Source organism: Glycine soja, chromosome 18 (assembly GCF_004193775.1).
Source record: "Glycine soja cultivar W05 chromosome 18, ASM419377v2, whole genome shotgun sequence".
Classification (NCBI taxonomy): Eukaryota; Viridiplantae; Streptophyta; class Magnoliopsida; order Fabales; family Fabaceae; genus Glycine; species Glycine soja.
In genome coordinates, this window is record NC_041019.1 from 31443598 (window position 1) to 31515686 (window position 72089).

The 72089-nt window shown below is 36.2% G+C and overlaps 1 protein-coding gene across 1 annotated transcript; it reads right to left on the reverse strand.

The window, feature by feature from the left end:
• Positions 1-14379: 14379 nt before the first annotated feature.
• On the reverse strand, positions 14380-15489 carry LOC114397163 (dof zinc finger protein DOF5.7-like). The gene has a single exon (XM_028359276.1). The coding sequence runs from the start codon at positions 15487-15489 to the stop codon at positions 14380-14382; it is 1110 nt and encodes a 369-aa protein (XP_028215077.1).
• Positions 15490-72089: the final 56600 nt, after the last annotated feature.

Below are 72089 nucleotides of genomic sequence, written 5' to 3' on the forward strand. Positions count from 1 at the left end.
AATTTAATTTAAGTACCGTAATTGATTAGTTAATTAATTATGAGATGATGGTGTGGTGCTTGTATATATGATTATGTTTATGTATGCCAAAACCTTGTTTTAGGTATGAATAATAAGTTTTAGAGTATTTGGGCTGAGATGAGTGGGACTTGAGTGATGAGAAGAGAAGAGTCATAGACTCAGCTTTTAGTTGATACAAATCTTAACCACATCACAAAGATCCACCATTAAAGAGTACGAGACATTGAAAATCCTAGCACAAAGGACCTTGTAGTTGTGCTTCCTTTGAGTTTTAGGCTCATTTCAGTGGTAAGAGACCCTCTCTTTTCCCCTTACATCCTCCATTTTGGTTCTCTTCTATGAGCACTTTCAGAAGCTTCATAAAAGTGTCACTTTCAAGGTTTTCTCCAAGACATATGCTTTATGTATGATTTCTACATGTTATGTTATATATGTGATGATAGTGGATTATGCTTTAATTGTTAAGTTTTATTCCTTTTTAGTATGCTTGTTTTTGGTAAGCTTACCCTTGTGTTATTGTATGTGTGGTTTGTGCTTGTGATGATCCCGTATCTGATGTATGTGGAAGCAAATGGATAGGAGGTGACCCTGTGTCTTTTTGAGACTTCATGGATAAGTGTACCTGGATGTGAAGATGTGATTTTCATTTCTTGTTTCCTTTTTATTGTTATTTATATAGTGTTGATCATCTTAGAGTCTAGGAAGTTTATCTTCTTTAGGTTGTCATGTCTATATGCGTGGTTTGAGGAGATTTGAGTTGCTCTGATGTTGTATAAGTTCCTGTTATGTTGGAGTGTTTTAGCTTTTGGTCTTTGAAACGCTAGAAATTTACAAGTATTATCATAATTAAATTAATCAAATAGTTTTAATGAAATTAAAATTACGTCTTCCTCCTGAGATAGTTCATAGTTCCATGTAATGGTGGCAGGTTGTTACACTTATGGTATCTGAGTTGATCGTGTCTTTTGGGAACAAAACTATGGGGAATATGTCTATCGTGTAGCTTTGGTTGTTTGCTTGTTTTATTATGGGAATCTTTCCAAGAGTCAAGTATGATGTTTTGGGGGTACTAGTTGTGTGTTGGATCTCTAGATTGAGTTAGTAATTTCTCTTATTATGTTGTCTAGTCCACTAGAAATTGTTACAATGTGATTATGAAACTGATCATCTCAAAATCATGTTTGGGCATTGAAGGTGGAAGGTGATGTTGTTTGACAAACTTATTGAAAAATAAATCCTTAGTCTCTTTTTTTGTGTGTTTTGAAATCATTTTCGTGAGAGAATGATTGTTGATTGTCGAACCATATTTAGTTGATTCTATAAGGAGATCATTGGCATGATGTTTGTTGTGCATTGAGTACAATTATTCCTTGGGGAGAATAATTGTAGTCAACGAGTGTTGTTTTGCAATCTCACTATAATCCCTAATTAGTCTGCACTATTAAAGAAGACTTGTAGTGAGATAAAGGTTGTCTTAGTTCTTCGTGCGAGAATTCTTGAGTCTGTGATGTATCGATCAGATGGATTGCGATAGATGAAGACTTAAGTGAGGTGAGGCTAAGATTCCTTAGATTGAGAACTAATTTCAAATAGAATATGTTGAGGCTAGTAATCCTTAGGCTAGTACTATGTGCTTGATGAGATTTTTTTTATAACCTATGATGCTTTTATGATATTTTTTGTTGTTATCTATGTGTCTTTTTTAGTGTTTTAACATGTTTGATGTAGTTTGAAATTGATTTTCTTTTGGAAATGAATATGGTGTTTTATTGTTTTCCCCAAGGTGGTTTTACAGAGGTTTGAGATTCATAAGTCTTGTTTTCTATATATGTTGTTGTGTCTCTTCATGTAAACATGCTTTAACTTGTTTGATGTTGTCCATTTATGTTGTTGTGTTTTCTCTCAAGAGTAGCTTTTTGTTTTCAAAATTGATTGGTTTAATTGATTGAATTGCAATGTATTTCACTCGGTTTTGCTTATCTCATGTAAAAAAATGAACTACATCTTTTGATGTATCATTTCATTGTATAACCCAATGTGTTCTAAAATCATTTTGTGAAGTTGTTACCTTAGAGTCTCTTTGTTCTCTTACATTATCTTTAATCACTTGTTGATTTAAAAGTTAGTTGTAATGCATGTGATTTTTTTTATATAAAATCTTTTAGAACTTAATTCTAAAGGCGAAGAAGCATTTAGTGATCTCTTAATTTCGATAGGAAGATTTACTACTTCCTCTTTTATGGAAATCATTTTTGAAAGGTTAAATAGTTTTCATACATTTCTTTGGTTTTGGAATTTTGTTTTCTGAAATATGAAATTGATTTCAAATTTGTTATTAAAAAAACAGAAGTTTGTCACTTTCATCTTGTTTTTTCGAAAGCGGTAATATCTTTCTCAGACCTTTACCCTTGATGAAAATTTGTTTTGCCATCTTTCTTTGGTTATAACATGGATGTTCAAGGGTTTGATAAAGTTTCATTGTTGCATTAAAAATTTCATCATCCTTGTTTTCGTATGAGTTTCATTTCAATGAGACTTTGCATATTTTTGCTTCTTAGTGGTATCTTCCATTCTTCTTTGATGAAGTTTTATGCATGACCTTTCATTGTTGTTTTTAGCCAACCCTTATCTTAGAGGTTTCACTCTCTAGTCTATTGGTAGGGTGACATTGTGTTGATGAGGGAGTATGAGATGTTCTTGTCGAGAACACCCAGTTATGAGATGATGTCAAGCCCGTGTGTTTACCAAACCGAGTTAGAAACTTGTAGGAGTTGATCCTCCAACCCTAGTACTAGATTTTGATGTCAACCACGAGATGACTCCTTTTGGGGACTATTCTAGAAAGTAAGCATGTTGACCTTCACTAGTAGCCAATGGTAAGAGGAGTAGAGCTTTAAGTGATGGCTAGAACCCAATAATTGCTTAAGCTAAGATCTTGTACCTTTGGTAAGAATTGGCATATTAGAAGATATTACGATAAGAAGAGAAAGGATAGTTTTCTGGAGTAAGACCCTATGCTGCGAGAAGCCTGGTGATGATCAGAGTGAGTAGAGTGATGAACCTTGGGGAAATATCTGGTTATATCTAGAGCAGTGACATACACCTTTCTATGCTTTTAAAAAAAATGTTTTGAGATGTTTGTTAGATAGCTTATGGGTGTGTCATTTGAAAGACCTAGTGTAAAAGAAGTTTGATGTTTTAGATCATGTTGAACGTTTTGATTCATGTATCTTTTCATGCGATTTGAAAACTCATTGAAAAATGGATAAAAAAAATGTGGTTTATGTTTTTTTTTAACTTGTTGAAAGTTTAAGTTCAACCCCTTTTTATTTTGTTTTGAACACTCTCTTTTGAAAAATGGATGGATTTGCATGCTTTATGAAAAATGAGTTTTCACCTTCATAAAGTTGTTTGGAATTCATGTTTTCAAAAAGGAAAGAGATTTATGGTAATGATCACACTTTTATGCAAAAAGTGACACAGTACTAGCAAGATGGAAAATTGGTTTGGAACATTCTATATGGGAGGATTAAGGTTAGGGAATTTAGGTGAGTCACTCCATGAAAAGGGGTGACTTGACCAAATGAAAGATTGTTGGGGGAGAGGGGGGGGGGGGGGGGATCAAGACCTTTAGAGAGTGAAATAGTTTTGTACCTTGGATAGTGCTTACATTATTCCCTTAACAAGCAAATTTTGAGGGCACATTTTTTTCTTGTTGGAGAGTATTATAACATTGTGTTTTCATAATTCATGATTAAGTAGTTTTATTTAAATTGCAAGAGTAATTAAATTAAATTTAAGTGTTGTAATTAAATGACTAACTATTTATACGATTATGTTTACGTATGTGAAAACCTTGTTTTAGGTGTGAATAGTAAGTTTAAGAGTGTTTGACTTAAAATGAGTGGGCCTTGAGTAATGAGAATAAAGTGCGTGAGCTTAGGAAATGATGAAGTGTGAATAGAAAGAAGAGGTAGAACCATAAACTTAGCTTTTAGTTGATTCAAATATAAACCACAACACAAACACTCTTTTCTTCTCCAAGACAACTCACCATCAAAGAGTGTGAGACCTAGAAAATCCTAGCACAAAAGATCTTGTAGTTGTTCTTCCTTTGAGTTTTGGATTGATTACAGTGGTAAGAGACCCTATTCTTTCCCCTTTTCATCCTCCATTTTGGTTTTCCTCCATGAGCATTTTTAGAAGCTTCATAAAAGTGTCACTTTTAAGGTTTTAATGTGTTTTATGTTGGTTTTTTAGGGATTGGGTGGCGTGGGTGATGTAGAACTGTTGTAGAATTGAGGGAAGCTTTCATATTGAATCCAAAGTCTCCTCCTTTATTTCTCTTCTTCATCTCAAAGCTAACTCATCGAGTTTGATAGGTAAGAAAAACTTTACTTTGATTGAATGCTTATTTAGGTGGTTGATGCTTGAAAATATTGTTTTGGGGTGTGAAATGATTGGTATGTATGGTTTATGATGTCTAATTTGAAATGAGTTTGATTTAGAATCCATTTTGAGGTTTTACTCAATAAATTTGAAGTTCTACAAATGTTTACGATTTAGCCAAGGGTGAATTGTGATTAAGTAAAAGTGTCTACCAAGAAAATGTGATTGTTGGATTTCAGGCTTAAGAGTGGGTGAATCTAGGTTTAAGCATGATTAGGATTAAGCATATATTAATCTAAGCTTAAGCATTATTAAGCTTAAGAGTATATAGATTTAGGCTTAAGCGTGATTAAGCTTTAGCATAGATAAATCTTTTTTTTTTTTTGCAAGCAAGCATAGATAAATCTTGGCTTAAGCGTGAGTGTCTATCAAGTTTCTTTTGGGGCATTTCAATTGAAATTCAATCTTAAATGCTTCTTGAGGTAAATGTGAACCTTAAATGAAATGAATGGAGTTGATTTATCATTATTATTATGCAATGAACTTTATTTTATGAACTAATATAAGATGATTATGATATGTTATGTTTGGGTAATTATATGTACATGGGAACTTATAAATACTAATTGTTGAACTGATGATGCAAGTACATGTCTTAATTGTTGTAACATGAAATACTCTCAATTTGGTATGAAAAAATATTCTTTTTGAATGCATAACTGTATAGACTATAATGTTTTGAGAAAGTGATATGAGATGTGGATGAGATGATGTTGTATGTAATGTGACATTGAGAAAAATATGATGTTTTGAGAATGTAAATCATGAGATTTTGATGATGTCAAGAAGAATTAAGAATTTGCTTGAGAAAGGGGGAGAATGTAAATCATGCGAGCTTTGATGGTGTTGAGAAGAAATCACATGTTTGTCATCATCAAAAAGGAGGAGAATGTGAATGTATGTATACATGATTTTGATGATGTCAAAAGAAGAATCAAACAAGGCTCATTTTGCTTCAAGATTAATACAAGATTGTTTCAACAAACAAAGCCTTGAATCAAGATTTCTTCAAGATCAAGCCTTGCCTCACAATGAAAGGTTTCAAGTCATTCAAGGCACATGTAATCGATTACCAATACATGTAATCAATTACCAATGGTTTGAAAGTGTGTAATCGATTACACATCATATGTAATCAATTACCAGAGACTCTGAACGTTGGGAATTCAAATTTTAAATGAAGAGTCACAACTGTTCAAGAAAAATAACTGTGTAATCGATTACACTAATTCTGTAATCGATTACCAGAGAGGATTTTCAAGGAATATCGCCAACAGTCACATCTTATCATTTGGATTTTGAATGGCCATCAAAGGCCTATATATATGTGTGACTTGGGATGAAATTGCAGAGAGTTTTGCTGGTCCAGAATGTCTTATCCTCTCAAAAGAAAATGAGAGAGATTCCAAGAGAACTTCATTGTCAAATGCTCTCTCGAGAACTCTTGGGCAAACACTTGCAAATCCATTAAGAGTTCATCCATGGATCTTCATTGTAATATTCTTCTCTTGAAGAGAGAATTCTTCTTTCATTCTTCTTATTCAATGAGATTGGCTAAGAGACTATGAGTCTCTTGTTGTAAAGCATCTGAACATAAGGGATGGATTGTCCCTGTGTGGTTCAGACTTTGTAAAGGATTTTACAAAGATAGTGGAAATCTCAAGTGGGTTGCTTGAGTACTGGACCTAGGCACGGGAAGTGATGCAATCCTCCCTAGGAAGGGACCAATCACTAGAACCATGAGCAAGAGGCTCCAAGAAGATTGGGCTAGAGCTGCTGAAGAAGGCCCTAGGGTTCTCATGAACCTTAGGATAGATTTCTGAGCCCATGGGCCAAGGTTGGGTCCAATTATCTTTGTACATATTAGACTAGGATGTCATTATATTGGTCCTTGTATTTAGGGCTCCATATTGTAGGTAGGGTACCCTAAAAATATAGGATTTTTCAGCCCTTGTATTTTTGGGCACCTCGACTAGTTTTTGTATTAGGGGTAGTTTTGTAATTTCACATGCACTAAGTGGATATTTGATGTGTGTGGTTGGAAATAAATTTAATTGAATTGGTAGAAGCCCAATCCAATTAAATTTTAGAGGGGGAGGTGAGCATTTGCTTACTACACCCCATTGCCACATCATATAGTCACACTTTGTGCATGTCCTTCATGCTTTTCATGCCTCATGACACCTAAGCACACTTAGTGGAGAATATTGGAATTGATCTTGGATTAGTGGGCTGAACCATAACTAGAATTCACTAATCATAATTAGTGAAATTTTGGCTCCAAAGTTTGGCTCCACAAATTCAATTTCAAATTCAAGTGAAATTTGAATTTCCCTCCAATTTTGTGTGACACTTAGGCTATAAATAGAGGTCATGTGTGTGCATTGTTTTGAACTTTGATCATTTGAATATTAACTTCAGATTTCAAAGCTCTTTTTGAGCACAAAATTGCGTGCTCTTCTCTCCCTCTCCCTTCATTCATCTCCTTCTTCCTCCAAGCTCTTATCCATGGCCTCCTATGGTGGTGAGATTCTTCTAGACTCATCTTCTCCTTGAAGTGGCGTCTCCTCTCTCTCTTCCTTCTCCATTCCGCTGCCATTTATCTTCCAAGAAGCAAAGGAATCCATTGATGAAGAAGATCCTAGGCCTACAAGCTCCAATGGAGCTTGCATCAGGAAGTGGCCGAACCAGTATAAAATTGTGTTTGCATTCTCTCTTCCCTTATCTCATTTATGTTATTGCAATCAATTTTGCCTTGCATGTTTATAGAACATTATTAAATTGATTGTTGTTGCTTCTTCTGTATTCTAAGCCTATCCCTCTTAAGATTATTGAGGCCACAAGGTCTAACAGAGATCATAGTAAATATTGTTTAATGAGATGAATTGAGTTGAAATATTTTTATTCTCATGTAATTCACATTCATATGATGAGATCAGTATTTGATTATGAGAACTTGTGTTGTGAAAAATCTCATGATGTTAGATGAACTAGTTGAGAGTTTATGATTGTTGAGAAATATATGAATGGTGAATTAGTAAGGATTGACGATGGTAGATTAATGTAATGGTAATGTGATATAATGTTTAATCATAACATACATGCATTGATAAATGACATTGCATTTGAGTAGGCATGTAAGTTAAGGGTGCTATGAAGGCACTCATCTTAGTGTTGGTGGTTATCAGTGGTGGCTACAAGAATGAGCCTATAGAATTGATGATTGGGCGAATCCCTAGATAGGTTAAGGTCTTTGCAAGCCTTACTGAGGTAAGTCACTACCCATGCTCATCTATTTTTGATAAAACCATCCTTCTTCCATAGGGTTAATTCGACTATCCTCGAATGGTCAAGGTGTGACTATGTTAAGGGATGTACTTGGATTAATCGCTCAAGGTGAAATTTCCTGGGAACAAAGAGTCAACATAACATAACATGATAGATAGACATGTGCATTGATAATTATGACTTGAGAATGATGTGTTACTTGATGAGTCATGAAAATACTGTGATGTTTGATGATGGATGAACTAATGATGACAATGGTGTATGATGATTGAACATTTATGTAATGGTTGATGAATGGATGATTATTATAAGATGTCATATTATGAGAGTTCTAAAACATATGTCTTATGTATGATTTCTACATGTTATGTTATATATGTGATGATAGTGGATCATGCTTTAATTGTTAAGTTTTATCCCTTTTTAGTATGCTTATTTTTGGTAAAATTACCCTTCGTTGTTGTACATGAGGTTCGTGTCTATGAAAATCCCATATCTAATGTATGTGGGGAGTAGATGGCTAGGAGGTGGTCCCGTGTATTTTGGAGACTACATGGATAAGTGTATCTGAATGTGAAAACGTGATTTTCGTTTCTTGTTTCCTTTTTATCATTATTTATATAGTGTTGAATGACTCAAAGTTTAGGAAATTTGTTGGACCTTGTGGCCTCAATAATCTTAAGAGGGATAGACTTAGAATGCAGAAGAAGCAACAACAATCAATTTAACAATGTTCTTTAAACATGCAAGACACAATTGAATGCAACAAAATAAATAAGATAAGGGAAGAGAGAATGCAAACACAGTTTTATACTGGTTCGGCCACAACCCGTGCCTACGTCCAGTACTCAAGCAACCCACTTGAGATTTCCACTATCTTTGTAAAATCCTTTACAACTTCTGAACCACACAGACAACTCATCCCTTGTGTTCAGGAATCCTTACAACTCAAGAGACCCTCGGTCCCTTAATTAATTTCATTGAGTAAGAAGAATGGAAGAAGAATTCTCTCTTCAAGAGAAGAATATTACAATGAAGATCCATGTAAGAATCCTTATAGATTTGGCAAGTGTTTGGCCAAGGATTTCTTTTGAGAGAACATTTGACAATGAAGTTTTTTTGGAATCTCTCTCATTGTCTTTTGAGAGGATAAGACATTTTGATCAATCAAAACTCTCTCATCAATTTCGTCCCAAGTCACACATATATATAAGCCTTTGATGGCCATTCAAAATCCAAATGATAAGATGTGATTGTTGGCGATATTCCTTGAAAATCCTCTCTGGTAATCGATTACAGAATTAGTGTAATCGATTACACAATTGTTTTTCTTGAACAGTTGTGACCCTTCATTTAAAATTTGAATTTCCAACGTTCAGAGTCTTTGGTGATCGATTACATATGATGTGTAATCGATTACACACTTTCAAACCATTGGTAATCGATTACATGTATTGGTAATCGATTACATGTGCCTTGAATGACTTGAAACCTTTCATTGTGAGGCAAGGCTTGATCTTGAAGAAATCTTGAATCAAGGCTTTGTTTGTTGAAACAATCTTGTATTAACCTTGAAGCAAAATGAGCCTTGTTTGATTCTTCTTTTGACATCATCAAAATCATGTATACATACATTCACAAAATTTATCTTCGTAGGATTGTCATGTCTATATGCATGGTTTGAGGAGATTTGAGTTGCTCCAATGTTGTAGAAGTTCATGTTATGTTGGAGTGCCATAAGGCACATGGTATTTTTAGTTGTGTATATGTATCACGTGATGTTTTATCTTAACATCTTGCGTTTAGGGTGACCATGAAAAAGATGACGAAAGTCACAAATCAAAGGGGGCGTGATTTGGTTTTTAAATCAAATCAAACTTAAAAACATAATTTTGAAAAACTTTTGCTTTCAAGAATCGTATGAGAAGCTTTTGTTAAAATTAATATCTAATCAATCACCTATACATAATATCCTTTTGTTAAAGTTTTTTTCAAAAATAAATTTTCTTTAAACTCAACAAATTATTGAGAGAATTGAATATACAATCCATGGAAGCTCCATATCCATTCCTAGAGTGATTCTTTAATAAAGAACAACCAAAAACCATGTATCAAGCTTTGCTCTTGTGCAAGGAGTGAAGAGAAAGATGATATTTTTAAACAACAATGGTCTCCAAAAATTATGTTAGAGCAAATATTAATACAGATAGGATTTAATGCCATTGCTCAACATTATATACCAATCACTAACCGAAAGTGTAACTTAATATCATTGTTGAGCGATATCTCCATTGTTAGGAAATATTGAAATTGTTTCTGTTCAATAGTTATAACTTTTTACATGGCACTATGCCTTTATTCAATGTTGGTGACCATGCAAATGCTAAGGGATGTTGCCCAAAACCCTAAAAACATGCAATTTTAACAAAAAATATTAGTTTCTATTTTGTCTAATTGGTATACTTTCTTATGAAAAAAAGGAAAAAAGAATTTGATTAAAGGGCTGCACTGTAACAAAAGTTTTCAAGTTTGTAGTTAGCCCTGTTGCTTTTCAAGTAACATATGCATTTATTGATTGTAACAAATAATTTCTTAATCATTGCTAAGTGATTTTCAGTATTGATATTGAATCAAGTGATTTTCAGTATTGATATTGAATCAATTGATTAAAATTTTAAGTCGAAAATTGCAATAAGTCTTATAAACTTTGAACTGTTTTTAAGTTATACTAAGAAATTTATTTAAATATAAATTGAAAATAAATTTTAGACAAATCTGAAATGAACTATTGTAATAAATTCTTTCAAACACTTATCCAAATATACTTATGCCTCAAGATAAGTCTAAAAAACTTATTACAAACTAGCGGAATGTACAAAATTTGTCCAAATTTAACTTATTAAGCCATTTTTGTACTACAAAAGTTATGATGGAACACGCATGATACAGCTATTGAAAGTTATGTTTGCATTCAAGAAAACATCTATTTTTTCTTTTTAAAAAATTATACGAATGTAGTGTGACTTTAAATTAAACGCAAGCTTCATGAGTCGTGGCCAATATAAGAAAGGGTTGGAGAGAGAGAATTGAACGGAAACCGGAAAGAAGCAGGTGGAGAAAGAGGTCAAGAAGTGAAATGATGAATTTTTGCGAGATGGTGGAGATTGTCTTGTCGGGTTTGAATCCCCCTTACTACCAAAATCCAAACCCAGTGGCAAAAACAGTGGAACAAGACAAATCTGTGACAGGGACCAAAGCATTGTTCTCGTTCTTAAGTTGCGGACGGCACAAGAAAGAAAGGGAGTGATAGAGGATTCTTATCTAAGAGAAGAATGAGGGAGCGTTATTTTAGCTTCTTGTGTCGTGATGCATGATGTTGGTTTCCATGTCTTGGGCAAGTTCTATATGTGTATGCATACTTGTCCTTGAAGCTCCACACGTACATGACATGACACACCGATATACACTGATATCATATGTAGCTTCTTCTACAATGTTTATATGTATAGCATATGTAGAATCTTAACTTGGAGTGGAACTCCGTCAAATTTTTAAAATAAAAAATGACATTATTAAAAGTGATCTTTCAAGTTATCTAATAAATATCAATCATCCACAAAATTAGTGAATATTCCATCCCAATATGGTGAACTCATGGTAGCAAAATAAATAGAATCTTAATATTAACATGTCATTAGAAACTAAATTCAAATTCTTTAAGATCTCAAAAGAAAACCCTCCATTAAAAGTATATAGAAGAGGATTTTCAACTAAAAGTGGTGAGTCGGGATATTTGGAAGAAATTAATTATTAATAAAATTAATAAATATTTTATGTCAGTCTTATGTAAAATCCTAATGAAAACCAAAATAACACTACAAGAATATAAAATGATTAAGAAAACCAGAATATTGGCGGTGTTTATGTTTGTGGTCATACATATGATTGCTTGCTGTTGGATAGTGGGGGAAAGTATCAAGTGATGAAGAATGGCGGGGCCAGAAGTATCGATGTAGGAATCATGAGAAGTTGAACAGAGCTTCTATGGGAGATAGATAGATAAATGTGTGTCATGAGCTTCTTGCTGTTTTTGTAAGTTGTAAAATGACAGTTTGAGCCACCAGCAGAGTGAACAACAAAAAGGAGAGTTTTTCTATCTGCAACTGTCACGTTAATCACGCGGCCTCATGTCATGTTTTCTCTGTATATGTCTCTTGCCGTGATCCATGAGTCACTGAACCCACATAGCTTATAATTTACTTGAACACAAGTACTTCATCTATACGTTCATGCACAAATATTTTATGAGGAATGCTAGTTATGTACAACAAATTTATTCACCATTTTTACACAGAAGGGGAGAGATATGAATAAAAAAGAAAAGAAATGTGTGATAAAATTGATGTAACAGAGACAAAGGAAAAATATCATATATAAAAAATATTGTATGAATAATATAAATCATATATTTATTTAGATGCTTGCAATATATATAGGTGTACTCCTTCTATCATATGAAATTTAATTAAGTCTAATAAATAATAAAAACATATTAAATGTAATAAAATGTAAGAATGCGGTAAGAGGAAATTTTTAATCAAAAAGGAAGTGTACGGAAAATTAATAAATTCTGAAAAGTAGGAAAAAGAAAACGTTACCTGAGGCAGATTTAGAAAGAGAATATATAACTTACAGAGTAGCAATTAAACACATGTACACAACACTTATTTGTTTTGATGGAGGCAAAGAGTTTGCAACCATAGTGACCTTTTCTACTGAATCATGAGGAAAGGGAATGTTGCTATATATTATATATTAGCTTTGTCTAACCAAGACGATTGATAAAGGCCTCTCATGCTTTAGTTGCTTTTTTTCTTTATTTGAAGAAATGTGCATCCAAAAGATTATTCAGAGAATTAAACCCACGTCTACTATAAAGATGAGAGTTCAATATTTTGGATCAATCCATAACTACTTGTGTGAACTCGCGTTTACTTGCTTTAAAATCTGAAAGGAAAGACTCATTTTCTGTATATGTGAGACATATATATTACACAACTTTGTGAGATCGACCATTTTAACTAAATAATTTTTCTCTCACAGTTTTGGAAGTGTTTTATTTGCATGCTCGCATAATGTATATATATACAAGATAATGATATATGGGGGATAAAAAAGAATGTCAATCTAGTCTTTTAAGCATTTGTGGGGTCTATTTTTTCCTCTCAAATAGTGAAAGTAAGAAATAAAGATGGCAGAACCGGAAGTAAGGAAAAGCAAAACCTTCAATTCCTACTTTGCTTTGCTTTCCCTTTCCCATTCTGTGACATGATGCAGAATCTCAATGAGTTGATGCTCAGTGACATTTAGCACGGATTTGAGGGCTCACTCTCCAACATTTAGATGCCACATTTTTCTCTCTCTAGCTAGCTCATTCAAACCTTGGTAGTGTTTCATTAAACTTACTTTCAAACCACCCCTTTTTCAGACACCAAATCACACCCACACTGTTACTAATTATTGCAAAAAGAACCTTATAGTATCATAGATAGAGGGAAATAAAATAATTAGTATATTTAACAGGCATTGATATTACGGACTAATTAACTTGCAAAAGCTACACTCATCAGTCACTGCCACTACGGTGTGTTTTGTGTATATTGCATTGATCAGCAACTGAAGGAACCTGAGACTCAGCTCTCTGATGATGCACACAGAGAGTGACACGCTAGACAGTGGTAAATTATTATGAGTTGGTTCTTTTTCTTATCAACTAAATGCAAAAAAAATTAAGAATAAAAATGAAAGGTAGTTTGAGAGCATTGAAGTCCCTCGGTTTCAATCAACAAAAGTCCAAAAATCCATTGCGGATTCCACAGATATATCGAGGGAAACAGTAATCTTATCACCGACCTCTTGAGGAAAATGTTATGTAAAGACAAAACTCCCAGTTCATCAAATTTGATCAATACTCGACTACAATTAAATTCGTTTAAAAACATTTAATTTTAATGTGATCTCAATTTCTAGAACATCTGTTGAAACAATGAATTTTAATCTGTCAGCACAATTTCTCGATTTATTGTTGAAGTACATCCGACACATGAAGTGCAGTGGTAAGCAGCCAAAGCTCGTTTAATCCAAGGATGACGTATGTTATTGGCAACACTATTAATGAGCGAGGAATCTAAATAATTATTTATATATATATATATATATATATATATATTAATTAAAAACAAATACAATCATATTGAATAACATGTATTTCATATTGATGACTATGTACAATTGAACACATAGCTATGATCTTAATTCTTATCTTTAAATATCCTTTCTATATATATATATATATATATATATATATATATATATATATATATATATATATATATATATCACAATTTGAACATTTGAACATTCGAACATAACATAAAACAAGAAACTAACTAATTAAGTAATTAACATAGACCTAATTAAAAGGGGTTTAGACAATTATAGATTTGTCCTAGCTAATAATTATAATTTCTTCCATTTTTTTCCTTCCAAGATTAAGAAAAACTAGCTATCTCTACCTCGATATCTAATTCCTCTCTCTTAATTCTCCTTTTTTAGTCAAATCTAGGGCAAAGCACTGTATTGTTGTTGCTGCTGCTGAAAATTCCCCCAAGCAAGGGCATCACTCCAATTGTTGTTTGCATCATTAATATTAATGTTAATGTTGTTGTTGCCATTGCCACCACCATTACCTGTTGAGGGAAAAGAAGAATTCCCAAAGAACCATTCGGTGGGTGGTGCCACTGTTGTAACTGAAGCCCCACTTGGGCCTTCTGTTACGGCACTGCCGGCTGGCAAGCTCTCTACTGGCTTCTGAAACATAACGGGGTTCATCACCAGTTTTTGATTCTCGAACCCATTAACCGTTTGAGGAAACGAAACGCCACTGTTTTCATCACCCTTGTGGTGGGTGTCCCCACCGGACATCATTGTCGCGTAACGCTGCTGCTGCATCTTCAGGTGCAAGTCCCGGTTGACGCAGCTCAGTGACTCAATTGAAGAAGCAAGGCTGCTATGAACATTCAGAGATTGCTGCATGGACTGCATTGTACTGTTTAATGGATCAGACAGTGTCGAGCTTTGAGACCGACCCAGCGCCCAGAAGTTGTTGTTCTGGGCGCTGGGCGGGGCAATGCCCATCAAGGAGTTTGACAGAGCAGCTGGAGGAGCGTCAAGTTGAAACAAAGCTGATTTAACGTCCAGGAAAGGCGACAACTGGTTGTTGTTGAACAACCCTGTGTTTATGATTGTTGGAATGTGGTGGTTTGTGTTGAGCCTCGAGGGGAAGGGCAACGCGCCGAGGTTGAATTCAACCGAGGGCGGAACGTTGAGGCCGCGAAGGCTGAATTCGGTGGTTGAGAGTCTTGGTGATGAAGATGACGAAGAGGAAGAGGGCTTGACGACGGCCCTTTTGTTCTTCCTGCAGCCGCCGCCTATCGGGACGCTGCGCAAGGCTCCGCCGTTGGTCCAGTACCTTCTGCAGGTCTTGCAGAAGTGCCTGGGCTGGGTGAGGCTGTAGTTGTTGTAGTAGCAGAACTTTGTGTTGGATGAGTCGCATCGCGGGCACTTTACGCCTTGTTCCGGCGCTGGCCTTGTTGTTGTGGTGGTGATTTTTCGGCCTTGTGTGGCATCTTGGTCTTTTGGTGTTGCCATGTTCTCTGGTGGCGGCACCATTGAGAGAACATAGAGAAAGAAAGAAAGACAGAGAGAGAGGGAGTGAACTGTGTAGGTTGGGAAATTAAGGTTAAATCAGTTTTGGTTTCTTAGAGCAATTGAATTGTTTCATGGAAGAAGAGGATGATGAAATCTTGATGGGGGCTTGTGATTGTCATCAAAGTGGGTGATTGAGAATGGATGGTATATGTGTGTGTATATATGTATGAGGTAATTGAAATGGGCCTGTTAAAGGGTACAAGGGAATAAAGAAAAGCCATAAGCTTTGACATATGGATATCGAATACAAGAGACAGATCACACTAGTAAGATCATACCGTGGATGCTTTGTGGAGAGAGAATGACAAACAAACAGAGAGAGAAGAGAGAACGTAAACGTGAGAAACGTAGCTTGATGATGCAAAACTGTTATGGCATCCATAATGAGATCCACTATTATAATACTACTAAAAACAAAAAAAAATTAGGCCTTCATACGGTTAATTTTAATGAGAGATGTGTATTGGAATTTGTTGAAGAATAATCAGAGAAATGTTGCTTCCTCCCAGAGTTTTTATAACATTTTTTATTAGTATCAATAATTCTATCTCATTCTTCTTTTATTTTCTTTATTGTGAACTGAAAAAATGTTACAAAAATATTATTTCACTAACAATCTTAATTGTAGTCAGCAATCAAATCACTAGCTAGTACCAGTAAAAGCCCGGTAAATTTAATAAATAGTTGGATCTTTAATATCTTAAAAAATATATTACTTTTAAAAATTAAAATATTTTTATACTTTCATCCAATTATAAATTATTGTATATAATAAATTTATTAATTTAATAGTAATTATTTCAAAATATTATTAACCCAAACATAATTTTAAATTAGTTAAATAACTTTCCCTAATCATGTATATATATTAAACTCTTTAATATTATAATTACATAGATATTCACTAAAAAAAATACTTAATACAGCGGAGAAACAATTTATATGATATTTTTGACAATTTGTCACTAAAATTTTATTGGCGGCAAATCAGTGACAATTGAAAATTGCCCTCAATAACGAATTTTTTTCACTAATGTTATAAATTTTGTAGTGATTTTATATTAAAAAAGGATTGTAGAGAAAGTATTTATTTTAATATTTTTTATTTTAAAAGAAAATAACTTTTATTCTCAACTGAATGATACTCTTTAATGTATAAAAAGGATAAGTATATTCATTTATATTGTTAATACTTTTAATTTTATGTTACTTCAAATATTTTTATACTCTTATCTAATCATAAATTATTATATAAGATAAGTTTGTTAATTTATATATTAATTTAATTAAAAAATATATTTATAATTATTTATTGATTGATCGCCTAAAATGTTTTACATAATTAAACTCTAAAAAAATAGAAGAAATGAAATCAAGTCACCTCAAGATTCAAATACGTGTACTTGGTTGCATAATTAGTAACTCGAACGGCTTTTCTTTCTCAAGAAAAGCTTTCTCATTTCAGTCCGAGACATTATTAACAAACTTTTTCGTCATACATGCATGACCTTGCTTTCTTCTTCAAGTTACTTATACGTTGATTTTGACACTTTTGTTTGTATATAATTGGCAAATTTTTAGCCACAAACGTTTTAAGTGGACCAAAACTATCATCATTTCTACTTTATTGTTGAAAATTAATGTTTTCGCGCTAATATTTTATAATTAAAACTTATAGAGTACCACCAAATACGAAACATTATCTCAACTTTTACCAATCTATGGGAATAAAAATTGAGGCATAAACTGTCAAATTTAAGGAATCAGAATGAATCTTTCATAAGTAGTCTCAAACTCAACATGTGTTCTCTCTGAACCAAATAATAGGTTGAAATAGTTTGTGATGTTTTTACATCTCGATTTTTATATTTATTAATACATTTTTATTACATCATCTATTAATATTCTATAATTTATCTATCTTTTCCCTTACCAAGCTAGAGTGCATGTATCCTCCTTGTAGTATGAACAGTTTTTTTGTTTTTAAATTTAAACCATAATTCTTTGAAATATTTAATGCACTATCTCATCTATGTTACACTTATCTTAGTCATCTTTTCTATTACATGATTCATCGTAATTATTAATTTTTTCTTATTATTTCTCTCTTCTAGAAGGATTTTATATCCTCATTGACGTGTGCAATTTTTTTTATAGAGGGGCATAAAAGCCTTTTTGAAAAAATTATTTTCATTATATATCAAGATGGTAAATGAGCTTGCATACATATACTGAGAAGAAAAATTAATCATATATTTATATAAAATTTTTCATAAAATAAATGTCCAATAAAAAAGAGACAAGAAAAGGTGAGCTAAGTGTAAGATATAAAATTGCTAGTACAGTAGAAACAAATAAAAAGTAGTATTATGAAAATATGATAAAAAGTTAGTGTAAATAATAAAATATAAGCTACAACTACAAGTGGAAGCAGCCACAGCAAAAAAGAAAGAAAAAAAAAAACTATTGGAGCAATACGATAAAAGAGCATGGTCATAGTAGATGGAAGAACTGAGTCAGTAAAGGGTGCACAACAACACACAGTAATGCCACAGCACCACTGTACACTGCCAACACCTTGTCTATTTCTTTCCTTGAAAAAACGTCCCTTTACAAATAAAGAGATTAAGAGCACCTTTTTCTAACTTACTTTGAAGAGCCCCAAAAAAGCTTACACGTGTGATATTTTCCCACACTTATTAATCGACACTAGCTCATCTCATATCTTTAACTTTAGTTAATTGCAATAGACTGGTTGGTGGTCTGTTTTGGGCTGCAGCCAGGTCATGCTTCTTTATCAATCAATGATACATGCATGGCCCCTACCTCAACCCTTTTCTGTCACTCAATTGAACAACAGATTGGGCAAAAGATAATACAAGTCTTTATAAAGTTTTGTTTTGCTACAAACTGAAAGGTTATTGATTGAACTCATAGTTCCCGATTATGCTTTTGCAAGTAGGAAAAATCATACAAGTGAACATACAATAGACTCAACAAACAAACTTTATTTATTAAGCAGAATCTCTAACAATAGCAAAAATAACATAAGACAGGGCAATTCGTCAATACTTTAATTTATTTTTTTCAGCATATTATAAGTGTAAAATATTCAATAATTTTATCGATTAATAACTTTTATTAGAGAATTTGGTTAATCATTTTTAATGAAATTCTTTTTAAAATATATTTTTTTCGTCAAGTATATTCAAATATGAAACGTTAATTAAAGAATTTAAACTCAATTATACTTAAGTCTAACACTTGCTAATAGCGAATACTTTGATTAAACACGAAAACCTTCCCTTTAATTCATCATATTATAAGCAAAGTATTTATTAGTTTTATTAGTTACAATTATTGGCGGACCTAGATGTGTAAATACATCCCGAGTTTGATATGTTACATTCAAATATCTTGAATTTTCATGCTTTGTCCCCACTAGTTCATGACATTTGAATCCACTTCTAACCTGTTTTTCATTCAATAATAACACTAATTGCAAGTAAGCTTCTTTGTCCCCACTAACCGAAGGTCCTGAATTTGCTACTGATGACTAATCTCAATCCAAAAATTTGTATTATCACTTAATTTTAATGAATTTTCTCTTACTAATCACTTTTCTTTTTAATCTAAAATACTCAAACTTGAGACTGAATGAAAACTCAATGGTAGTGAATGCTTTAATTAGTCACGAAAAAACTTCCTCTTTGGTTATATTAGGAAGATAGTTGCCTAGAAAAATATTAGTAAATTAGAAACCCTTTCCAAATCTCACACATTAGGAAGGCTCATGCAATGTGCCATGATTTTGTGAGATAAAAGGAATAACCTTTTATCACATTTGAATCCAGTGTAGTTGACGTTTGTTTCTATGTTTGAGTCTGACATAATGGAAGGAAGTACAAGTGTGAAAGCTCCTGTAACTGCAAAGATACCCAATCTATAACAGGACTTTAACGGTCGTGATCAACCATTAATCTGTCTGTCTTGTTGTAGCTTAGTTGATAGAACACAGTACCTTTCTGGGAACCAGGAGAACCCATAATATACATGCAAATAAAAAGAAAAAGAAAAAGATATTTACTTTGAGATCGCTGTGCATCAGTGGCTCAGTTGCCATGTTATATATTTGCAGTACCACAATTCTTTAGGACCGGCCAATGATTTCCGGCTAGCAATGTGCCTATGTCCAGAAGGATCTTATCAGTGTATAATATTCATAGATATTGAAATTAATTATAGACTTAGCAATGTGCCGATTATTTATCAGTGTTAGCAAATTAAGCATATCAAGTAGGTTGACCATGACACAATCTTGCCTGCGAATTCAGTTCGACCCATATGGATTTGAAAGAGTTCGAAGTTTTAAAATAGACTTAGCGTATTTTTGAAGATAAATTCATGTGTTTCGGGTCTTTTCAACTCGGTTTAATGTTTAAATATCTTTAAAAAAATATAATTTTTTTAATAATTATATATTATAATATTAAAAATTATTTGGTAGATAATATTTTGTATAATATGATATTATATTTATAATGAATTTTTTTATTTTAAAATATATATCACAAAATATACTTTATTTTAAGTTTTATACTTCTTTTATTTTATGCTTTAATTATACAGAATGGTAATTAAGATTGATATTGCATTAAAAGGTGAGGTTGGCCCGGTCTTTTCACATATATTTTGAATCTTAATTAGGCCAGATTAAAATTTAAGTAAATGGTCCAATATATTGAGTCAAGTAAACATGTCCCAATTTGTCTCTTGCTCATCCTGATATCTAGCGACAACATGAGAGTTGAGACTTGAGACATAATAACTTTAATATTACAATTATATATAAATATTGATCAGGGTTATCTTAGTTAGACCTAATTTTTAGTCATCTATTTTAATTACATAATTTAGCTTTGTTTTATTCGCATTATCTCTGATCATTTGATATTTTGTGTTATAGATGTGCGGAATGTATAAATGAGAATTATTAGTTCTTGTAAATAAAATAAAATCATATAATTATAACTATTAAATTATTAATTATATAATTATAAAATTTGTTATTTATTTTTTTAATTTTTTGCCTAGATTTAAGTTATGAAATTTGTGTGGACAAGCGAGCTATATAAACATGGAATGTATGGAACCACCGACCAAAGCTTTGTGGGTTGTGAAGAAACGTGCAACGCCGTAGAAAACAGCTAGCCAAGTCCAGCCGAGAGAGAGAGAGAGAGAGAGAGAGAGAGAGAGAGAGAAACACGTGAGAGGGGTGGTTGGATTCCCGTGAGAGTATACCAAAAACCGTGCCCATACCATACCATACATAATACTACCACATAACACATTACATAGGAACAAGGTTTCCTTCAACGTTACATTATCACGAGCCACCCTCACTCTAACAACTTTTATCATCTACTTCTTCAACATTCATGAAATGTCAATTCATCTACCGGGTTTTAATCCTCGGTTACCAGAATAAATTAAAATGGGATAAAAATACAAAGGTCTAGAAGCAATACATATATATATATATTCTCACAAGCGATTAAAATTATATTGCAAATAAAAAGAGCATTTATTTAATGAATACATTTGTTATTTAAAATGGACGAGTATATAACCGGAAATAGACACGCGTTTGAATCCTAACTACGGGGTCAGGGTACAGGAATATTCTCATATATTCTTGTATGGATCGATTGTCATGCCTTGTTCACTGACTTGGATACCATGCATGTGGCAAACAGAAAAAAAAAAAAAAACTACAGTACGTGACAGCATTTGATCAATTTGACACCCACTATTGATGTTGAGCAATTTAAAACTAATTAAGATAATCCATCAGGTTAATTGTAACAGCCAAATAAATAAAGATTTGTAATTTAGTTTGATTCTAACATGAGTACATTACTTTATAGCTTCTTAAATTATTTTTTGTTTTCACCTTTATCTTCTTTTTTTTTTAAGGTGGACTTTTATCTTGGTTACTTTAGTAAAATTTCCCTTTTATCTAATCATATTAATTTAAGATAAACCTTCAATCACACCATCATTATTTTTACTATTCTTTAGTATTTTTTAATATTATATTATTTATTTTAATTATTAATAAAATATTTCATCTTTAAAAATAATAAAAGTTTAAAGTTAACTAAAAAAACTTTAAACTGTAAATTATCTAAAATGTACAAAAAAACATAAAAATATAATTTAACATATTCTTTTGTATCATTTTATATTTATCAATTAATTAAATAATTAATATTATTAATTTTTTAAATCAAGCTAGTTTAACAATTTTTTGATAAAGAATTTAAATTAAAAATAATTTTTTAGCTTATAGCTAAATTCTTAAATCAAAATAAAAGGTTAGATAATTCACATTTTTGAATTATGACAAAGTACTTTTGTTTTGTCATGATACATCTGATACTGTTTACCAAACTCTGGCCGATATGTTAGTGTCCTTCGAATTGGATTAAAGTCTAAGATATTTTATGATGAAAGAATCCTCCTAGAAGGGCCGACTTGTCATGAGAAATAAATGATTTTTTTAACCAAATTAGTTGGTTTCATAAATTTATAAATTAAATTAGGTGGTGTTGGATTAAGTGTTTATCATTAGGTGGCCAAGATCTATAGTTAATAGTCAAGGCACAACTCTTTCTACTTTAGAGTGTAACAGCCCAAGCGTCATGAGTTGATTGTGACTTGACCCACCTGGGCCTCCGCCATGAGACAATTGATGTTTTCACGACTTGACAAACAATCTCCCCCTCTGCAATTGTCCTGCTGAAAATTGAACTCATGACCTTAACTCTAATACCAATTGTTGTATCGAACACTTACCACTAGGCCAAAATCTATAGCTAATAGTCAAGGTATAACTCTTTCTACTTAAGAGCGTAACCGCCCAAACACCACGAGTTGATTGTGACTTGACCCTCCTGGTCCTTCGCCACGAGACAATTGATGTCACAACCTGACAAACAAGTGGTTTCAAAAATTATTTAACGAAGATAAGTGATTTTGGCTTTCGATATCTGTTAACATTATAACCAATGTTGAAAAATAATTTTTTACATCGGTTATAATCACAACAGATGTATAAACTCACTTTTCTACATCGATTATATCTAAAACCGATGTTGAAAGTCACTTTTTTATATCGATTATAATTACAATTAATGTCAAAAGTCAAAATCACCCATATTTGATAAATAGTTTTCAAAATCACCTAATTTGATATATAATTTTGCAAAACCACCTAGTTTGGTAAAAAAAGTCAGCAAGAATTTGTATCTAGAAAAAGGGTATTTGATAATAACCTAAATTTAATCATATATTCAAAATTCAAAAAATATTTTAATTATTTTTTATAAAACCTATTTTACAGGAATCAAATTCAAAAATGTAAAAACAATATAATTAAAAACCAGTACTAAGATAATATTTAATTAATGATAATACTATAGTATTTATATAAATATATAAATAAGCTGATAATTTTCTTATATTGTATTCATTATTATATTTATCAAATATAATATAAAATTAATTTGATAATACTATTAAATAATATATTTACTAGTATAATATATTTATTTATTTTTTAATAAATGTAATTCAGTTTATTATATAAATTGTATGAAAGACAAGCTCCTTTTGGTTGTCCATTTTTTTAAATTAATTACACTATAATTTGCCCATCTTTCTATTAACAACCATTCAATCTCTATGGATGTTTTTTGAAATTTAGCAACTTAATGGCTTCCTGTCACAAGAATAGGTTATAGAACAATAATTTTGCTAGTCTCAATTATAGCATTAGTGGCTCCACCAGTTATTTTAGAATTTTCTACTTCATCTAGTTCTAAAAGAAGGGAAAGTGATGTAGGATAGTCCCTGAATACATGTCCATAATAGTCAAATCCTGAGTTTTGATATAAACTACTTCATATACTACATTAAATATGAGAATTTATTTGCATGAGCTATCAACTCCTTATGGTGGTCCCATTTTTTTTTGTCAATTACATTATGATTTGACCATTTTTTCTTTTAACAACAATCCAATCTCCAAGGATACTTTTTTGATGTTATAGCACTTTATTGCTTCGTGACACAAGGATAGGATATGGAACAATAATTCCACAATTCTCATATGTAGCTTTGATGGCTACACCAGTTATTTTAGACTTTTCTACCTCGTCTAGCTCCGAAGGAAGGGGAGTTGAAGTAGGACAATCCTTGGATCCATGTCCATAATAGTCACATCCTGAGTAAATGATATCAACAAATTCCTTGTATACTACATTAAATATTGGAATTTATTTGCATGAGTTATCAATTCCTAATTGGTTCCTGACACAAGGATTGGATGTGGAACAAAAATTTCAACATTCTTAGATGAGTTATCGACTCTTTTTAGTTGTTCCCCCTTTTTTTGTTAATTATGCTATGATTTTGCCATTTTTATTAATTATCATCCAATATTCATGAATCGTTTTTCAAAATTATAGTACCTTAATTGCTTCCCTTCACAATGATAGGATATGGAACAACAATTTTGCCATTCTCACATATAGCATTGGTGGCTACACCCGTTATATTAGATTGTTCCACCTCGTACGTCTAGCTCTAATGAAGAATGAGTGCTATAGGACAATCTTGGATAGATGTCCATAATAGCCACATCCAAAGTAAATGATATAAAGTCCCTCATATGATACATTAAATATTGGAATTTATGTGCTTGAGCTCTCAGTTTCTTTTGGTAGGTTGTCCCCCCTTTTTTTATTAATTGCAGTATGATTTACTCAATTTTTCTATTAACAAAACCATCCAATATCCATGGAGATCCTTTTTTTATTTAAATTATAGAACCTTAATTGCTTCCCGACACAAGGATAGGACTAAGACCTATCTTTTTGCCATTCTCAGTTGTTTCATTGGCGGCTCCACTAGTTATTTTTTACTTTTGTACCCAGTCTTGTTCTGAAGGAAGGGGAGTGAAATAGGATAGTCCTTGGATACATGTCAATAATAGCCACGTCCTGGGTAAATGATATAAAGTCCCTTGTATTCTACATTAAATATTGGAATTTGTTTGCATGAGTTATCCGTTCCTTTTGGTTTTCACCTTTGTTTTATTAATTACACTATGATATGACTATTTTTTTTCTATTAACAACCATTCTATCTCAATGGATCTTTTTTTTACCCCTCCAAATTATAGCACCTTAATTGTTTCCTAACACAAGCATAGGATCTAGAATAATAATGTCTCCATTCTCACTTGTAGCATTGGCAGCTACACAAGTTATTTTATACATTTCTACATCATCTTTCTCCGAAGGAAAGGGAGGTGACGTAGGACAGTCCTTGGATACATGTCCAAAATAAACACATCTTGGGAAAATGGTATGAAGTCGCTAGTATACTACATTAAATATTGGAATTTATTTGCATGAGCTATCAGTTCCATTTGGTTGTCCACATTTTTTTTATTAATTACAATATGATTTAGCTTTATTTTCTCTATTAACAATTATCCAATATCGATTTATCTTTTTTCAAAATTATAGCACTTTAACTACTTCTTTTCACAAAGATACGATCTAGAACAAATTTTTTGCCATTCTCACCGGTAGCAATGGTTGCTCCACAAGTTATTAGACTTTTGTAAGATGTGTAGCTCTGAAAGAAAGGGAAGTTGATGTAGAACAATTCTTTGATACATGCCTATATTAGCCACATCCTATGTAAATGATGTAAAGTCCCTCATATACTACATTAAATATTGGAATTTATTTGCACTACCTGGCTTTTTTGGTTGTCCCCTTTTTTTATTAATTACATTATGATTTGGCCATCTCTATATTAGCAATTCTAGGAGGGTTCTTCTTGTGTAACACACCAGGTTTTGAGTACTAGAAATATACTATAAGGAGAACTCTTATTAGGAACCTTTTGTTATATTTTTTTTTGTAAATATTTGTTATTGTTATTTGTATGTTATTGGTTTTGTCATAAGCATGTACTTGTGTTGTGATAGTGTGTGTGTATTTTATGTATATTATTATTATTATTGTTTTTGTCGTCTTTATTATATTATATTATATTAGGTGTTATAAGAGTATTAGATTAACTTCTCATAGTTAAAATGCTTGAAAAGTTGTCTAAGTCTAGTGTTAGTTTTATGATGACATCCCTAGATAGACCACACCATATCTTGAGTTATAGTTATCCATTTAAGATGTTTTTTTTCGTTGTTGGAAAACTTGCTGAAAAAAAAGATATAATTCATTCATACACCTTAAAAACCAAAATCAACTTCCATCTTAGAGAAAATCAGGTCCAAAGTAGGCCTCTTGATCATGAAAAATGCTCTAAGTCTCACATTGGACAAAGTAACCTCATGAACCCCTTTCTATTCCTATATATAGAGGAGACCGACAAGCCTTATATGTGCCAAAGAATTAAGTGGGCATAGCGTTAGGCACGGAGCCCATCAGTCAATATTTTTATATTTCCCTTTAAGTTTTCAAACTCGGGGAATTTAAACAGCTTGAGATTGTGTTTTAAATCACAACCCAAGCTTTTGCCATAGTAAGAGTTGTCATGGAGATCATGGTGGATGAAGCCATTGGATCAATGCGTCCTTGGGAGTGGTCACAAGATCATCTTCCTTTTCTTTGTTGAGAAATTTCTTCATTTGAGGTTAGGGGGAGTAAGTTCTCTCTTTTTCTTTTGTTGTATGAGTGGTAATAAGCCATGTGTAGATTGTATGATCTTAAAGTTATGATTTAGCAAGTTTATTTTCTTTGATGTGTTATGAATACTCTGAAGCACTATGATTTGGGTGAATTTGATTGTTGTATGTTTTGATGTTTTGTCATTTTGATGTTCTTGAAATTGAATTTGATAATTGATATTGGTTACACGTGCTGATTTTTTGATAAAAATGTTAACATAGAACACAAAAATGTGTACTTAAATGATAGAATTAGACTGTGTATATTTCCTAATTTTAGGTTTCTAAACGATTAAAAAGGATTTTGAGGTCAACATAGAAGTTGTAGATAACTGTCTTATCTTTCTAATGAGATAAGAACCAACTTAATAGGATTATTACAACTCTATACATGATTATTATACTCTATAAAGGTCATAGTAACATAGGAGGAAAAGTGAGTGTGCAATATTGATATCATAATGAGTGATAGTATGATGCATGATGTTTATGCTTATGATTTGAAGAATGAAGTGATGTGATGATATTGATGCGTAAATTAGTATGTGTGAAAGTAATATGCTATGGTATATGTATGTGTTGGAAAAAATGTTAGGAGAACTTATCCTCACGGGATAAGAATCACCAAGAGAAATTGAAAATAAACCATGTGCATATTGTCTATGAACCATGCATCATGTTATGCATATGTGTTTTGAAGTGAAAGATATTTGTAAACCTAATTTGGGAGGTCATGAATGAGTTAACGTATGACTCTGACCTTGGGGGTGCAATGGTTTGGAATCTCCTTTAAGCTCATGTTGATCACATGTGTTGGAGTATCCTTGCAAGGCTAGAACACCCTAACGTGCCATCGACAATGTCATCTCGGTGAGAGTGATACTTTTATGCATCTTATATCTTTATGATTTCCTTAATGCTTTAAATTTATTATGAGATGCATCTCATTCCTCGTCTGTTTGTCTTGTTTGTGTTTGGGCTGAATGTCACCCTTGTAGGCGAGTCTCTGTAAGGTTATGATGATGATGGTACATGAGAAGTTTAGGTCTCCTCTTTATATTACTATTAATTTTAGGGTTATGGATGCTTTGAAACAATGTAACATTGGAACACAAGTTTTATTCATTTATATAAGGATTAAATTAATAAGTAGTATTTCACCATATTTGATTTAATATGGTTTGTATGGACTTGGTAGCACAAAGATTTGTTTAACATAAAGTTACGTTATTTATTGGTTTGTTTTCTTTAAGTTTACAAACACTTGACATGTAATACTCTTACTGCGAAATAAGTGTTTTTTTTAAAAGTTGATACATCCTTTTAATTAAATTTCACTACCAACGAATTTAGAAAATATTACAAGTGTATACATCTTGAGATAGAAGAGTGTTACATCTTGCATATACTACATTAAATATTACTCCCTCCTGTCTTGATTTTAAGCAAAAAAAAGAAGATATATTTCACACTTATTAAGAAAATTATTTAGCTTTATTAAATTATGTCATTTCCTGAAAAAAGCATTTTCCCTAAACTATTCTTCATTGGATTTTGATATGAAGCATAACAAAGTGTTTGGCCTTATTAAATGAAGGGATTTTCGGAGATAGTCTCATTAAATAAGGCATAGGTAATTGATATTTGCTTTTATTTGAGAATAAAAAATAAGGCCTTTTGTTGCTTATATTCGAGACTGGAGGGAATAGAAGTTATTCGAATGAGCTATTGGCTCCTATTAATTGTCCCCCATATTTATTATTAATATGATTTGGCCATTTTTTTCTATTATTAATCATTCAATCTCTATGGATCCTTTTTCAAAGTTATAGCACCTTAATTGCTTTCTGACACAACGATAGGATCTTGAACAATAATTTTGCCATTCTCACTTCTAGCAACGGAAGCTCCCCCGTTCTTTTAGACTTTTCTACCTCGTTTGGTTATGAAAAAAAGGGTTAGTGAAGTAAGATAGTCCTTGGATACATAATAGTCACCCCCTGAGTAACTGATATAAATTAAAGTCCCTTGTATTCTACATTAAATATTGGTATTTATTTGCATCTGGAACAATTAAAGTTTTCACCATTCTCACCTGTAGCACTGGCGACTCCACAAGTTATCAGACTTTTCTACCACATGTAGCTCCGAGGGAAAAAGGAACTTGATGCATAACAATGCTTGGATAATGCCCACATTAGTTACATCCTTTGTAAATTATATAAAGTCCCTCGTGTACTACATTAAATATTAGAATTCATTTGCACGAGCTACCAGCTCTTTTTGGCTGTCCCCTTTTTTAATAATTACAATATGATTTTGACATCTCTATGTTAACAACCATCCAATTTCCATTGATATTTTTTTGAAATTATAGCACATTAATTGATTCCTAACACAAGGATTTGATATGGACCAATAATTCTGGCATTCTTAGATGTGGCATTAGTGGTAACACTAGTTATTTTATACTTTTCTACCTTGTCTATCTCCAAATGAAGGGTAGGTAATGCATGACAATCCTTGGATGCATGTCCATAATAGCCACATCCTGAATAAGTGATATAATGTCCCTTGGGTACTACATTAGATATTAGAATTTATTTGCATGGGCTATTGGCTCCTATTAGTTGTCCCCCCTTTTTATTATTAATTACACTATGAGTTGGCCCATTTTTTATTATTGGTTATCCAATCTCCATGGATCCTTTTTTGAAGTTATAACATCTTAATTGATTCCTTACACAAGGATATGATCTTGAACAATAATTTTGCCATTCTCACCAGTATAATTGGTGTCTCCTGTAGTTATTTTAGAATTTTCTATCTTGTTTGGTTCTAAAAAAAGGGCCAGTGAAGTAGGACAGTCCTGGGATACATAATAGCCACATCATGAGTAAATAATATAAATTCCATTGTATTCTACATTAAATATTAGAATTTATTTGCATGGGCTATTAGCTTCTTTTGGTTGTCCCCCTTTTTTTTTTTATTAATTACATCGTGATTTGACTAATTTTTTCTATTAACAATCATTCTATCTCCATGGATATTTTTTTCCTCCAAATTATAGCACCTTAGTTGCTTCCTAACACAAGGACAGGATCTGGAACAATAATTTTTCTATTATCAATTGCAACATTGGCGACTCCACCAATTATTTTAGACTTTTCAGCCTCATCTAACTTTGAGGAAGGGGAGTTGATGTAGGACTGTCCTTGGATACATTTATGCTTGTATATTGTGATTTATTTGTGAATTATTTGTGTTAAATAATAAATATGTGTTTTGTGTGATTAAATATGGTTAGTGATTAATAATAGCTTAATCATGAACACAACAATTAATTTGAACAAAGTTTAAGTTTAATTTTACCTTGGCCTACCAAAGTCAAAGACTAATCAAACTTGTCAAACCTTGGTCAATATAACTAAGTAACTCAAACTTTTTAAATAAATGAAGAATTAATTTCTTAATGAATAAATTGATTTAGTAATTATTTGTGAAAGTTTAATTAATAAAGTTAAATAATTAATGGCAATTAATGATGTATAGACATGGTTAAGGAAATTAATTTTTAATTTAAGCCTAATTAAATTGAATTAAGTCTAACATGAGTAGTAGAGAAATGTTTAATGAAGTGGCACATGTTAAAGATTATTAAATTAATGTATGTTAATTATACAAGGGGATGTGGGACTAAAAACATATAAGGAACTATAAACATCCAAGGACCAAAACCTTACCTTATCCTACATGAGCCTTAGAAAAAAATGTCCCTGATAATTGATGTGTAGAAGTAGATTATGTAATTAAAACATATAGGAAGTAGCAATGCCCTCCCATTTTTATTGCTTCTTTTTGTGTGTATCATTAGAAATTTGGCATCCTCTGAGTTTTATGCAGCAGGTGCCTTAAAATTCTAATTCATACTGTTTTGATAATTTTATTTTGCAAATTTACAGGCAAAGAATAGGAAGTGAATTTGAAGCCTAATGGTTCGCGCTCAGCGCGCAGAGCTCGCTTAGCGAGCTTTGTCGCTTAGCGGCAGAATGTCCACCCAGCACGAAGAAGCAACTTAGAGAACTTGCAGTCAGGCAAAAGGGCACTTAGTGCGCATGGCTCGCTTAGCACCTAACCACTTACTCGCGCTTAGCGCATTTGCGTGCTTAGCGAGCAATCACTTGAATTCAAACTCAGGAGGGTTTTTAAGCAGAAAAGAAGAGAGAAAAAGGCGTCATGCAAAGATAAGAAAAAATACCCTAAAGCTTGAGCAAAGAAGAGGATAATCATTGAGAGCCCACTCTTTTTCTCCATTTTACTTTCATTTCCTATCCTTCCACCCATTACACACTTTTGTATAGTTGAGTCTTTTATGACCATGGAGAGCTAAACATTCCATTATTGGGGAGCTTCCACCATACTCTCTTGATGTAAAAAATCTTACTATCTATTTAATATTATTGCTAGTCTCATTGTTTCTTCCTGTGTCTATTTCCATGTATGTGGTTTGATCATCCATTTATATGTTATGTTAAGGTTGAAGCATTGGGAAATGTGGTTAATCCTTAGAACTTGGAAGAGCATCTAAAATGCTTCATGACTAGGGATAATGTGAAGTAATTTAGCTGAGGTTTACATCTTTATTAGTCATGCAATTCGCTTAGTTTAAATCTTGAGGGATTAAGAATGAAACTAGGAGTATTAGAGTAAATTCACAGGTGTAGGTGATAACTAGAGTATTATTAAATAGAGAAAGATTCCATCAGTTACATCAAGAGAGGTTCCGGTAGGGAGCCCCCGACATAATCAACTCCCGCATTCGCTTTTTGTCATCAAGCTCAGTGTTTGCTTCCTTTACTCAAGTCTAGTATAGAATTGCACCATCGTTAAATTTACAACCAAAATTATTTGCTTAGCATTTTCTCAATTCGTCCATTAATTGCATACAATTGAATATGCATTATTTGAGTACAAGTAAAATCCCTGTGGAAAGGATACTCGGTCTTACCATTTTAAAATACTACTTAGACGAATTGGTGCACTTGCCAATGAGTTAACAGTCCCTAGCCCAAGAAAAGAGGACGTCGACCTTAATTAAAGTGAACACACACCTTTTTCTTTCATTTCCTTTCTTCCTCTCCAAGAGTGTGCTAGCTTTTCTCCAATCTCTCTCAAGAAATTATCTTCTTCTCTCTAAGATTTAAGCCTACATATCAAAACTTTTCCCCTTCCAATTCAAGATATAGTGTAGAGGAGTTCAAGGGCTATCAAACAACACCCAATTCTTGCAATTTGAAGTTAACCCACCTAAGGTATGGAGGGGTTTCTCCCTTGTGTTTAGCCTTTGTGATGTTTTCTTGAGTTTTGCTCTATTGTCGATGTGTTGGAGACCTTGTGGGTTCATATCTTGCTTGAAATTGCTTTTCTACTTTGAGATGCTTGTGATTTCTCTATACGGAAGTCACTGTTTTTAATTTTTATTATTTTTTCTGTGCACTTTCTTTGAAAAGTAGGTCAATTCCTAAGTGTGATTATGCCTCTGGATTCATTACAAAAATGTTTTGGAATATTTTGAGCACTCTTACCATTTTAAATGGAATTATTTTTGTGATTTTCTAAATTTATCATGGGTGATAGTTTGACTTAATAAATTACCTAAGTGATGTATTTTTTAGAACTGGAAGCATAAAACTCTTCCATAAATGTTTTTTCATGTCTCTAATTTTTCTTAGAATTTTATGAGTAGTTTTTACATTTTATTTTGAATAAATATCGTGTTCTCTGTTTATTGTCCTATAGTGTGTTTTGAAAGAAAAATTAGTTTTGTGTGAAAAAAATGTTGGAAAAACTATATATTGTGAAAATGACCTTGGAAAACACCCATGAAGTTGATTAGAAATTTAAATATCGATTTGATAATAATTCTCGAATTTCTAGTGTGAAATATGTTTTCTTTGCATTTAAATAAAAAAATAAAACTTTTGTGATGAAAATTTGATGGCTGAATATATATGTTGAAATATGTATGATGAATGGTATCTCTGCAAATTTCTAAGTCATTATTAGTTTATTTGATAGGCCAAATGATTTTTTAGGTGTATATCGTATCATATCTCTAATAATAAGTTTTATAAATCTAATTACTTAGTTCGTGTTATTTTAACTTTTGTGTATCATGCATGAGTGGTTCCACCCTAAAGGGAGACCCCCGTACCTTGTTGTATAATTATTGGATTGATTGTGATTAAGTCCCTTGAATTGTTAAGTTTTTGAATATTGAATTGTTATTGATTGAATTAGACATCTAGAATTAGACAATTATGTGCTAGAACTCGAATTGTTTGGTGTGAATTGTTTTGATGATGTGTTGATTTATGATGAGGATCATAGGATCCTTGTGATGGCATAAATGGACTCAATTAGAGTGCATTTGTGAGACTAGAATGTTGTTCTAGTGAGTATTAGTGTTAACTATATGATGAGTAAGGAATCAATATATAAAAGAGTTTGAATGAAATAATGAAATGGACTTAATATGGTTAGACAACTTTGTTGAGCCCAAAACCCTTTGTGTTTTAATTATGACAAACCATTTGAACATAAATCATAAGCCTTATGAGTTTATGCCTACTGATGATTTTACGTAAGTGTATTAAGAAAAGACAAATTATGTAAAGAACAACAATTAAAGTAAACTCAAGGCTGTCATGACTCACTCAGAACAGATGATAGGATTGAATGCTTAAAAGAAGACTCGAAGTTTCCTTGGCTATGTATTACAATGTAGTCAACATGCTCACTTGATGAAGATATAACTTCAAGCCAAGAGAAGGAATCAACAACTAAAGAACAAGAAGAACATTGCTATGGATTGAACAAATATGAGCAATCATGAAGAACAACATTATTGCAACACACTTAGAATGAAATTTCTCCAGCAAGATGAGTTCATTTTGGACACCGTATCTAAAGTTACAGAAATGAAATTGAGTTGTTGTTGGTGACTATTGAAAGCTTGAAAAAAGATCTTCAACTTTCATGAACAAGTCGTGGTCTAAAACAACTTGGAACAAGGGCAAAATTGAGCCCAAAGTTGCAGATACTGATCTGCCTGGACAACTTGATATATGTGTAGTAATTTGAAAACCGCTTGAGCTATATAAGTGCATTTGAGATGATCCTAGTGTTTGTGGAAAGATAAGACAAATATCTACATCTTTTATGAAGAAGTTGTGAGCTAATATGTCTTGTAGTTTGGATGAAATTGATGATGAAGATAAATATGTCATTCCATCCTCACAATATAACACATTTGCAATGCTTGAAAGGTTCTATATGTCCAAATTACATGAGACCAGTGCTTGAATGTTCAGGATAGAATACTCTACAACTCTAATGAGGACAACAAAAGCTAGCTTGGCCATTCAAAGGGTCAAAGAAATAAAAAAAAGTAGCAAGCACAACATGCTACAACAAGCTCACACCAAATTGTTTAGAATACAAGTTTGTCATGCCATCAGATAAAAGTATTCCTTTAAGAAGAACATTTAGTGGCTTTCAATCTACATCAAAGGACTCTCTCAAAGTAGAACATCATATGCAAGAAAGCCATGCAAGCCAACAGATTTGCAAATGATACATATACAAAGAGCATAACATGGCAAGTGTCCTGATGAGTTTAGAACAAGCTCGTAATGGATGGCTCAATTGTTGATGAAGTCACTATTCCCTATGAAGATATCAATCTTATCATGTTGCAAAGACATTAAGAAGGCCTTACATAGAAGATGTATCAAAGGCTACAATGTGCATACAATATCAGAATGAAGTTGTACTAGAGTTAACAACAAAATAGCGTAATTGAGGAGTTTTTGAATGGGAACATCAAAATGATACTCTAAAGACATACCACAACCAAGACAAGAAATATTCTAAGAATACTATTGAAGTTAAGATCATGCAGTACCTATGCATCAGAATAATCAAGATGGATCATTAGTAGACTAGGGTTGACATCAGAATGAAAATACAAAGCAACATCATGTCTTCTATATGTTGCTACACATACAAAGGGAACATCAGAATACTGAGGTTGATAACATCTCACTTTCCATATATTGCCACAAACACTGAGGGGATGATGCAATCCTCCCTAGGAAGGGACCAGTCACTAGAGGCATGAGCAAGAGGCTCCAAGAGGATTGGGCTAGAGCTGCTGAAGAAGGCCCTAGGGTTCTCATGAACCTTATGGTAGATTTCTAAGCACATGGGCCAAGGTTAGGTCCAATTATCTTTGTACATATTAGATTAGGATGTCATTATATTTTGTCCTCGTATTTAGGGCTCCATAATGTAGGTAGGGTACCCTAAAAATATAGTATTTTTTAGCCCTTGTATTTTAGGGCACCTAGAATAGTTTTTGTATTAGGGGTACTTTTGTAATTTCATATGCACTAAGTGAATATTTGATGTGTATGTTGGAAAATAAATTTAATTGAATTGGTAGAAGTCCAATCCAATTAAATTTTAGAGCGGGAGGTGAGCATTTGCTTACTACACCCCATTGCCACATCATATAGTCACACTTTGTGCATGTCCTTAATGCTTTACATGCCTCATGACACCTAATCACACTTAGTGGAGAATCTTGGAATTGATCTTGGATTAGTGGGCTGAACCATAACTGAAATTCACTAATCATAATTAGTAAAATTTTGGCTCCACAAATTCAATTTCAAATTCAAGTGAAATTTGAATTGAAATTCAAATTTCCCTCCAATTTTGTGTGACACTTAGGCTATAAATAAAGGTCATGTGTGTGCATTTTTTGGAACTTGGATAATTTGAAAATTAAAATTCAGATTTTAGAGCTCTTTTAGAGCACAAAATTTCATGCTCTTCTCTTCCTCTCCCTTCATTCATCTTCTTCTTCCTCCAAGCTCTTATTCATGGCCTCCTATGGTGGTGAGCTTCTTCTAGACTCATCTTTTCCTTGAAGTGGCGTCTCGTCTCTCTCCTCCTTCTCCATTTTGCTGCCATTCATCTTCCAAGAAGCGAAGGAATCCATTGATGAAGAAGATCCTAGGCCTACAAGCTCCAATGGAGCTTACATCATGTGGTATCAAGAGCATCTTCATCTAGGTGATGTTCTTTTGCTTCCTCTATCTTTTTGTTCGGTGAATTCTCTTTAATTCCTTGTTCTTCATCTTATTCTCCATGTATATCCTCCATTGTCTTATGGTTTGGTGCTGTTTAGAGTAGATTCAAAAAAAATAAACCGATTAAATCTTAGATCTACACTTGTTCTTGCATTTCTATGATTCAAATTTTGTAGATCTACTCTTGAATCATGTTTTTGTGTTGATTTTAGGTTCTATCATTTTTCATTCATAATATTCTTGTGCTGAACTTTTAGATCTAAATTTTCTTCCAAAATATTGATTAGGAAAAAAAAACACAAAAATCTAAGTGTAAATCACTTAATCCATGTTGTCTTAGAGTCATGTTTAGTCATAGTAATTGTCACATTATGTTCTAAGTTTGTGTTGAATTTTTATTTTGTTTATTGAATTCTAGATACATTTGTTCATGTATTCTTGCCATTCTTAGCCTATCTTTTGAATTTTGAGTCCAATTCATGAATGCTATTTAGTTCATAACATGTTCTAAATCAATTGCTAGAAGTAGTCTTGTTGTTGAACTCTTTTTTTTTTTTTTTCTAAGTTTCCTACATGATGCCTATGATGAAGTTGAGTTGTGGTGCTGAGTTGCGGCTGGATTTGTGAATCAAAATAAGTCTTAAGATCTCTTGAATTGTGTTATTCAAGATAATTGACCATAAGCAAACACAAATTGTAACTATCCAAGCCTTAAGCAACATAAACATTACTCTTGATTTCTAGGTTGAAATCGCTGGTGCTGGCAGCTTGAACATATGAACTTGTATAAATTACTGGGAATTGGTCACTATGTTTTTTGAGCTGCAATTTTTACTGAATTTTCTAGAAATCTGGACCAAAATTATGAAAAAAGAACCAAGTGATTTGGATTAAAGGAAAAAATAATAAAAATCACACAAGTTGGCAGAAAAATCAGTGTCTAAGAAAAAAAAAGTGAAAGGAAAGTGTGCTTGTTGTTTTGGCTCAAAATTTGTCCTATAATTGGTGCCTATTTTATACCAATCCTAGTTATTAAATTTAAATTGAAAATTATTGTGAAAACAAGTGCCAAAATTAGAGGTTTCTTGAGTCTTTTTTTTTTAGTTTTTCTATTATACTCTAGAGCCATTCTATATTTCTCTTTGAGTCCTAGCTTGCTTTTGTGGGCTTTTCATTGCTTTAATCGTTGAATAATCCTTGAAAATTTGTCTTGTTAAAAATCTGTTGGTTTAGATTTCATTTCAATTTTTTTTTGGTCTTTGTTTATTGCTTGTCTCTTTGTTTCCTTGCTTGTGAGTTGCCATATAGGGAATTGGAAAGGAGGATTGGTGCCATACCTTGAAGAATTTGAGTCAAGAAGCAAGGGGCCAACCACCTTAAGAGCTATTGGACTAAGAAGCACTCCAAATTAAGTGAAACACCAAAGAGAGAATAGCCACCACAATTGAGGACTTTTTTTTTTTTGTAATTTTGTAATTGGCAATTTGCTTTGCTTTCAAATTTTGTAACAAAAAGGCCTTTCATTGGAAGTAAGTTGGGAGCCTCCAATAGGTCACCCTACTTTCATTTGTGTGTAATAATTTTAGGCAATTTTCCCTTAGGATAGTGAGTGTTTTGTTGGGAACCTTAAATGAGGTCATCCAAACACTCTGAGGATCCGCCTAGTTTGAATTTCTTGCACTTTAATTTCTTGCTTACTTTCATAGCTTATTTCCTTTACCCTCCATTGTCAAACTGCCTAGATAGCTTGCCGTTTTACCAATTAGTTTTCACCTTATCTTTCACACCTCTTTTAGTGTTTATTTTGGCTAGTTTCAACCATATTTTATTTTACCTTTTTTTTTTCAAACCCCCAACAAGAAAGAACCATAACTTAGGAACCAACATGAGTCTTCATTCTTCATCTAGTGTTAATTGTGAGGGTTCTACTCCTAAGGACCCCTTGTATAAGATATTAGATGAGTTGAGATCCATTAAGTTGTGGAAAGAAAAACAAGAGAGAAAAGAAAAAGGTAAAAAAAGAGTGGAAGAAATAAGTCAAGATGAAAGAGAGAAAATAAGAGAGGAAGAAAGAAGAAAAATAATGAAAGAAATGAAAAGAGAAAAACATGCCTCCTATAGTAGTCATGACTCTTGCAAGAGTTTAAGTGAAGAACTTAGCGACTATTATAGAGGGCGCCATAGTTCACATACTAAACATCACTCCCAAAGAAGAGAAAAGGATAGAAGGCCTCAAGAGGTTAACATTAGCCTCCCATATTTCCATGGAAAAGATAATGTTGAGTCCTACTTATATTGGGAAATGAAGGTTGAACAACTCTTTGCTTGCCATCATATTAGCGAAGAGAGAAAAGTTCCATTGGCTACCCTTAGCTTTCAAGGGTATGCCTTCTATTGGTGGATTTCCTTTGTTAGGGAATGAAGGATTCATGGGGATCCACCAGTAGAGTATTGGAATGATCTTAAGAGTGCCCTTAGGAAGAGACACATTCCCTCCTACTATGAAAGGGAGCTTATGGACAGGCTCCAAAGGCTTAGACAAGGGAGTATAAGTGTTGAAGAATATAGACAACAAATGGAACTACTCTTTTTAAGAGCTGGACTTAGGGAGGAGGAAAGAAAAAGCATAGCTAGGTTCCTTAGTGGGCTTAATATAGAAGTGAGGGACAATGTTGAACTCCTTCCATATAGGGACCTAGATGAGCTAGTCCAATTTTGTATAAGAGTGGAGCAACAACTTAAAAGAAAGCCTTCTTCAAAATCTTATGGCTCTCACTCTTATTCAAGGAAGGACCAAGCCCATGAAATTTTAGGGGTTGCACCTTCAAAACCCAAGGAAGATAAGGGTAAGACCATAGAGAAATACACCCCTAAGACTAGTTTCCAAGAACGGACTAGCAACATTAAATGCTTCAAATGTCTTGGGAGAGGTCACATTGCCTCTCAATGCCCCACAAAGAAAACCATGATCATGAAGGGTCAAGACATTTATAGTACTCAAGAGGAGACTACTTCTTGCCCTTCCTCTAGTGGAAGTGAAGATGATATAAGGGGTGAAGAGTCTAGTGAGGAAGTCTACCTCCATGAAGAAGGTGACCTCTTAATGGTTAGAAGGCTCCTTGGAGATCAATCTTGTGATCTATCTTAATCCCAAAGAGAGAATATCTTTTGTACAAGATGCAAAATTTTAGATAAAACTTGTTCTCTCATTGTGGATAGTGGATCTTGTTGCAATTGATGTAGCACAAGATTAGTTTCCAAGTTGAACCTCACTATCATTCCCCACCCAAAATCTTATAAACTTCAATGGCTCAATGAGCAAGGGGAAATGATAGTTAACCAACAAGTGAAGGTACCTTTCTCCATTGGGACATATAAGGATGAAGTTAATTGTGATATAGTTCCCATGGGGGCAGGACATATTCTTTTAGGAAGATCATTTACAATGGCCTAACTAATTAGATTACCCTCACCCATCTTGGCACTAAATTTGTGTTGCATCCTCAAACACCTTCATAGGTGGCTAAAGATCAACTAACTTTGAAAGATAAGAGGGATGAGGAAGAAAAACTAGAAAAACAAAAGAAAAAGAAGCATAGTAAGGCCTTGTCTTCAAAGGCCAAGGGGAAGGAAAAAGAGGGAAAGGATTCCTCCAAGAAGATTGTTAAGAAGGAAAATCATTTTGCAACAAAAGGTGATATTAAAAGAGCACTCCTTCTTAAACAATCTTTCTACCTTCTCCTATCAAGTGAAACATCCCTTAGCACTGCCACAATTCCTACATTTGAGAACTTACCCCAAAGGTCCAAGAACTCTTACATGAATTTGGTGATATATTTCCCAAAGAGATACCCCCTGGGCTACCTCTTTTAAGAGGAATAGAACACCAAATAGATTTAGTCCCAGGAGCACCTTTATGAGGCTTGTATGAATGGCTAGTGATGCCTTTTGGGCTCACTAATGCACCAAGCACCTTTATGAGGCTTATGCATCATGTCTTAAGGGATTTTATAGGTAGATTTGTAGTTGTTTATTTTGATGATATTTTAGTGTATAGTAGGAGCCTAGATGATCCCTTAGGACATCTCAGGCAAGTTCTTTCAGTCCTTAGGAAAAACACCCTCTATGCAAATATAGAGAAGTGTACCATTTGGGTAGATAATATAGTTTTCTTAGGGTTTGTAGTTGGTAGAAATGGGGTCCAAGTGGACCCTGAGAAAATCAAGGCCATCCAAGAATGGCCCACCCCAAAAAGTGTGGGAGATATTAGGAGCTTCCATGGGTTAGCAAGCTTCTATAGAAGGTTCGTTCCTAATTTCTCTACAATTTCATCACCTTTCAATGAGCTGGTGAAGAAGAATGTGGCATTTACCTGGGGTGAAAAACAAGAGCAAGCCTTTGGTTTTGTCAAAGAAAAGCTTACTAAGGCACCTATTCTAGCTCTTACTGACTTTTCTAAAACTTTTGAGCTAGAATGTGATGCCTCTGGAGTGGGAGTTGGAGCTGTATTGTTACAAGGTGGGCTTTGTCCTTGGGCTTCCTAGAACCCAAAGAGGTGTAGACTCTATCTTTGTGGTGGTGGATAGGTTTAGCAAGATGGCACACTTTATACCTTGCCATAAGGTGGATGATGCTTTCCACATCTCAAAACTCTTTTCCAGGGAAGTTGTGAGACTCCATGGTTTGCCTAGGACCATTGTGTCAGATAGAGATGCTAAGTTCCTTAGCCACTTCTGGAAAACCTTATGGGCTAAGCTAGGAACTAAACTTCTTTTCTCTACCACTTGTCATCAACAAATTGATGATGTCATACCCTAATTTCGTCTGGGGACCATCCGTTGTTGGGATGCGACCCTCGTTTGACCACTTCGAGGTATTTGGCACCCATCGTTAGGCAATTTGTGAAGTGCCGAGACATGCCGGAAGCCAAAAGAAAAGCGTTGTAGCACAATCCGTGAAGTTCTGTGACATGCCGGAAATTAAAAGGAAGTGTTAGTGCACAATCCATAAAGTTCTGTAATGTTCCGGAAGGCAAAAAAGGGATGATTACGTAATCCGTAAGGTTCCGCAACATTACGGAAAGAAAACAAGTATCGTTACGGAATTCGTAAGTTTCCGTATCTGGGGCAATTGATGGGTCAAGAGCCTAGGAATCACCAGTCTAAAAGGATTGGGGCAATTGATGGGTCAGCTCCAGCAACAAGCGTTTCACAAAGCTTACGGTAAAATCTGGGACCTAGCCATGGCAAAAGTCTCCACAGAGGCCATTGCCTCCCTCGCCTAGTATCATGATCAGCCGTTGAGATGCTTTACTTTTGGGGACTTCCAGTTATCACCCATGGTGGAAGAATTTGAAGAGATCCTAGGATGTCCTCTAGGGGGAAGGAGACCATACCTCTTCTCAGGGTTTTATCCCTCATTAGCTAGAATTTCTAAGATAGTCAAAATCTCGGCGCAGGAATTAGACCACAGAAAGCAAGTCGAAAATGGGGCAGTTGGAATAGCGAGAAAATGTTTGGAGGCAAAAGCAAGAATCTTGGCAGGTAGAGGCGAATGGGCTCGTTCATAGACATTCTCGCACTGTTAATCTTCGAAGGAGTCCTCTTTCCAAATGTGGATGGGTTGGTGGACCTAGCAGTGATCAACACTTTTCTTGCTTATCATGACCACAAGGAAAGCTCGGCTATCGCTATGCTAGCTGACCTATATGAAACCTTCGACCAAAGATGTGAGAAAAGTAGTACGAGGATTGTTTGTTGTACTCCAGCTCTTTATGCATGGTTGGTTTCGCACCTTTTTCGCCGAGAAGTGAGGCATGCTTGCCCGTTAGAAAGCAACCGTTCATGCACAGAGAAAGGAAGGGCGAATTAGGACCAACTCTTAGCAAACAAAGAAGGAGCGTCTGTCAACTGGTTCCCTTGATGGAAAGAAGGAAGAACCAGAGTTCTTATTTCATGCGGAGGATTCCCAAATGTTCCCTTGATAGGGACGAGGGGTTGCATCAGCTACAATCCCGTTCTTGCTATAAGACAACTTGGCTACCCTATGAGAGGAGCACCAATAGAGGAAGAGATCGCGCCTATCATTTCACGAGGTTTCAATGAGACCAACGTGGAGACACTTCGGAAGGTCCACAAAGCATGGGAAGCAGTACAAAAGAAGGACAAAGAGCTCAGAGGTAGTAACAATGGGCCCATCGGTGGCTACTGTAAGTGGTTGAAAGCCCATGTGCAAGGTTTGGATTGGCTCCTGAGTTTGAGAACTGCTAAAGGGGAGGAAGTTGAGGCACCGGAGGAAGATGAAGAGGTGCAGACCCTTAGGGCAGAACTCGAGCAAGTTCAAACAGTCAAAGAAAGGTTCAAATCGATAGCTCTTAAGATCCGAAAGGAGAATGCCGAACTAAGAGATGTAAATATAGCTACCACCAAGGCCTTGGAGCAAGAGACAAAAAGGGCTCGTAGGGAAGAACACGGCTGGGACAAATTTCGAGGGGCTCTGTGGGGCAGTAACAGTGAGCTTAGGCTCTGGAGAGAGGAGAGGGACCAATCATGAGTAGACAGTTTGATCTTGAAGGGTGAGTTGGAGGTTTGCCTAAAGGTCCAAGAGAAGCTTGTCTTAGCGTTTATGCGAGACAGAGACCAGCATGTTAGCCATCATCAGCAAGTACCAAGAAGAATTAAATCTAGCCACGACCCACGAGCAAAAAGTGGCGGACGAGTATGCCCGAATGTACGTGGAAAAGGAGGCTAGAGAAAGGGTGATCGACTCGTTACATCAAGAAGTAACAATGTGGATGGACCGATTTGCTCTTACCTTGAACAGGAGTCAAGAACTTCCCGGATTGCTAGCTAAGGCCAAAGCGATGGCGGACACCTACTCCACCCCCGAGGAGATCCACAGACTTCTCGGCTATTGTCAGCATATGATAGACTTAATGGCCCATATGATTAGAAACCACTAGGAAGTTTGTATTGTCGCTCATATCTTGACTAGTTATAACTTTCTGAATAAAATGAGTCTATCCCGCATTTCTACTCCAAAGATCAGTGCGAATCAAATCACTCCCGCATTTTATCTCTAGCATGCATTTATATCATGCATCGCATAAGCATCTCTTCATGGCATCATAATGAACATATCGTTCCTGCATTTGTTCGTTATCATATTCCAGCATCACATTTTGCATGAGTCATTCCATCATCATGCATACACGTTCAACATACTTTTTGTTCTACGAACTGCATACCTTTTATTTTCATGTTTGCTCATGCATGATCCTTGCATTTTCCTCTGCAAAACAAAAAAACAAAAAAAGGGAAGCGTGAAAATTCACACTACATTCTTAGATGCATATGTTCGGTACCATGAGCCAACCATGTTGGGATCATAAACTCGTTTCACTTAAAAACAAAATGATTGAACATGGTACCTAATACATGGTTAACTAAGAGAAGATGTTTCTTCGGGCATCTCAATGTGATAATTACATTTTTCATGCATGACATACGTATTCCCGAGTCTTTCATCTCTATGAAATGTTGTTGAAGTATTGGCGATCAAAATTGCCATTCCTTGGATTATGGGGTTGAACCAAGCTCATGCTTTTATAAAAAGGTTCATCAAGTCTAGTTGAAGTATGGAAGTAACCATCTTTCAAAAATTGGGGCAAAAGATGGATCGAGTTACATCGCTGCTTCATCTACTGCCAAACACATTTAGGACTGTTGATGTCCTTGTTACTTCCAGTTTCACCTTGACGAAGATGTCATGGACCATGTTGAAAATCTAAATTAATTCAACCCCATGTCCTGCGTAAAAATTCGCAATACTTCAACTGTGCATCATTCGCATACATCCATGTTGTTCATTGGTTGCATTGCTCATTTCATTCTTTCCTTGAAAAAAAAGGGAACTTAATCATTGTTATAAAAAAGAAAAAGAACACGCTTTACGACGCCCTTACCAAACCTGTGCTAGAGCAAGAGCAATAGGTGAAGTAGAGGAGGTGCAAGAGCAGATGAAGGCCGACATAGGAGGCCATGAAAGAGCAAATGGACACAATGATGGAGGCCATGATGCACATGAAGAAGATAATGGAAGCCAATGCGGTTGCAGTTGCCGCTACCAGCGCTGTTGCTAAGGTGAACCCGACGTCCCCATCTGGCATCAACCAAATGAATCATCCAACCTCAGATATGGTAGGCAAAGATTTGGGAAGTACGAGCGGCCCCTATTATGTGCAAATTCAAAACAAGCACGCCTTCCCGCCATATGGCTTGCCTCCCAACTATACACCACCCAATGTGGCGTACACTCCTAAAGAGGAAGTCGATAACTTCGCTCCCATACTCATTGAAAGCCGACAACCTCATCATGCACATGTCTCTTAAACCGTGGGGGAGACACATGAAATTCCCCACCACAATCTAGCGGACTTTGAGCCTTGCCTCGGATATGCCACTGAAGGGCAAGCAGTTGGTGGTATACCCATGCCAAACACTTTGAAGGGCCCTCAGTTTCGCCCACAACCACAACCCTTGCATTTTGCGGTGGGAAGATCCCCTCCTGCTATGGCTGAAAAGGGAAAGTTGGATCATATAGAGAAAAGGCTCAAGGACATTGAAGGAGGCGAAGATTATGCCTTTGCTAACCTCGAAGAATTGTTCCTAGTACCCGAACATGGTCATTCCCAAGTTCAAGGTGCCGGACTTTGACAAGTACAAGGGGACTACTTGCCCCAAGAACCATCTAAAGATGTATTGTCAGAAGATGGGGACATATGCAAAAGATGAGGAACTATTGATACATTTCTTCCAAGAAAGTCTTACTGGGGTAGCTGTTACCTGGTATGCTAACTTGGAACCTTCCCGAGTCCATTCTTGGAAAGACCTAATGGTTGCATTCATTGTGCAGCATCAGTGCAATTCTGATATGGCTCCGGATAGGATGCAACTACAGAAAGTGTGCAAAAAAAGGGGCACAAATCTTTCAAAGAATACGCCCAAAGGTGAAGAGACCTGGAAACTCAAGTAGCGCCCCCAATAACAGAGAAAGAGATTATCACAATGATAGTAGACACGTTACCAGTGTTCTACTATGAAAAATGGTGGGTTACACACCTTCAAGTTTTACAGATTTGGTCTTCGCCAGCGAAAGGATTGATGTGGGTCCGAAAAGAGGCAAATTTAATCATCTTGCTTGGACGAATGAGAAAAAAACTGGGGCAAATGAAGAGGGTGAGAATGAAGGAGAAAAAAACTTGCAACGAAAAAGCCTGTAGAATTCACCCCAATTCCGGTGTCCTATACTGACTTGCTCCCATATCTACTTGATAATTCAATGGTAGCCATAATCCCAACCAAGGTTCCTCAACCTCCATTTTTCCGAGGGTACGACTCAAACACAATGTGTGCTCATCATGGAGGAGCCCCGGGGCATTCCATTGAGCATTGTATGACCCTGAAGCGTAAGGTGCAAAGTCTAAATTGATGCGGGCTGGCCGAAATTTGAGGAGAATCGCGTATGAGTCCTGACATTGACAAGCGACACCACACATGGGGCAATTTTGAAAGCTGTTGTTAATAACTCATCAGGATTTCCAAGTTTATGCCATTATTGTAAACCACAGTTACAATGCTAAAATGGATGAATTTGACATCCCTGTCTCTCTCATCCTTTCACATACACATCTTTGATTATTCAACTTTCACTGGAATGTGGGTGCAAGCCATCGGTCTGTTTGCTCAAGTGACCTGCGCTCCTGAGTTTTGACTTCCAAGACTGTTCAATCAGAAATTACTCGTGCTACACATTTGGTGAGGGTGTCGTAAAACGACAAGTAAAGCAAAAATAAGTTTCAGAAAAAAAAAAGCATTTGATTGACTGTGTTTTCAAGACGTTCATGAGACCTCATTTTATCATTCCGGAAAGTTTGTCTTTTTAGAGTGAAGTGAGTTATCAAGAATAGGATGTTGGACAAATGGCCTTAGTTATCTTAAGAAGGGGGGGGGGTTGAATTAAGATACAAAGACTATTCCCCAATTAAACTTTCACTCTCTCTTTTTGGATTAAAAATGCACGCTTAACATGAATAACTCAAAAGACAATTCAAAATAAACTTCTTTAAAGCAAAAGATAGATAACAAAAAATAAGAGAAGTTTAAGGGAAGAGAGGAATGCAAACTTGATTTATACTGGTTCGGCCACTTCCCGTGCCTACGTCCAGTCCTCAAGCAACTCACTTGAGATTTTCCACTCTCTTTGTAAGACTCCTTTTACAAGGTCTGAACCACATAGGGACAACCCTTCCCTTGTGTTCAGGAATCCTCTACAATAAGAGACCCTCGGTCTCTTAATCCCTTTTCATAAGTAAGAAGAAGAGAAGAATAAATCTCTCTTGAAAGAGATAGATTGTACAATGAAGATCAATGAAAATTCCTTATTGAATATGCAAGTGGTTGACCAAGGAATCTTTTTGAGAGGATAAGACATTTCAGTTCAGAAAAAACTCTTAATCGTTTGAGAGGATAAAACTTTTTGGGCAATGAAAACTCTCTTTAAATTCGTGTTTCCAAGTCACCTTTGATGGCCATTCATAAACCATTTGAATAGATGTGACTCTTGGAAATTATTTTCTGAAAATCCCCTCTGGTAATTGGTTACAAGACTTGTGTAATCGATTACAGGCTTTAAAATTTGAATTAAAACATTCAATAAATTGCTGGTAATCAATTACCATCCATGTGTAATCAATTACACATTATAAATTTTGAATTCAAATTTCTAGTGACTGTTTAAACATTTTCAGCTGCTGGTAATTGATTACTAGAGAGTAAATCGCAATTTGAAATGATTTAGATAGAATTCTTTGGCCAAACCATTTGCTTTTTCAATTTGGAAACTTCTTCCTAAGATTCTAGAGATCAACTTGATCATATATCTTGATTTTCTTGGATTCTTGGATTCTTGTCTTGAATAAAACTTAGAAGCACTTGATCCTTTGGCATCATCAAAACATCAAAACATCTTGCTTCTACATAGGAGTCATTTGACTTAATCCATCAACTGAAAAAATCCTTCAACTATTTCTTGTCCTTGGAAAATTATTTTTGCAAAAATCAATTGCTTCTTTCATTCTCCCTTGCTACAAGGTTGTGAAAACAAAACAACGATGGATACCTTAGAGCCCTACAGTGGGGCAATGAAAGGCACCATGCATAAACCTCAAGCGAACCTAAGGGTGGATTAGAAGTTCTCACCCAATAGGTTCCTTGCTACAAGGTCATGACGAAAGACAACGATTGGTACCTCAAAGCCTTACACTGGGCAATGAAAGGCACCATGCAAAAACCTCAAGTGAACCTAGGGGCAGATTAGAAGTTCTCACCCAATAGGTTCCCAGCTACAAGGTCATGACGAAAGATAACAATTGGTACCTCAAAGCCTTACACTGGGGCAATGAGGGGCATCGTGTGAACATAGGGGTAGATCAAAAGTTCTCACCCGTCAATGTTTTTAAACAAAAACAAGGAGACAAACCTTGGAATTTCAGTGGATTGATTAAACGTCAAACGGCTCCATTGCCGTCATCAAATAGAACAAACACTCCGAGGGAGTTCCCGGAGAGATTTACAAAGATAGGATAAGGTTGCATGAATTATCGCCTCTTTCAAAAGGACAGTCCATCTGTGTTTTCCAAAAAAAAAATTAAATCAAAATCACAAAATAGGGAAAGAATGTCATGAACATTGTACAACTTTCCATTGCATGGCATTGTTTCATATGAGGTCCGCATTTACCAAATTTCACAACAAAGGTTGCATGCATCTGCATCCCTAAAAATCATGTTAACTGCATAGATTTCCTACATCTAATGTCCAATCTTTTGAATTTGGGGTGATCGGCCCTCTCAATGAGTCAATCTCTTGCTTTCTCATAAGGGTGGAACCTTGGGTACTAGTACCCTCGTCTTCAGAGGGCTGCTCGTCCTCGCCTTTAGAGGGCCACACGCCCTCACCATCAGGGGACTACACGTCCTTGCCTTCGTAGGGCTACACGCCCTCACCTTCCGAGGATTGCACGTCCTCACCTTCAGAGGACTACAAGTCCTCACCCTTAGAGGGCTACATGCCTTCGCCAAATATGTGTATATGTATATTATATTTGTTGTTCTTGTTGTTGTTAGTATTTTGTTTTGTGCAGAAGGAAAAAGAAAGAGTAGAGACGAGAGTAGTCATCACGGAAAGGGCAGGGCGGACGAAATCAGTGTCCTATCTTTGCTTTCCTCTTATCTCCGATGAGAGGTAAGTAAAGAGGGGCAACTGTCATACCCTAATTACGTCCGGGGATTATTACTTGATGACATGCAATAAATGAAGTCTCGAGACGTCTCAGAAATCAAAAGGAAGCAGGCTTGCGCGATCCGTGAAATTCCGTAATGTGGCGGAAATCGAAAAGAGGTGTTTTTGCACAATCCGTGAGTTTCCGTAACTTCTTCGAAAGCTAAAAAAGAGTAAATACATAATCCATAAGGATTCGTAACCTTGCGGAAGGAAAATAAGTATCGTTACGAAATTCGTAAAGTTTCATAACGTTACGGAAAAAGAATTACCAAAAAAATAGAAGGGGTGCATTTAGTAAAAAGGGGGGTGCAAATAGCAACCAGGCCCACTTAGGCCCTCCAGAAGATTCCTCCAGAAGGCTGTTGCTTCTGGAGGAAGCAACCTTGCTCGCCTGGGCGAGCTGGGTGGCAAGCTTCTCCCCTATTTTGCTATAAATAGGGGGAGAAGTGAAGAAGAAAAGAGTTCAGCCTTCTTGGCACTTCTCTCTCTCTCGAAATTGCTGAGGAAAATTGTTTCCGTGAAGAAAATCCAAGCCGAGGCGCTTCCGTAACGTTTCCGTGAGTAATTACGCGAAGATTCTCGACCGTTCTTCAAGATTCATCGTTCGTTCTTCGCTTTGTTCAGTCTTCAACGGGTAAGTACCTCAAACCGAGTTTTTCGATTCATTCTATGTACCCGTGGTGGTCCACATTTTGTTTCATGTATTTTTATTCTCGTTTTCATTTGCTTTTTATACCCCCTTTTGACGTGCTTAAGCCATTTATTTAAGTCATTTCTCGCTTAATCTAAAAATAAAATAAATTTCCACCGATCATTTGAATTGTATCATCCGTTAATCTTGGTTAAGATGAATTCCGACCGTTCGGTCGTGCCGTAACCACGTTGGAAATAAAAAAAGAGGTAAAATAATAATATAATAATAAAAAATACCTTTTAGTGAAATAAAAGCGAAAGATCAATCGGATGTTTTCTCTTTGGGATTTCTCATTCTTAAATTGAATTGACTAATAACTAAAGTGAAACTAAGGCTAAAATCAACTCGCCTAGTCAAGCTCGTCCACAAAAATAGGGTTTTTGAAAGTTTATCATTTCAGTTTCTTACTAAGTAAAAAGGATCATTTTTAAGGTCCAACGCCTTAAAATGATCACCTTTCAAGTAAAAAGAATCACTTGATTCACGCATAAGAAAGAACTATGTAGGTCTGATTTCCTCTCCAAAGTAGGGTACGTAGGAGCAAAAGCCCCACTTTTGTCGACCTCAAAAAATAAAAAGAAATAAAAGTTAAGATAACACAATTCCACAATTCTAAAAAATAGGCTGTTGTCCTTCGAGACAAACGTAAGAGGTGCTAATACCTTCCTCAAGCGTAAATATAACTCCCGAACTTAGAATTTTCATTTTGACCGGTTTCCTTCGGTTTTCCCGACGTTTTCCACAAATAAACGTTGGTGGCGACTCCGCGCACCTTTCCTCCTTTGGAAAGCGCACCCGTGAGCCTCGCCCTCGCTCGCCCGCGAAGGGCACGTTGCGACAGGTTCTTTCTGCGAACAATTTGGTCTACCGGCCTGTCCAAAGCAAAAGAAAAAACAATCTTCAAGAAAAGAAATCCATGAGAGTAAACCGGTCAATACAAAGAGATTTCCAAGGAGGAGATACTCACACAAACCATCAACCAGTAGAGAAATAGAAAATCCTAGACAAAAAACAAAATAAAAAATAACGTACTACAATTGTGGAAAACAAGGCCACATCAGCAAATATTGTAGACTAAAAAAGAAGTTAAGAAACCTCAACCTAGAACCAGCAATTGAAGAACAAATAAACAATTTGCTTATAGAAACCTCAGAGGAAGAAACAGAAACGTCATCCTCCGAGCCTTCCGATGAAAACCTAAATCTAATCCAACAAGATGACCAACTATCATCAACAGATGATGATGATGATGGGCAAATCAATACTCTAACGAGAGAACAAGATCTCTTGTTTGAAGCAATCAATTCCATACCTGACCCCCAGGAAAAGAAGGTTTTCCTGGAAAAACTCAAGAAAACATTAGAGGTAAAACCTAGACAAAAGGATTTTATCACAAACAACAAATTTGATGTAAGTAACATACTCAAGAGATTAGAAAATTCTTCAACCAAACCAACGACAATCCAAGATCTCCAAACAGAGATTAACAATCTAAAAAGAGAGGTAAAAGAACTTCGTCAACAACAAGAAATTCATCAGATCATTCTTTCTCAACTTGAGGAAGATAGTGATTCTGAAAGCGCCAACAACAGTAAGGAAAACCAACCAGAAAATTTAGAAGATGACATGTTTATGGGATTAATCAACAAGATTAAAATCCAAAAATTCTACATAAACATAAAAATAATTATTAATGATTTCGTTTTAGAAACAATGGCCCTATTTGACACAGGGGCTGATTCAAACTGCATTTTAGAAGGATTAATTCCTACAAAATTCTTTGAGAAAACCTCAGAAAAATTAAGTACGGCAAATGACTCAAAACTAAAAATTAATTTTAAGCTATCAAATGCAATCATTGAAAACCAAGGTCTTAAGATTAACACAAACTTTCTTCTGGTAAAAAACCTTAAGAATGAAGTAATCTTAGGAACGCCCTTCATTAGAGCCCTGTTTCCCATCCAAATATCTAATGAAGGAATAACCACAAATTATTTAGGAAGAAAAATTATATTTAACTTTTCTACTAAACCAATTTCCAGAAATATAAATCTTATAGAAAATAAGATTAATCAAATTAACTTCTTAAAAGAAGAGGTATCTTTTAATAATATTCAGATACAACTGGGAAAACCCCAAGTAAAAGAAAAAATTCAATCTTTATTAAATCATATTGAATCGACCGTCTGTTCTGAATTGCCACATGCATTTTGGGACAGAAAGAAACATATTGTTGATCTCCCTTATGAGAAAGACTTTAGGGAAAAACAAATTCCCACAAAAGCCAGACCAATCCAAATGAATGAAGAACTTCTTCAATACTGTCAAAAGGAAATCAATGATTTGCTTGATAAAGGCCTAATCCGGAAAAGCAAGAGCCCATGGTCTTGTGCGGCTTTTTATGTCAACAAACAATCTGAGATTGAGCATGGAACACCCCGCTTAGTCATAAATTACAAACCACTAAATCAAGCATTACAATGGATTAGATATCCTATTCCAAACAAAAAAGATTTGCTTAACAGATTAAATTCTGCAAAGATATTTTCAAAATTTGATATGAAATCTGGATTTTGGCAAATCCAAATCCAAGAATCAGATAGGTACAAAATAGCGTTTACTGTACCTTTCGGGCAATATGAATGGAACGTGATGCCATTCGGACTGAAGAATGCCCCTTCAGAATTTCAAAAAATTATGAACGATATTTTTAATCCCTATTCAAAATTTGTCATTGTCTACATAGATGATGTTTTAATCTTTTCCCAAAACATTGACCAACATTTCAAACATCTCCAAACCTTCATCCTTATCATCAAACAAAATGGTTTGGCAGTCTCCAAATCAAAAATCAATCTTTTGCAAACACGAATTCGATTCCTTGGTTACCATATTTATCAAGGTACAATCGTTCCAATCGAAAGGTCAATAGAGTTTGCTAGCAAATTCCCCAACCAAATCTTAGACAAAACCCAGTTACAAAGATTTATAGGTTGTCTAAATTACGTAGGAGAATTTGTCCCCTACTTAAACAATATTGTCAAACCATTGCATGATAGGCTAAAGAAAAATCCGCCTCCTTGGTCTGACCTCCATACCCAAACAGTTAAAGAAATCAAAGTCAAAGTCCAATCCATAAAATGTCTGTATCTTCCCATTCCACAGGCATTCAAAATTGTTGAAACTGATGCATCAGACATTGGTTACGGTGGCATCCTCAAACAACAAGTACATGGTCAAGAACATGTCATCGCATATATTTCGAAACACTGAAATCCTGCACAATTAAAGTATTCAACTGTTAAAAAGAAGTTTTGGCAATTGTTTTGTGCATTTCCAAATTTCAATCTGATTTATTAAATCAAAATTTTTTAGTACGGGTTGACTGCAAATCAGCCAAAGACATTTTACAGAAGGATGTAAAAAACCTTGCCTCAACACAGATTTTTGCAAGATGGCAAGCAATTTTAAGTGTCTTTGATTTTAATATAGAATATATCAAGGGCTCTTCCAACTCTCTACCTGACTACCTCACCCGTGAATTTTTACAGAAAATTCTCGATGCCTCCTAAGGTGTCTAGTTCCTCCGGCAGAGGAGGAAGATCCAGTACAAAAGGTAAAGAAGTTCTACTGGCTCTACCAGAGCCAATAACCAAAAAGGCAACTACAACATCTTCTGGGTCCCCTACCCAGACTGGGTCATCAACCTAGAAAGGAAAACTTGAAGGGTCATTGACCCAGACAACTACCGTCAAATCTGAGTCATCAACTCAGGAATCCCCAAAACCAACAACAACCAAACAGACCGTGGCTCACTATGCCTGGTCAATACAAACTCTCTTGGCCTTAGAAGATATAGGCCTCACCAAAATACCAAAATTAGCCAAAAAGACCTGGGCAGAAATGGCCTCAGAATCAGACGATGATTCTGAAACAGATCTGCAAAAACAAATCCAAAAAGCCAAACAGACCAAAACTATCTGTAACCAAAAACCAAGCCAATCGTTGACTCAACAAGAATCAACACCACAACCCGGTAATAGTTACATTTCAAAAAACAAATTTTTCAATGTTTTACAAATGGAACCAGAATACTGGGACAAGAATCCTTTCAAAGCAACCGCCAAAGTATTCCCCCCGGGATTCCATTACAGGCCAATAGCCACAAACAAAACCCGCAAATTCTACAAATTCATTCTAATAGATACAAACTCAGTATCTATTAAACACTTCAAAGACCCCAAAGATCCAAATCTAAATACCCATTCCACAATCCAGATCTTGAAGGTTATGCAGCCACGACATTATGGCTCAAACTTAAACCAACCCAAAAAATTTTCTGCACCATTTGACCCTGCAGGATATAATTATCGGGATTACATTGACGCCTGGACCAATGTGTTCTGGCATCAAAATAGTAAATTCAAGCATAAATGGCTGATTTACTTCAAAAATAACACTGCGTATAATTTTCCAAATTGGTTCCTCCAATGGTGGAACTACTTCGGACCAATTCCACAAATATTTCCAGAAGAAGTCCAACAGGGATTCCAACAATTCAACAAGCTCTATAATAGCAAGGAATCACGTATTCCGGCAGATTTAAAGTACTTTTCCAGTTTTGCCTTGTCATGGATCTTTTCATGGCAATACAGATACGGAAAAACTGAAAACAACAAGCAATATCCACCGTTACAGAGACATGCCTTTGTAAAATGGTGGTCACAATTCGATACTTCAAAGGCTGCTCCAGATCAAGTCAAGAACTGGTTCCAGAGCAATCCTGAGTTCCTTAAACCTGCTGATCCGGAGACATCTTTGTTTCTAAATCAGAAGTCGCAACTGGCAGCATTCTTAGCAAGCTTAAAATCTAAAGAGAGTCTTGCTCAGAATCTCAAAGAAGTTCTCCAACTACTTCAACAGGAAGTGGAAGAAGAACCTTCCAAGAAGGAAGCTGAATCATCCGAGACTAATGATGACCAAGAAGATGATCCATTCTACCAGAATGAAGATGACTGTTTTGGTATATCATTAGACGACGATTAATTAGTTGTAGTAATCATGAATTATTGTAACTAATTTGTCAGTTCCTTTTAAATAATGTAATTTGTAAAAGTTTTGTAACAGTTCCGGTAAACATTACCGATACTGTAGAAACAGTAAAATTGGGTCTATTTGAATGGCAATCCTATAGCCACCAGTGTATTATGTCTTGATATTTTGGTTAAACAGTACACCTTAGCCTTACCGCCCTTTATCCAACACGGGTCTTACTGCTACAGTATTATTCAACTAAAATATTAGACTGCAATAGGGGAAGAATTTCATTTACTTTCAAAAAATTCAATTTATGAACATAGCCGTAAGTATAAATATCTACACATCGGTTGTGTACAAGTAGCCATCAAGCCCTTAATTGATATGGGCATAGATGCAGCAGTTTTAATGTGTCTAAGAGACATTAGGCATAATCAATTTGAAGACTCCCTAATTGGAACAGTCGAAACCAGCCTAGGACAAGGTCCAATATATTTTAACTGTTATCCAAACAAAACAGTGAGTCTGATGGACAGAAACATTCTTGACTCTCTGTTCTTAAACATCCACTTTCATGGCCTTGACATGAAAGAAGGATCAATCCCAGCAGCCTTAATTTATAGGATCCAGTACAAGGTCATGAATACTTGTGCATCTAGAGTCCTGTTAAAACCTCAAAAAGGAGAAACAACCTTGTTTATCACTGATATGACAAAGGCTAACGTTTCTATCCCGAGAAAAATAAAATGAGATGAGGTAACTCTTTCTGAAAGATGGGTTATGGATAAGGCAACACCGTCTATTCCCCGACCCGCTCCAACCATAGAACATATCAAGCAAGATAACTCCGGAAAGGTAGAGATAACCTTCAATAGGAGAAATTCTTTTTCATCAAGGATAGAAGCCTCTAGGTCTGAATATGAGTCAGCCAGAAGGTCTTTTTCGGCTAGAACCCGTTCAATTCCAGTAGGACTAATTAGATCTGAGTCACACAACCAGTTCCCTACTGTAAACCTCCAAGGAATAGACACTACTTCTAGCATACCTAGAACAACATACAACCAAGAACAAGAGGACGACCAAAAGTCGATCCAATCCCCAACATACTCCTCTATGGAACCTTATGATGTTATCTGACAACTTTAGCATTGATAAGGAAACCCTTAGGAAAGATTTCTATTCTCCGGAGAATGAACCTCAAAGGAGATGGTTTTTCCAACATTACAAGGGTACAAACAGAAAACAAATCCAAGACAAGTTCTACGAATTTGTCGAACGAGTCAAAATTAATATCCTTTTCTTTGATTGGTTTCATGCTTATGCCATCAGAAAGGATATAGATTACCCTTGGAAACAAGACATCATAGGTGATCTAACAACAAATGTCATAACAAATTGGCAAGTTAAGGATGGCGAGTTAATCCAATCGGAATTACCTCCCGCAACACAATATCAACTACCAAATATCAAAGACAGTAACAATAAACCTGTCATGGCAATTCCATTCAAGACAAAAGATGTCAACGAGGAAGTAACCTCTAAAGACATCAAGAGCCTAATGGAACAGGCGAATTATACCAATAAATATTTACAAGCTTTAGGAGAAACCATAAAAACTAAGGTAGTTCCTAAACAAAAATCAATTGAGGAAGCTTCGCCAAGTATCCCCATTGAAAAACCTTTATTCAAACCTTTCAAAGTTAGTGAGAAGGCTAAACGAAAAATTAGGGAACTTAGAAAAACTAAATCCTTAATTGAAGGCGTAGGTGATAACCATAGTGAATTACTTAACAAGATTGGTAGTTTACTTAAGGTCATTCCAGATACTCCCCAAGCCTCGGAAAATACTTCCAAAATGGTAACAAGAAGTACCTCCAAATTAATTAATGTTATTAATGAAGATAGTGACCAAAACTCAGATAACACAACTGAGATAGGATCAGTGTCAGAAAAGAATATAAATCCAATTAATTCCAAACACTGGAAAACACCCTCCAAATTATATTATCAACGTCCAACTGCCCCTGACCTACTATTAGAGGAAAGAGGTGAAAACAATTTTAAGAGTTTTAGTGCAAACAACATCTATGAATGGAACATAGATGCACAAACGGAGTATGACATCATGAATACACTCCAACATATGACCATGGTAGCCACGGCTTACCAAACCTCCCATGAATGTTCAGAAGAAACCATTATAGATATCTTAGTGGTAGGATTTTCTGGACAACTGAAAGGATGGTGGGATAATTATCTCACTAATGAAGAAAAGTAAAAAATTTACAGCGTAGTTAAGACGGATCTCAATGGAAAAGTATTGTAGACTAAAAAAGAAGTTAAGAAACCTCAACCTAGAACCAGCAATTGAAGAACAAATAAACAATTTGCTTATAGAAACCTCAGAGGAAGAAACAGAAACGTCATCCTCCGAGCCTTCCGATGAAAACCTAAATCTAATCCAACAAGATGACCAACTATCATCAACAGATGATGATGATGGGCAAATCAATACTCTAACGAGAGAACAGGATCTCTTGTTTGAAGCAATCAATTCCATACCTGACCCCCAGGAAAAGAAGGTTTTCCTGGAAAAACTCAAGAAAACATTAGAGGTAAAACCTAGACAAAAGGATTTTATCACAAACAACAAATTTGATGTAAGTAACATACTCAAGAGATTAGAAAATTCTTCAACCAAACCAACGACAATCCAAGATCTCCAAACAGAGATTAACAATCTACAAAGAGAGGTAAAAGAACTTCGTCAACAACAAGAAATTCATCAGATCATTCTTTCTCAACTTGAGGAAGATAGTGATTCTGAAAGCGCCAACAACAGTGAGGAAAACCAACCAGAAAATTTAGAAGATGACATGTTTATGGGATTAATCAACAAGATTAAAATCCAAAAATTCTACATAAACATAAAAATAATTATTAATGATTTCGTTTTAGAAACAATGGCCCTATTTGACACAGGGGCTAATTCAAACTGCATTTTAGAAGGATTAATTCCTACAAAATTCTTTGAGAAAACCTCAGAAAAATTAAGTACGACAAACGACTCAAAACTAAAAATTAATTTTAAGCTATCAAATGAAATCATTGAAAACCAAGGTCTTAAGATTAACACAAACTTTCTTCTGGTAAAAAACCTTAAGAATGAAGTAATCTTAGGAACGCATTCATTAGAGCCATGTTTCCCATCCAAATATCTAATGAAGGAATAACCACAAATTATTTAGGAAGAAAAATTATATTTAATTTTTCTACTAAACCAATTTCCAGAAATATAAATCTTATAGAAAATAAGATTAATCAAATTAACTTCTTAAAAGAAGAGGTATCTTTTAATAATATTCAGATACAACTGGGAAAACCCCAAGTAAAATAAAAAATTCAATCTTTATTAAATCATATTGAATCGACCGTCTATTATGAATTGCCACATGCATTTTGGGACAGAAAGAAACATATTGTTGATCTCCCTTATGAGAAAGACTTTAGGGAAAAACAAATTCCCACAAAAGCCAGACCAATCCAAATGAATGAAGAACTTCTTCAATACCGTCAAAAGGAAATCAAGGATTTGCTTGATAAAGGCCTAATCCGGAAAAGCAAGAGCCCATGGTCTTGTGCGGCTTTTTATGTCAACAAACAATCTGAGATTGAGCGTGGAACACCCCGCTTAGTCATAAATTACAAACCACTAAATCAAGAATTACAATGGATTAGATATCCTATTCGAAACAAAAAAGATTTGCTTAACAGATTAAATTCTGCAAAGATATTTTCAAAATTTGATATGAAATCTGGATTTTGGCAAATCCAAATCCAAGAATAGATAGGTACAAAACAGCGTTTACTGTACCTTTCGGGCAATATGAATGGAACGTGATGCCATTCGGACTGAAGAATGCCCCTTCAGAATTTCAAAAAATTATGAACGCTATTTTTAATCCCTATTCAAAATTTGTCATTGTCTACATAGATGATGTTTTAATCTTTTCCCAAAACATTGACCAACATTTGAAACATCTCCAAACCTTCATCCATATCATCAAACAAAATGGTTTGGCAGTCTCCAAATCAAAAATCAATCTTTTCCAAACACGAATTCGATTCCTTGGTCACCATATTTATCAAGGAATACGTGATTCCTTGCTATTATAGAGTTGTTGAATTGTTGGAATCCTTGTTGGACTTCTTCTGGAAATATTTGTGGAATTGGTCCGAAGTAGTTCCACCATTGGAGGAACCAATTTGGAAAATTATACACAGTATTATTTTTGAAGTAAATCAGCCATGAATGCTTGAATTTACTATTTTGATGCCAGAACACATTGGTCCAGGCGTCAATGTAATCCCAATAATTATATCCTGCAGGGTCAAATGGTGCAGAAAATTTTTTGGGTTGGTTTAAGTTTGAGCCATCATGTCGTGGCTGCATAACCTTCAAGATCTGGATTGTGGAATGGGTATTTAGATTTGGAATTATTGTACCACCTAAAATCAAGTGATTCTTTTTACTTGAAAGGTGATCATTTTAAGGCGTTGGACCTTAAAAATGATCCTTTTTACTTAGTAAGAAACTGAAATGATAAACTTTCAAAAACCCTATTTTTGTGGACGAGCTTGACTAGGCGAGTTGATTTTAGCCTTAGTTTCACTTTAGTTATTAGTCAATTCAATTTAAGAATGAGAAATCCCAAAGAGAAAACGTCTGATTGATCTTTCGCTTTTATTTCACTTAAAGGTATTTTTTTATTATTATATTATTATTTTACCTCTTTTTTGATTTCCAACGTGGTTACGGGACGACCGAACGGTCGGAATTCATCTTAACCAAGATTAACGGATGATACAATTCAAATGATCGGTGGAAATTTATTTTATTTTTAGATTAAGCGAGAAATGACTTAAATAAATGGCTTAAGCACGTCAAAAGGGGGTATAAAAAGCAAATGAAAACGAGAATAAAAATACATGAAACAAAATGTGGACCACCACGGGTACATAGAATGAATCGAAAAGCTCGGTTTGAGGTACTTACCCGTTGAAGACTGAACAAAACGAAGAACGAACGATGAATCTTGAAGAACGGTCGAGAATCTTCGCGTAATTACTCACGGAAACGTTACGGAAGCGCCTCGGCTTGGATTTTCTTCACGGAAACAATTTTCCTCAGCAATTTCGAGAGAGAGAGAAGTGCAAAGAAGGCTGAACCCTTTTCTTCTTCACTTCTCCCCCTATTTATAGCAAAATAGGGGAGAAGCTTGCCACCCAGCTCGCCTAGGCGAGCAAGGTTGCTTCCTCTAGAAGCAACAGCCTTCTGGAGGAATCTTCTGGAGGGCTCAAGTGGGCCCGGTTGCTATTTGCACCACCCTTTTTACTAAATGCACCCCCTTCTATTTTTTTGGTAATTCTTTTTCCGTAACGTTACGAAACTTTATGAATTTCGTAACGATACTTATTTTCCTTCCGCAAGGTTACGAATCCTTATGGATTATGTATTTACTCTTTTTTAGCTTTCGAAGAAGTTACGGAAACTCACGGATTGCGCAAAAACACCTCTTTTCGATTTCCGCCACATTACGGAATTTCACGGATCGCGCAAGCCTGCTTCCTTTTGATTTCTGAGACGTCTCGGGACTTCATTTATTCCATGTCATCAAGTAATAATCCCCGGACGTAATTAGGGTATGACAGTTGCCCCTCTTTACTTACCTCTCATCGGAGATAAGAGGAAAGCAAAGATAGGACACTGATTTCGTCCGCCCTGCCCTTTCCGTGATGACTACTCTCGTCTCTACTCCTTCTTTTTTCTTCTGCACAAAACAAAATACTAACAACAACAAGAACAACAAATATAATATACATATACACATATACACATATTTGGCGAAGGAACCGATCCAGAAAACAACAGAATAACGTGCTTCCCAGTCACCAGAGGCTTCGCGCTTGATAATGGAGGACACATGAACAGCGCTAGGCAATGACATTCATGTGGCTCTGAAAAAGGGTGAGAATGGAGGATTGCCTTGAGGGTCCTCACTTAGGCAATCATGAAACACAGCTCCAAACTCAAAAGTGGAGGACACATGAACAACCCTAAGCAATAACATTCATGTGGCTCCGAAAAAGGGTGAGAATGGAGGATTGCCTTGAGGGTCCTCACTTAGGCAATCATGAAACACAGCTCCAAACTCTAAAGTGGAGGACACATGAACAACCCTAAGCAATAACATTCCTGTGGCTCCGAAAAAGGGTGAGAATGGAGGATTGCCTTGAGGGTCCTCACTTAGGCAATCATGAAACACAGCTCCAAACTCGAAAGTGGAGGACACATGAACAGCGCTAGGCAATAACATTCATGTGGCTCTGAAAAAGGGTGAGAATGGAGGATTGCCTTGAGGGTCCTTACTTAGGCAATCATGAAACACAGCTCCAAACTCAAAAGTGGAGGACACATGAACAGCCCTAAGCAATAACATTCATGTGGCTCCGAAAAAGGGTGAGAATAGAGGATTGCCTTGAGGGTCCTCACTTAGGCAATCATGAAACACAGCTCCAAACTCGAAAGTGGAGGACACATGAACAGCCCTAAGCAATAACATTCATGTGGCTCCGAAAAAGGGTGAGAATGGAGGATTGCCTTGAGGGTCCTCACTTAGGCAATCATGAAGCACAACTCCAAACTCGAAAGTGGAGGACACATGAACAGCCCTAAGCAATAACATTCATGTGGCTCCGAAAAGGGGTGAGAATGGAGGATTTCCTTGAGGGTCCTCACTTAGGCAATCATGAAACACAGCTCCAAACTCTAAAGTGGAGGACACATGAACAGCCCTAAGCAATAACATTCATGTGGCTCCGAAAAAGGGTGAGAATGGAGGATTGCCTTGAGGGTCCTCACTTAGGCAATCATGAAACACAGCTCCAAACTCGAAAGTGGAGGACACATGAACAGCCGTAAGCAATAACATTCATGTGGCTCCGAAAAAGGGTGAGAATGGAGGATTGCCTTCAGGGTCCTCACTTAGGCAATCATGAAACATAGCTCCAAACTCGAAAGTGGAGGACACATGAACAGCCCTAAGCAATAACATTCATGTGTCTCTGAAAAAGGGTGAGAATGGAGGATTGCCTTGAGGGTCCTAACTTAGGCAATCATGAAACCCAGCTCCAAACTCGAAAGTGGAGGACCCATGAACAGCCCTAAGGAATAACATTCATGTGGCTCCGAAAAGGGATGAGAATGGAGGATTGCCTTGAGGGTCCTCACTTAGGCAATCATGAAACACAGCTCCAAACTCGAAAGTGGAGGACAGATGAACAGCCCTAAGCAATAACATTCATGTGGCTCCGAATAGGGGTGAGAATGGAGGATTGCCTTGAGGGTCCTCACTTAGGCAATCATGAAACACAGCTCCAAACTCGAAAGTGGAGGACACATGAACAGCCCTAAGCAATAACATTCATGTGGCTCCGAAAAAGGGTGAGAATGGAGGATTGCCTTGAGGGTCCTCACTTAGGCAATGATGAAACACAGCTCCAAACTCGAAAGTGGAGGACACATGAACAACCCTAAGCAATGACATTCATGTGGCTCCGAAAAAGGGTGTTGGCGGGACCGAACGGTTCACCGGGTTTTTCCACCTAAAAGGATAACATGCTTTTTGCAAAGAAAAATAAATCATTCGCGAGAGCACCACATCTTAGAGAAACAATATACTTGTGCCAAGGGTAATCTTCCTTGTAACCGAGAACGAAGGGTAGGATGTCAACTTCTAGCTTTCAAATGAACACGTAGGGGAAACATGGGGCTAAGCTGAAAATAAATCACTCATAGTGTATAAAACTCACAAGGCAAGTGTCTTATCCTATTCCCAAACCATAACTGCACCATGACTCTATTTTGCACGCGACTTCCTATCGAATCATAGATCAAACGTACGATCACGGACCAATAGGATTTTCTCGAGGTCAGCGTTTTTGGAGAGGAAGCTGGGTGTTTCAGTCTTTTCCTCTTTGTTCATGTGGGGTGGGATATTGCCAGTCAAGAATGATTCTGAGTGGCAATCTGGCTTTGAAGAATTTCTGTCTTCTTTCTTTCATTGATCGAGAATTGCTTCTTTTCCCTTTTCACTTCTTTTCGACCTTTGATCGGGAATCCTTCTTTCCTTTCTTCTGTTCTTTTCTTGATTTTCATCTTTTTCTTTTTCTTTCTTTCCATTTCTTCCTTCTTTTTTCTTTTTACTTCTCCTTCCCCATCCCTTTCCTTGGGAAATCGGGTTTTAGCATTCTATTCGCTCTCCCTTGAGGAGATTCCACTGTCCTTTGCTTCGGGGGAAGGAATGAGGGTTCTTTTTTTACAGGCCAAGGTTCAAAAAGGTCTAAGGTTATGTCTCAATGGGGTCTTTTATCGTGGGAACCCAATCTTGATATCTGGGGCGAAACAAATTTGGGTGTCAAGGTGTCAGTCTCGGGCCGAACTCCCCTATCACTCCATAAGGCACGCGTGACAGTGATGATTTGAAAACAACGTGCAAAATTAGTCATGGCTACAGCCAGGTGGGCACTCAAGCATCCCTTTTATGGCATTGTGATACTACGGTTGGGAATTTACACAGACAGACCCAACGTTTCCAAGTTATGTTCTTTCATCAGTTCAATGAATTCATCCATCCTTATCTCGGTTCATTCCGGAAAATAAACTCTTAGCATCAGTCCCTTGTTTCCAGAAGATGCGTTTGCTCTTTACGAATGATTTATACTTCTTAACTATAACATGTCGACCTTTGCGGTCTTTCTTTCTCTTTACTTTTTTGTTTTATTTTAATATACGTTCACTACAACTATACACCTATGGTCCTTTATGAGGAAAACCTTTCTTTGTGCATCTATATTTTTATACATGACAAACTTTTTTTGTACACGCATTAGAACTCTTCTTTTTACGTCACACGGTCTATATACAAACCCTATTTACATTCAAAGATTTTTCCTTTTTCCCAACACACACTTATGGTTCACACAAAAGTTTCTTCATATACACTCGTTGCTCACACACACAAGAATTCCTTTCCACGCATCATTTACACACAAAGACCTTCTATACACATTTTCCTTTTACATACATGTATAGATAAAAACCTTTTTCATTTCTTTATGAACATGACTTTTATTCACAACGCTTCTTTCTTTTTATTAGGATTTTTGGTTCATTTTATTTTTAGGACGACGTTCCTAAATGAAAAACACTACACGGTTCCGGAATTTCAACAAACATTATTGACAACAATGAAACAAGTATCGACGTAACAACTCAAACGATATGTATGTACAAAACAAATGACAATCAACACGAAACAAACGTTAGTCCCTCAAGTCATGTAAATGATAAAGGATGAAACATAAAAGAACATGAATCTGGGGATCCCACGGTCATGTGGCTCCGCATGCCACCGATCTCTTGGGACACGGTAACAAAAAGTGGGGTGGTCGACAAAAGCAGGGCTTTTGCTCCTACGTATCCTCAATTTGTGATGAGGAACTCAGACCTACGTAGTTCTTGATAACTGTGAGACTAAAAATAGTCTCAGTGTTTTCTTCACTAAAATGCGAACATGCTTCAGTAAAGAGACAAAACTTCCAACTGATTAGAGCAACATATGCTTTTTTTGATGAAAAATGATGTGTCTATCGGGGAAGGAGAGTATGCTAATGAAATTTTCTCATAACCGTAAATGAGATTTTGGATGTTAGCATTTCATTTCTAAGCGACCATTTAGAGGAAACACTGGGTCCAACAAAGATAGGAGAAAATCACTCAAAGTGTATCAATCTCACACAGGTAAGTGTTTTATCCTAATTCCGAACCATAGATATGTCATGACTTGATTTTGCAAATCATTTCCTATCAAATCAAAGATTACATGCGTGATCATGGATCAATAGGACTTTTTCTTGGGAATGGTTTGTTTTTTCTTGGTGGGAAATTTGGCTTTGAGTGTTTCTGCCTTTTCCTTTTCTGTGTTTGTTTAGTGCGTGGCGAGAAAGTCGCTAGCGCACAGGATTTTGGTTGGCAATCAAAGGGAGAGGACCACTTTGGGTCGTGGTTTCCTTTTTCTTGGTTACTTGGTGACAATTCTGTACTGTTCAGATATTGTCTGGTCCAAAGACCTTTCTGCATATTTCTTTTTCTTCCGATCCTTGATCGAGAATTTTTCTTTCTTTTCTTTGCTTTCTCCCATTCTTTCATTGGGAATTTTCTTTCTTTTTTGTGTCTTCTCCCTTTCTTGGTTTGGGAATTTTCTTTTCTTTTTGTGTCTTCTCCCTTTCTTGGATTGGGAATTTTCCTTCTCTTTGTGTTTTTTTTTTCGAGGGCAAGGATTGACATTCTCACCCGGGGTCAAGGTTTATGGTAAGTTGGGATTTTGGCTCAAGGCTTGTAGAATGGCTGGTCATGATACATGTCAGGATTTTGGCCAGCGGTTCAGGGATAAAGGGGATGTCCCCACATTATTCCCATGATACACATGCAACAAATGATGATTAGGAAATTTTATGCAAAACTGGTCATGCATGCACCCATGTGGACACTCAAGCATCAAGTTTTTATGGTCATGTGACACTAGGGCTCAGGATTTATTTTCCTCTATTTTTAAGTCAACCCAGTATTTCCAAAATATGTTCTTTTATCAATTTGTGCATTCATCTGAGTCCATTTTGGGCGTCCGGGAAAATTTTCACAGCATTCACCCTTCAGGTGTATACACATTCTTTCAAAAACTAGTTATGATCAGTAAAATCTTTCAAAGAAAAGTTGGAAATTATCTCTTTTCACAAGCATGTTGTTTTTTAGCTAGACAACCTTTATTATTTTTTATTTTCTATTTTTTTTCTTCCTTCTTATTCTTTTCTTGCTCGCTCTCTTTTTGCTCTCTTTTTTCCCATGAGGTATTTTGCTACCTAAACATACATATATTTTTGTGAAGTATTTTGCTACATACATGCGTGTCCCAGGTATCTTGCTACCTAAACATACATATATATGTTTTGTGAGATATTTTTGCTATATACATGCATATCCAAGGTATTTTGCTACCTAAACATACATATATATATTTTGTGTGAGGTATGACTACCTTCCGAGCTTGTGCTTGTTTTATCCTAGGATCAAGAGCAACTAGGTGTGTCCTACTATTACTTGAGAAACAAAGGTGATCAAATAACAAGAAGAGATTTAAAAGGTACTAGGTTGCCTCCTAGTAGCGCTTCTTTAACGTCTTGAGCTGGACGCGTGATGGCTTGTCGGTCACGGACCTAGTACTTTGCTTACCTTTGGCTCTAGACTTGGTCGCTTATTGGTCGGCCATGGGTCGTAAGCAACGCTCTAACCTTTTTGTGGATGAGCTGAGGTGAACTCTAGAGGTGATGGCGGTGCGTCTGTTGCCCACTGCCGGCCATCCCCAGGCTGTTGTGGTATTCCGCCCTGTGCCTGCCTAGGGACGCAGTACTTCTTGATGAAAGCTCGATTAGTAGGGGGCCTGATGCCCTTGCTGGAGGTGACAGGCACTCCGTAGAACTGACACAGACCCGTAATTAGAGCTTGAAAACTTCAAGACCCTGTTGGACTTCTTCGAGTCCACTGGGTGTCTTGCAGGCGCGATCCCTGCAAACAATAGATGAAATCAGAAATCAGTTGAGCGATGTGCATACTTACCTATGATGATGTGACCTTGCCGGGGGAACGGGCACCCTGTAGGACTACAGAGGCCCGTAACTAGAGCTGGAAACCCCAGGGCCCTGTTGGACTTCTCCGGGTCCACTGGGTGTCTTTGTGGGTGCCATTCCTGCAAACAATACATGGTATCAGAAATCAGTTGAACCATATGTATACTTACCTATGTCACGATGGCATGACCTCGCTGGGGGAACGGGCACCCTATAGGGCTGACAGAGGCTCGTAATCAGAGCTGGAAACCCCAGGGCCCTGTTGGACTTCTTCGGGCCCACTGGGCGTCTTGTGGGCGCGATCCCTGCAAACAATAGATGACATCGGAAATCAATTGAACCATGCGCATACTTACCTATGTCATGACGGCACAGATCAACCGATACATCTGCAGGGGGAGATTGGCATTGTGGTCGCCGGGCAGAATGTTACTAAATAGCAACGTCATCCATATCCATGTAAAAGTGGTCATGTTGGTGCGCATGATCCACACTCGTCTTTTTGCAGCGGCACGGGTGAAATCTTGCCCCGGTATGCATAGTAGATGTGTGATAGCCTCCCTCTCTGGATGTGCTCGTACAGTTGGTTGCCCTCTAATATCAAGGGGTGACCCAGGAACTGATAAAAGGAAACTACCGGCCCCTTAACCGGGAGCGCAAGTCTCGGTTAAGCATCTAAGGGCAAAGGACCTTATATTCTCTTAAGGTGTGGATATGGAGCACACTGAATATGAGGACGCGTAGCCTTCTAAAGGCGAGGGCGTGCAGCCCTCTGAAGTTCAGGACGTGCCGCCTTTTGAAGGCGAGGGAGTGTAGCCCTATGATGGCGAGGACGTGCAGTCCTCTAAAGGTGAGGGCGTGTCACCCTTTGAAAATGGGGGACATGTAGTCCTCTGATGGCGAGGACGTGTAGTCCTCAAAAGGTGAGGACGTGTAGTCCTCTGAAGGTGAGGGCGTGTAGCCCTACAAAGGTGAAGGTACATGACCCTTTGACGACGAGGATGTGTAGTCCTCTGAAGTTGAAGACGTGTAGTCCTCTGAAGGCGAGGGCGTGCGGCCCTTTGAAGGCGAGGACGTGTAGTCCTCTAATGGCGAGGACATGTAGCCCTCTGAAGAAGATAGGTACTAGTACCCAAGGGTCCACCTTTATGAGAAAACAAGAGGTCGGCCCATCGAGAGGGCCGGTCATCCAACAAGATTGGACACGAGATGTAGGAAATCTATGCAATTAACATGATATTTAGGGATGCAGACGCATGCAACCTTTGTTGTGAAATTTGGTAACGCTGACCCCATATGAAACAATGCAATGCAATGGAAAGTTGCACAATGTTCATGACATTCTTTCCCTATTTTGTGATTTTGATTTTGATTTAATCTTTTTGGAAAACACAGATTGACTGTCCTTTTGAAAAAGGTGATAATTCATGCAACCTTATCCTATCTTTTGCAAATCCCTCTGGGAACTCCCTCAGAGTGTATATTTTGTTTGATTTAGTCACTTGACCATTTTGGAGTGACGGGAATGGAGCCGTTTGACGTTTAATCAATCTATTGAAATTCTAGGATTGTCTCCCTTTTTTTCTTGTTTAAAAACATCGACGGGTGAGAACTTTTGATCTGCCCCTATGTTCACTTGAGGCTCATGCACGATGCCCCTCATTGCCCCAGTGTAAGGCTTTGAGGTACCGATTGTTATCTTTTGTCATGACCTATTAGCTGGGAACCTATTGGGTGAAAACTTCTAATCTGTCCCTAGGTTCGCTTGAGGTTTTTGCATGGTGCCTTTCATTGCCCCAGTGTAGGGCTTTGAGGTACAATCGTTGTCTTTCGTCATGACCTTGTAGCAAGGAACCTATTGGGTGAGAACTTCTAATCTGCCCCTAGGTTCGTTTGAGGTTTATGCATGGGGCCTTTCATTGCCCCAGTGTAGGGCTTAGAGGTACCAATTGTTGTCTTGTTTTCACAACCTCGCAGTGAGGAAGAATGAAAGATGCAGTTGATTCTTGCAAAAAGAATTTTCCAAGGACGAGAAATAGTTGAAGGATCTTTCAGTTGATGGATTAAGTCAAATGACTCCTATGTAGAAGCAAGATGTTTTGATGTCTTGATGATGCTAAAGGATCAAGTGCTTCTAAGTTATATGAAGAAGTTGATCTCTAGAATCTTTAGGAAGAAGTTTCCAAATTGAAAATACAAAAGGTTTGACCAAAGAATTCTATCATTTCAAATTGAGATTTTCTCTATGGTAATCGATTACCGGCAGTTGAAAATGTTTATTACAGTCACTAGAAATTTGAATTCAAAATTTATAATGTGTAATTGATTACACATGGATGGTAATTGATTACCAACAGTTTATTGAACGTTTTAATTCAAATTTTTAAAACCTGTAATCGATTACACAAGTCTTGTAATCGATTGATTACACAAGTCTTGTAATCGATTACCAGAGGGGATTTTCAGAAAATAATTTCCAAGAGTCACATCTATCAAATGTTTTATGAATGGCCATCAAAGGTCTATTTATATGTAACTTGGAAACACGAATCTAAAGAGAGTTTTCATTGCCAAAAAGTTTTATCCTCTCAAAAGATTAAGAGTTTTTCTGAACTGAAATGTTTTATCCTCTCAAAAAGATTCCTTGGTCAACCACTTGCATATTCAATAAGGAATTTTGATTGATCTTCACTGTACAATCTATCTCTTTTAAGAGAGATCTCTTCTTCTCTTCTTCTTATTTCTGAAAAGGGATTAAGAGACCGTGGCTCTCTTGTTGTAGGGGATTCTTGAACACAAGGGAAGGGTTGTCCCTGTGTGCATTGTTAATCCGAAAAGAGAGAGTGAAAGTTTAATTGGGGAATAATCTTTGTATCTTAATTCAACCCCCCTTTTTCTTAAGGTAACTAAGGCCAACATCCTATTCTTGATAACTCACTTCTCTCTAAAAAGACAAACTTTCCGGAATGAGGTCACATGGACGTCTTGAAAACAACAGTCAATCAAATGCTTCTCTTTTTTTTATTTTGAAACTTATTTGTTTTGAACTTTACACGTTGTTTTACGGCAGGCCCCCCCCCCAACGTGCAAGACGAGTAATCTCTGATTGAATGGTCTTGGAAGTCCAAACTCAGGAGCACAGGTCGCTTGAGCAAATGGACCAATGGCTTGCACCCACATTCCGGTGAAAGTTGAATAAGCAAAGATGCGTTTGTGAGAGGATGAGGGACAAAGATATCAACTTTATCTATTTCATTTAACATTGTAACTGTGGTTTACAATAATGGTACAAACTTGAAAATCCTGATGAGTTATTTAGAGACATCTAACAACAGCTTTCAAAATTGCCCCATGTGTGGCATCTCTTGTCAATGTCAGGATTTACACGTGATTCTCCTTAAATTTCAGCCAGCCTGCATCAATTAGACCTTGCACCTTACGCTTCAGGCCCCTACAATGCTCAATGGAATGCCCCGGGGCTTCTCCGTGACAAGCACACGTTGCGTTCGAGTCGTATTCTCGGAGAAATGGAGGTTGATGAACCTTGGCTGGGGTTATGGCTACCATTGAATTATCAAGTAGATATGGGAGCAAGTTAGCATAGGACACTGGAATTGGGGTGAATTCTACAGGCTTTTTCACTGCAAAATTCATTTCTTGGTTGGTGTTTTGGTTTATGCTAAAGGTGGTGTTTGTCATTGGAAGTGCGGTAGGTAGGCTTTGTGGTTGATTTTAGGGATGGCCTTTGTGGATGACTGGGCGGTGGGTAAGGAGAAGGTTGGTTATTGGCTGAGTAATGACATTGTTGGGTTGGTGGGAAACTTGGCTGTATAGGAATGGCAGTCACAGCACGGGCTTCTCCTTCATCCCCACCCTCTTCATTTGCTCCAGTTTTCTCATTCGTCCAAGCAGGATGACTAAATTTTCCTTTTTTCAGACCCATATCGATCCTTTCACTGGCAAAGACCAAATCCGCAAAGCTTTGAAGGTGCGTAACCCACCATTTTTCCTAGTAGAATACTGGTAATGTGTCTACAATCATTGTCATCATTTTTTCGTCATTGAGGTGCCACTTAAGCTGCCAGGTTCTCCACCTTTGGGCGTATTCTCTGAAAGATCCATGCCCCTTTTTTTTGCACATATTTTGTAGTTGCATCCTATCCGAAGCCATTATACCGACACTGCCTAACGAAGGCAACCATTAGGTCCTCCCAGGAATGGACTCGGGAAGGTTCCAAGTTAGTGTACCCGGTAACAACTACCCCAGTAAGACTTTCTTGGAAGGAATGTATCAACAATTCCTCATCTTTTGCGTATGCCCCCATCTTCCGACAATACATCTTTAGATGGTTCTTGGGGCAAGTAATCCCCTTGTACTTGTCAAAGTCCAGCACCTTGAACTTGAGAGGGGTGATGATATTGGGTATTGGGAACAACTCTTCTAGGTTAGCAAAGGAATAATCTTCACCTCCTTCAATGGCCCTGAGCCTTTCCTTTAGATGATCCAACTTTCCCATTTCTGCCATAGCATGAGGGTTTTTACTTGTTGTGGAATGCTAGAGGTGTAGTTGTGGGTGATACTGAGGGCCCTCCAAAGGGTTTTGTAGGGGTATACCACCAACTGCTTGCCCTTCAGTGGCATATCCGAGCCAAGGCTCGAATTCGGCTAGATTGTGATGGGGAATTTCATGTGTCTCCCCCATGGTTTAAGAGACATGTGCATGAACAGTTTGGGGTTGTCGGCTCTCAATGGGTATAGGAGTGGAGTTATTGACATCCTCATTGAGAGTGTACGCCACATTGGGCGGTGTATAGTTGGGAGGCAGGCCTTGTGGCGGGAAGGCGTGCTTGTTTGGATTTTGCACATCATGGAGGCCGTCCCTACTTCCCAAATCTTTGCCTACCATATCTAAGGTCGGATGATTCATTTGGTTGAGGCCAGATGGGGACGTCGGGTTCACCTTAGCAACAACGCTGGTAGCGGCAATTGCAACTGCATTGGCTTCCATTATCTTCTTCACGCTCATCATGGCCTCCATCATTGCGGCCATTTGCTCTTTCATGGCCTCCATGTCGGCCTTCATCTTCTCTTGTATCTCCTCTAGTTCACCCATTACTCTAGCTCTAGCACAAGTTCGGTGAAGGCACCGTAAAGCATGTTTTTTTTCTTTTTTATAACAATGATTAAGTTCTGTTTTTTTCAAGGAAAGAATGCAATGAGCAATGCAACCAATGAACAACATGGATGTATGCGAATGATGCACAATTGAAGTATTGCAAATTTGTACACTGGATATGGGGTTGAATCAATTTAGATTTTCAACATGGTCCATGACATCTCCGTCAAGGTGAAACTAGAAGAAACAGGGACATCGACAACCCTAAATGTGTTTGGCAGTAGACGAAGCAATGATGTAACACGACCCATCTTTTGCCCCAATTTTTGCAAGATGGTTACTTCCATGCTTCAACTTAACTCAATGAACATTTTCGTAAAAGCACGAGCTTGGTTCAACCCCATAACCCAGGGAATGGCAATTTTGATCGCCAATACTTCATCAACAATTCATAGGGATGAAAGACTCGAGATGCCCGAAGAAACATCCTTTCTTAATTAACCACGCATTAGGTACCATGCTCAATCATTTTGTTTTTTTGTTTGTGTGTTTTTTTAATTTTAGAAATGGGTTTATGATCCCAACATGGTTGGCTCATGGTACCTAACACATGCAACTAAGAATGCATCATGAATTTTCATGCTTCCCTTTTTTTGTTTTTGTTTTGTAGAGGAAAATACAAGGACCATGTATGAGCAAACATGTAGAACAAAAAGTATGTTGAACGCATATGCATGATGATGCAATGACTCATGCAAAATGGGAATGTGATAACGGACAAATGCAGGAACGATATGTTCATTATGATGCTGAAGAGATGTTTATGTGGTGCATGATATGAATGCATTTACGGACACGAGGGCCCAGAAAATCATCTCTGCTTACTGCGCATTTGGGGGGCACAGTGCCCCATGGGTGCAGTTAAGAAGACGATATGGATCTTCCGGCTTCCCATGACAAAAGACGAGACCCACATACAACGCATGTGTGACGGTATGATGCAGATGCGCATGCATGAAACGGAAAGAAAACAACACAAAGGGGGTAATTCGTACATACGAGACCGCAGAGATCCAATTTTAATGCTACGTTTTGGGCATGATGGCGCCTCAACGTAGTATTAAAAAGGTTACGTATTACTCTAAAGAAACCAAACATCACTAGCAAAACTATAAACTAGTGCTATTTACCAAAAAAATGCATGAGAACGAATGGCACGGAGCGTGTTTTCTCTTTGCCCCTATTTGGGAACCTATAGGACAATATCTAGGGGTCTCTAATAACTACTCCCCAAAAATTCATAACTCACACGGCTGTTTTCTAGAGGTATAATCACTCAAGATAATAATATTGTGGCGGTATGGAATACCAGCGACAACACATTATAAAGAGAGAAAGCTCTAGACGAGGTTTCACTATTATCAAGCAAGTCGGAGACCTAGCATGATGATAGATTCACCTCCACTCCTTAAATTCCCATGAACCGGGTATAGGGCCCCTTTTTTACTCAAACCCGTGGGTGCTTAGAATGCAGTGTAAAGAATGCGAAATAGACAACAATTATTTACATTTTACACAGTTCAACAAATGCACACACGAAGTTTCACAAATCCACAATTCCTTAAAATAGGCCTAACTCACAAAAATAGTCCCCAGTGGAGTCGCCAACTGTCGCAACGTGCCCTTCGCGGGCGAGCGAGG

Excerpts from the sequence above, each read along its gene's own strand:
- LOC114397163 (XM_028359276.1), bottom strand. The coding sequence starts at position 15,489 with ATGGTGCCGCCACCAGAGAACATGGCAACACCAAAAGACCAAGATGCC.